Source organism: Typha latifolia, chromosome 6, assembly GCF_019914945.1.
Source record: "Typha latifolia isolate L0001 chromosome 6, TyphaL0001v2, whole genome shotgun sequence".
Taxonomy (NCBI): Eukaryota; Viridiplantae; Streptophyta; class Magnoliopsida; order Poales; family Typhaceae; genus Typha; species Typha latifolia.
This window is the reverse complement of record NC_133091.1, coordinates 7750968-7823056: the sequence shown is the minus strand read 5'-3', so window position 1 is coordinate 7823056 and position 72089 is coordinate 7750968. Positions and strand designations below refer to the sequence as shown.

Here is a 72089-nt window from a genome sequence, read left to right as displayed (position 1 = left end):
TTTGCTGTGAAACGTATCATAAAATATGTCGGTGGCAAGTTGACTTAGGTATCTAATTTACGTATGACTCGGGAGCTATCATATCTAGATACACGGATTCTGATTGGGCAAGTTCATGTGATGATAGAAAAAGTACCTCATGTGGATGTTTTTATATTGGAAACAATCTAGTTGCTTGGCACAGTAAGAAACAAAACTCGATATCTTTATCTACTGCGGAGGCCGAGTACATTGCAGCGGGAAGTTGTTGTTCTCAGTTACTATGGATGAAACAGATGGTCAAAGATTATGGCATTGAACAAGAAACTATGGTGCTTTATTGTGACAACATGAGTGCTATTAATATATCGAAAAATCCTGTTCAACACTCGCGTACAAAACATATTGATATCCGACATCATTTTATACGAGAGTTAGTTGAAGACAAAACAATAGCACTAGAACATGTTGAGATGGAGAAACAGTTGGGTGATCTATTTACAAAACCTTTGAATTTACAGAGATTTCAGTATCTTCGTACTTCTTTAGGAATTTGTGCTTTGGATTGATTTTTTTTATTTGGTTTGCGTGCTTCTTTTTTATTATTTATTTTCGTTTCTTTTTAGGTTTTCTTTACTCTGAACTTTTCTTTGGTTTTAGTTTAAGATTTGTCAAGAGTTTTTGTCATAAAAAAAAAGAAAAAAATTTGATGCACACCGGCTTGATCCGATCCGTATAGTTCTATGAGATTTAGGTCTACATGAGATTTGGGATCCATGGGTGGAGACACGAATTCCTAGGTATAGGATGGAGGTGATGATAGAGTGGAGGCCGAGTAGTTGATGGAGGTGGCTCGGCAATAGATGATGGTGGTGGTGGCTTGTAGATGCGGATGCGATAGATGGTTTGAAGGCTATGAGTGGCCTACAACTATGATAGCGGGTAAAGATTGTTAGGTTTTTAATTATTGGCAATTGTGCACAAAATATTCTAAGTGTATTTTTATATGTATATGAGCTTTATACAAGTCTAGAATATCTTTGGTTTGAAGAATTGCAAAATTATTGGAGAAAAGCTGTTGAGTTCACACCGCGTTCACAAACGTGTTCGAACGCGATGCGTTCACAAACGTGTTCGAACGTGGCTACTGCGTTCACATAGACCGAGAGCTGCGTTCACAAACACGTTCGAACGCGGGTACTTGCGTTCACACAGACCTAGTGCTACGTTCACAAACGCGTTCGAACACGGGTACCGCGTTCACACAGACCGAGAGCTGCATTCACAAATGCGTTCGAACGCAACCTAAAGAATTCAAGTTGTTGCGTTCGAACGCACTCGGACCCGTTCAAAAACACCTGAGATCAAGTCATGCCGTTCGAACGCACCCAGGTCGCGTTCGAACGCACCAACGAAGTTTGATAAAATTGGACTTTCATGAGTACGGATAAGACTTGGATTGGCTCTATCTTGGAGATCATATATAAGGATTGTGATTCCCGATCTCTAGGGTGGTTGAAGAAGCATTATTGAAGGGGACTTCTTGAGGCTACATCAGTTGTTCAACTAACAAGGTTCCACTCATCTACAAAAGTTAATCTTTTGTCTTAAGGGCTATCTAGACGAAAGATCAATCTTGAGGGCTACTGAGGTTGGACTTCAATCACGAGAAGTAGTGAATCATGGGTTCTAGCGAGCAAGACTGAGAGGAACAAAGTCGTTTGGATCCACGGGTTATTTTTTGAGTCAGTTTTGTAACTGCTACTATTCTAGTGATTGGTTTTGATCCGAGTTTGGATCCGTGGTTTTTTCCCGTTTGGGTTTTTCCACGTTAAAATCTTGGCGTTCATCTCTGCTTTCGTTCTTAATATTTCTACGGACTTTTACTTAAGCGAACGAGTGATATCATTGCCTAGTATTTAGATACATACTTGTGTCTAGGGGTTTTTCAAAAATGAAAACCATACGAGAGGTAGAGACGGTTAAGATAGGGAGACAAAGAGGGAGAAGTAGGCCTGCCCTATGGGACTAGGGGATCAGCGAAAGAGGAAAATTAGAAGTTAGAAGTTAGACGAGACCTTACCAATGGAAGAGGTGGCGCTAGTTGGTAAGGATGGAGGAGAGAGATGTAGAGGCCGACGGTCTAGTTGAGAGTGATAGCAAGGCAAAAGTCAATTAAACTTTTATTCCAAGCATGCCTAAAATACAAGCCTTGGCCCTATTTATAGAGATTAAATCAAAAGGTCCTAAACAAATTTAACTAAACTACTATTCCTTTTCTTCTCAGTTTAACCCTTCATTTCGTTGTAGATAGATTCTGAATCTAGAGAAGTCATGAATACCAAAGTTGTAGATCTAGAGGTTGGTGATCTTATCCAACTAGTTTGATATTATTCGAACGTCTGTAGAGCATTTTGGGAATATTTTTTCAAAACTGCGGAGAGTTGGATTTAGCTAATTAAATAAAATCTTAACCTACTAGGGCTCTAATTAAACCAAATAACCAAATAAGATAATTAGACTCAATCTATTGAGCCCACTGTCTTTCGAGGTGATCCGATCTAGTCGGAATCACATTATTCCACCACGCTTATGTTCACCTTATCCTCAAGGTGACCATGGTGGTTTCCAAACCTTCTGTATTTGCCGAATCATTCCCACCAACATTCAAGCTGAGTCCAAGAGTGCAAGACCTGTGGAGGAGGTCATGGCTCGGCCAATTAGTCCAAGGCTAAGATTTAACTCACCAATAATCCAATGTAGGATCAAGTCTAATCTAGGCCTCGCAGGAGGGCTGATCGGTTTAGGCTTTGGCACATCGCTATAGGTTGAGGAGATTGTTCTTTAGATCGGTAAGAAACTTGATAGGCAGCCATGACCATAGGATCGGGCTGTCGAGGTCTCCTTTGATGGTGGTGTATACCTTGGTGGTCCTTCAACATGTTGTGGAGGTGCCCTCGGTGCAGGTTCAACCCCCGTTGCCATGGATTGATCTAGTTTGATAGCTGTGCTTGCTCTCGTCAATGTGCCACCTTGATTACCTTCCCAATAGTTGGAAGATTTTGGTTCATGTCCACCAAGATTGCCTTAATTTCTAACATCGTTTGTACCACGAACACTAGGGTTTGCGAGATATCATAAAGGCCTTCCATTCATCCTCGCGAACTCTGTGGGGATGGCAATCTTGATAGAGCCATGTGGTCTGTCTCCAAGCCTTGCTCGCTCATTTTCTTTCCTGCCTTTGATCTTATTGTAGCATGATGGTCCGAGGAACGTTAGCTCTGATACTAATTATTACGAACTAGCTTAATTTGATTTGTAACGGTTCTACAGGATTTAGGTCTGTACGGGATTTGGGATCCATGGGTGGAGGCACAGATTCCTAAGTATAGGATGGAGATGATGATAGAGTGGAGGTCGAGTAGTTGATGGAGATGGCTCAGCAATAGATGATGGTGGTGGTGGCTTACGGATGCAGATGTGATAGATGGTTGAAGGCTATGATTGACCTATAACTGTAATAGCGAGTAAAGATGAAAACCATACGGGAGGTAGAGACGGTTAAGAAAGAGAGATGAAGGGGGAGAAGTAAGCTTGCCCTATGAGACTAGAGGGATCGGTGGAAGAGGAAGATTAGATACTAGATGAGACCTTGCCAACGAAAGAGGTGGCGCTGGTTGGTGAAGAGGGAGGAGAGAGATTTAGAGGCCAATGGCCTAGTTGAGAGAGATGCTAGGGCAAAAGCCCATTAATCTTTCATTCCAAGCATGCCTAAGATACAAGCCATAAGGCCCTATTTATAGAGATTAAATTAAAAAGTCCTAAACAAATTTAATTAAATCAATCTTCCTTATCTCGGATTAACCCTTCATTTTGCCACACATAGATTCTGAATCTGGAGAAGTCCTTAATACCAAAGAAATAGATCTAGAGGTTGTTGATCTTATCCACTAGTTTGATATTATTCGAAAATTTATAGAATATTTTGCAAATATTTTTCCAAAACTACGAAGAGATGGATTTAGATAATTAAATAAAATCCTAACCTACTAAGGATCGAACAAAACCAAATAATCAAATAAGATAACTAAACTCAATCCATTGAGCCCAATGTATTTCGAGGTGATCTGATCTAGTTCGAATCACATCAATTATATATTAATGCTAGGCTAAGACCTTATATACGCAATCTAATGAGATAGGTATGGAATGTAATGTTAAGGAGATAAATATGCAATGCTTAAAAGGTAGGTATGCAATGTTTGAGACATAGATATACAATGCTTATACAAATTATTATTATAATTTAAATATATTTTAATTTTATTAAGTATTGGTTTATTAATATTTGTCTTTTTCTACATCTATTCATACATATTTTATAGTTGAAAATAGCATTGGGCTCGATGGATCGAGTCTAATTATCTGTTAATTAATTCAAGTTTATCTCTCATGTAAACCTTAAGACAAGTCTATTTATGTCATATAAGTTCTTAAAACAAGTCTAGTTAATTTATGTAAGCCACTAAGTGATAAGTTCTACGCTACCAAAAGATAAGCTCTGATACCAATGATAAGCTCTGATACCAATTGATAAAGCTCTGATACCACTTGATAAGCTCTGTGTCAATTTGATAAGTTCTCGAACCAAAGATATATACAACGATTTCTTCAAGATCTGGATGTATTACAGAAATCAGTCCGCGTACTCATGGGAAAATATTCTTCAAATATTCTCCGTTAGTCACCAAATTACGAAACCAAGTGGATTAGATCCATAACTTCCTAATCTACAACTTTTGTATTTATACCCTTCGAAGATTTGAACTGCAACTCGGACAAAAACACAGAATAACGTGGGTGATGGTGGTGGTGACGGGTGGAGTGGATGTTAGGGTTATGGATGGGTATGGAGGTGAAGGTGGATTGTGGATGTGATTTAGGGATATAGACGAAGAGAACGAAGTGGTCAAGATCCCAAAGAAGAGAGGTGGCTCGACAATCGAGAGAGATTAGAAGTTAGGAGAAATCTTGCCAACGATAGAGGTGGAAGGATGGTGAAGAGGGATGAGGGAGATTAGGGTAGATAGATGATAGAGAGGCAAGAAATTAATATTCAAATAGCATTATGAATTTGGCTGCCATCCACATATTTATAGAGGCTAGCCAACAAGTCCTAAAACAATATGTAACCCTAATTCTAGAAGATTCCCGTCGATCGCGTTCGAACACGCTCGATCGCTTTCGAACGCATAAAAGACATTCTGATACACTTAGTTAAGATCTTTTCTTATTGCATTAGGTGTTTATTTTCATTAAAATAAAATTTATGTAGGTCACATTCGAACGCAGGTGGAGTCGCGTTCGAACGCCCTTGTGAACGCCTTGTGATCGGGCGCATTCGAACGCGATCAATGGGAATCCTCTAGAATTAGGGTTTCATATTGTTTTAGTTCTTGTTAGCTAGCCTCTATAAATATGTGAATGGCAACCAACTTCATAATGCTATTGGATTATTGATTTCTTGCTTCCTATCTTCTCTCTATACATCTCCCTCCTCCCTCTTCACCATCTTTCCACATCTACTATTGGCAAGGTTTCTCCTCGCTACTAATCTCCCTCGACTGTAGAGTCACCCCTCTTCTTTGGGATCTAGACCACTTCGTTCCTTTCATCTACTTCCCTTAATCACTTCCACAATCCACCCTCATCTCCATACCCATCCATGACCCTAATATCTACTCCACCCGTCACCACCACCATCACCCACATTATTCAATATTTTCATCCCTGCTACATTTCGAATCTATGAAAGGCATAATACAAAATTTGTAGATCAGGGAGTTATGGATCCAACTGATACGATCACACCTCTAGCTATGGAGCTCTAATACCAGCTTGATACTATCTTCTCTTTGGGCTAAAGATCGATCTTTTCTAATTCTCAGATCTGGACTAGATCTTGCACGGAACTTTGAAATAAGATCCCGAAATATTCCGCCGTCGGATCGACGTGAAATTTTGATATGTTTTAGGCCCGGAAAAGCTCTTTCCAACAAATCAAGTTTCAGGCGAATCGGAGTTAGGGATCTCGAGATATCGTTCGTTTAGTGGATGAACGTCAGGATGCTCTGTTTTGGATTCGTGGATAGAGGCACGAGATCCTAGGTAATGGTGGATGAAGGTGGACCGGCGTTAATGTGGTGGCACCGGTGAAAGGTGATGGTGGAACGGTTGTGGTTGATGGAAGGATTAGGGCAAGTGTTGGATAGATTGGACGAAGGGGAGAAGAGGGCCACCCCTAAGGGACTAGGGTGATTAGCCGGACGAGGGAGGTTAGAAGCGGCGTCACCGGGGATTGAGAGAACGGGAGCGAAGAAGACGAAGGAGGCAAGGCAAAACTCAATATCAATAATCAATAATAATTTTGGTTGCCCTACACATCCTTTTATAGGCTAACCAACAACTCACATTAACCCTAAAACACAATTTTCGCCGACCGCGTTCGAACTCGCCCGACCGCATTCGAACGCACTGAATTAGCTCTTCTGGATTTGCAAACGCGACGCAGGCGTTCGAACGCGTGATTGAACGCGCCTGTCGGTATTTGCGAACGCAATGCAGGCGTTCACAGTGCGTTCGAACGCACCGCGTTCGAACGCACAGTACATTCTTTTCTCCACGTTCTCAACCCCGTTCACAAACCGCGTTCGAACTCACTCCACCCGCGTTCGAACGCGACTTACAGAAAACTTATTTTAATGGAAATTAAACACTAAAACATGAAATAAAAACACTCCTAAAGTGAATCCATGCTCGAGACGACGTCGGTGAAGTCCGAATCGTATCACCAACCCAATTGGGTTTGTAATTTTCTGACTAACAGAGAACATCTGACGAATATTTTTCCACGGTTGCGCGGACTAATTCCTGCAATAAATTCAGATCTTAAGGAATTATTCCGTAGCTGATATTTTGGTTCCAGAACATAAAATTTTGGTATCAGAGCCTATCATTGGTATCAGAGCCTTAACAATTTGGTATCAGAGCAGGCGAACCTCAGACCTCCATTAATGGTTGAAACAAGGAAGATGACATCAATAAGGAGACCTATGGAGAGGACACCGACAAGGGAGGACTCAATGCATGATGATCCTCACCGTGAGGCTGATTCCTTTGGAGCGACCATGGGAGGACCGTGTCAACCAACGTCCATGGGTTTGAATATGGATGAACTAAAGGGCATGTTCCAAATATTGTTGCATAGAGTTGACAATATATAAAAAGATCACAATGAATTCAAGGAATATATCATGAATCGATTGGGTTCGTCATCTCCTCGACGACAAACGGAGTTTCAAGAAGGACTAGTGGTGGGACCTCATCGAATCAATACCCCACAAGTCCAGGTGCGTCATATGAGTGTCAATGATCCAATCTTACCTATGCCTACACATCATCCTCCACCTCCGTTACAAAATCCAAGATTGGCGGTGGTGGAACCTGAGAGGCGTGTGGCACCGGTGTGCTTCGTCAATGAGGAGGATTGGCACTATGAGGATGAGGTTGATCCCTATGGAGTTAGTGATGGACGTGCTCGAGGATTTAGAGAAGGTGATCAATATGCACAAAGGTTTAGACTTGAACCAAGGATCTTTTGCGAACCTGACAACGTTATTCAGGGGAGAACCACACGCTTAGACTTTTCAAAATTACAAGGCGGTGATCCAACGGATTGGGTGTTTCAAGTTGAACAATATTTTTATTGTCAAGGTACAGCGGAAGATGCAAAAGTCCAGATGGCAAGCTTTCACCTCTAAGGAACGGCATTGCTTTGGTATAAATCGGTAATTCGTGGTGGTGAATTTATCGGATGGGCTGATTTTTGTAGGAAGATTATACGTAGATTTGGGATAGCGGCATATGAGGATTTTGCTACCACATTAAGCAAGATAGTTCAAAGGACTACCGTATTGGAGTATCAAGCTGAGTTTGAAAAAGTTAGTAGTTATTGTGAGCCACCGTGGCCCGAACGTACATTGATGAGTATATTTATTTCAGGGCTGCTAGAGGAGATACAAGCAGATGTTCGTGCTCTATGTCCTACTACTCTTGAGGAGGCCTTAGAGAAGGCCGTGAGGATGGAACAAAAGCATAGGGCTCTAAAGATGGCAGCGAAAACCAATTGGGGCAACCGAGATGGGCGGTTTGCACCTAGAACGCCGGCTAGAAATTTTGCGGTTTCAAAAACAGCTACTGTGAGTACTAGACCATGACCAAGTTTGAGACCTTCTTCCGACATTAGAGGAGGCACAAGACCCCCCGGTCAAACTCTCACACCTGCGCAGGTGGAGGAGCGAAGAGCGAAGGGCCTTTGCTTTCGATGTGATGAGTGTTTCACCCACGGTCATCGATGTTCTAAACCGATCGGGAGTGTGAAGCTTATCGATGGTCCTAAGGAGGATGATGAGATTGATGATGATAGAGAGTGTCTAGAGGAGACCCAAGAGGAGGTCGTTGTGGAGGGCATTGAGGAAGATATCCAAGCTGAAATATCGATGCATGCATGTTCGGGTACTTCCGCGCCGAGGACGTTACGGGTAGACGGACTCATTAGAAAGCATTGTGTGCACATCCTCATCAATTCGGGGAGTACACATGTAACGCCCCCGCCCGGCACGAGCACGTGCATGCCCACACGCCCACACGGCACGCGCGGCGCACGCGACAGGACGGGCGGGACCCGTCACGCACAGATACTCTCCTGTACACATACAATTATGACATCATCAAATACTACCTGCTAACATATCCATAATTACATAACCCATCACCAATTAAATCATATTATTAACCAAATAAACCTGTTAACATATGAATATTCCAGTCCACAATAATATACATTAAACCACTACATAATCTGCCAGGACCCACACAGGCTACAACAAACCATCAAGATACAACTAAAACGACTAATATAAGAGTACACTATGATTCAACCTGTATTATACAATTCATCATCTAATACAACAGTGTACAAATATCAAATACTAATACAACTCAATTCTTATATAAATTATCATCTAAACCGTCTCGCATCTATAGCTCACCTCATCATCGCTCTAAAATATCTTCTCAAGATATCTCAAGTCGCTATCACATACCACGTATCTGAGGGGGTTAAAAAGAAATAAAGAGAGTCATGAGCAAAAGGCTCAGTGAATAGACCTTACCCCGAATCAGTGATGTCAAATAGAGAGTAAATCATGTACTAGATAATATGAATCAGAAAGAGCATCATGTCATGAATGAGTATATGAATGTTCCTCAATAATACATAAATGAAAAATAGATAACATGTCATGTCAAAACTGGTAGAATATATAATCATCGACAATGTATAAATAAATCTCCATGTCATACCATCATCATAACTCTCTCTCAAATATGACACATAATGCATGCCGACCATGACCATGCTATGATATCACCAATGTACTCATATCCCAAATCAGCATAATTGAATGCATGATAAAATATGCTCGACTGTAATCATCTCTAGATATAAAATTATATAATCATACTGGAGGCCAAAACATGCATGTACATAAATATATAATATAACTTAATTTGAGAAAGGCGTCTAAGGGATAAGACTACTCACCGTCTGGATCGAAGACACAAACCACGCATCTCTCACGTCCGTCAAGTAACCGATTGACACTCATCGCTAGCAAGGTTCACGGGGTCTCAAATAAGGGGGTTCCGGATCTGAAATATTTAAGTAGTATGATGTTAGCCGTTTATCTAATTAAAATTAATTAAGTTAAAATATAAAGGTTTATTAGGTTTAGAATCACTTTTCTTTATTTTTTATGACATAACTAGGTTTATAATATAGATACGATTCAAATACTATAATTCTATTATTATTATAAAATGTTAGTTATAACATAAGGAGAAGAGGCATGTTTCCTTTTATATGAGAGTATTTCTAAATATATAATTATAAAATAAAATAAAGGCTAAATAAGTATAGACAAGGTCTAATTATAATTAATTTTATAATTCATACACTATCTTGTTTAATTAGGGACAATGCAATCTTTACTCGATGAAATAATAAATAAATAACTAAATAAGCTTAGTATTTTATTTGTTGTAGAATAATCATAAAATTAATAGAAATACTTAAAATATATATGATGAGGGTATTAGAATACAAATCTAATAATTATAATTTACAAATCTATCTATTAATCTAATAGATATATAAATAAATAAATAAATATAAGTATTACCTATATTTATACCTAATTAATCATTAATTATAAAATTATCATTAATAAAATTATATTGAAGAATATATGATATTATTAAAATAGTTAATGTCTAAATAATCTATTTGCATTAATTAAGAAGAAAAATACCTAAATAAATAACATAAATAAAATAATTAATTAATAAATTAATTAAATCTGCCATAAGTCTTTGGGCTCGGCCAAAGATCGATCGCTACTCTGATCGGCCGAGCCCTAAGACTGTGCGCGAAGAAGAAAAAGAAGAAGTAGAAGCCAAGGAGGAAGAAAAAAAAGAAGGAAAGCAGAAGAAGAAGAAGAAGAAGAAGAAGAAGAAGAAGAAGAAGAAGAAGAAGAAGAAGAAGAAGAAGAAGAAGAAGAAGAAGAAGGGAGGAGAAGGAGAAGAAGAAGAGGGGGAGGGGAGCTGAGGGAAAGAAAGGAAGAAGAAATAGAAATAAGAAATAAGAAGAAGAAGAAGAAGAAGAAGAAGAAGAAGAAGAAGAGAAGAGGAAGAGGAGAAAAAGAGAATGTGAGGGAGGAGTTTACGGACCCGGGCCGGTGGGGAGGGCACCGGCCGCTGCTGGCTAGCCAGCGGTCGGCCTCACGCCGGCGGCTCGGCTCCGACGAGCTCGGCGAGAGAGAGAGAGAGAGAGAGAGAGAGAGAGAGAGAGAGAGAGAGAGCTTCTCACTGGTGGCGGCGGCTTCGGGGAGATGGCGGCGGGCGACGTCGGCGACGAGGAGTGCAAAAGATAGTGGAGAGAGAGTGGAGTGAGAGAGAGACCGAGAGAGATAAATAGATAGAGAGAGAATTTTAAAGAGAGAGAGAAAGAGAGAGAGGAGGCGGTGGAGGGGGTTGCGGCGGCACCGGGGCCCGCCGCGGCCAGCTAGCCGTAGCCCGTTGGCAGCGGCAGCGGCAGTGGGCACGTGGCGCCCCCACCACGCAAGCTACATGCGCAGCTTGCATGGGCACAAGGCCGGCCACAGTGTGGCTGGTCGCGTCGTGCCCATAAATTTTTATTTTTTTTTGTTTTAAGATTGGTTTGTTACAAAAGAACTGCTCCATATACACCACAACAAAACGGTGTGGCTGAAAGAAAAAATAGAACTCTATTGGATATGATTAATGCAATGCTTGACCATTCTTGTCTTCCGGACAATCTTTGGGGTGAAACAATCATAACGGCTGCACATATTCTTAATAGAATACCTTCTAAAAGGAATGTATCTCCTTATGAGTTATGGTTTAGTCGAAAACCTAACTTAGGATATTTAAAATTGTGGGGGTGCCTAGCTTATGTTAGATTACCCGATCTGAAAAGATCAAAGTTGGGGCCAAGAACCACTAAATGTGCTTTTATTGGTTATGCTTCTAATAGCAAAGCATATCATTTTCTAGAGATAAATACAAACGTTATGATTGAATCTAGGGATGCCGAATTCTTTGAGGATAAAACCTTTAAAGAATCTAAATCTCTAGAATTTGATTTTAATAATCAAGGAAAATCTCTATATAATGATTCTTCTGAAAATTCTTTTGAAGATGTGGAAATTAGAAAATCCAAAAGAATTAGAAAAGAATCAAATTTTGGTCCTGATTTTGTGACTTACCTTGTGGAAGGGACTTCAAATTCTATTTTGAATGAATTTTATTTTTGTCTTAATATGGAGAGTGATCCTTCTAGTTTTGATGAAGCAATGAAATCAAGAGATGCCATTTTTTGGAAGGAAGCTATCAATGATGAAATGGAGTCTATTTTGTCTAATAATACTTGGACATTGGTAGACTTACCTTTAGGATCTAAACCTATTGGATGTAAATGGATATTTAAGCGAAAGCTTAAATCTGATGGATCTATTGATAAGTATAAGACTAGATTGGTAGCCAAAGGGTTTAAACAATCTAAAGGCATTGATTATTTTGATACCTATGCCCCCGTGGCTAGGATATCTTCGATTAGAATATTAATTTCATTAGCGTCAATATATAACTTCAAAATCCATCAAATGGATGTGAAAATAACATTTTTGAATGGTTATTTGGATGAAGTTTATATGGATCAACCAGAAGGTTTCATTTTACAAGGCCAAGAAAATAAAGTATGCAAATTGGTTAGATCATTATATGGTCTAAAATAAGCCCCTAAACAATGGCATGAGAGATTTGACAATGTTTTGCTTTCTAATGGATTCCGGTCAAATGAGGCGGACAAATGCATCTATTATAAGATGATTGATAATGACATTGTGATCATATGCTTATACGTGGATGATATACTTATTTTTAGCAAGAGTGACTTATGTATTAATATGACTAAAAATTTCTTATTATCTCACTTTGATATGAAAGATTTGGGTATTGCAAATACTATTCTTGGTATGAAAATACACAGAATCGAAAATTCTCTTGCATTGTCACAAAGTCATTATATTGAGAAAATTCTAAAGAAATTTTCTCATTTGTTTGATAAAATTTCAAGAATTCCTTATAATCCAAACTTGAAGCTTGATATTGATAAAAATCAATGTGTATCACAAATTGAATACTCAAGGATTATTGGAAGTTTGATGTATGCAATGCATTGCACACGTCCAGATATTGCTTTTGCCGTAGGCAAATTGAGTCGATACACAAGTTATCCTAATTTTGAGCATTGGAAAATAATATCCATTGTATTAGGATATTTTGAAGGAATAAATCGTTTGCACTTATACTATAGAGGAAATCCATCTGTTATTGCAAGGTATAGTGATGCAAACTAGAACTATGTAAATGATGGTTCTAAATCTTCGAGTGGGTGGATTTTCACTCTTGGTGGTGCTGCTATTTCTTGGGGATCCAAGAAATATACTTGTATAACTCATTCTACTATGGAGTCTGAGTTAGTGGCTTTGGGAGCAGCAGGCAAAGAGGCTGAGTGGTTAAAAAAAATTTTAATTGATTTGCCAATATGGTCAAATCCTATGCCTCCTATTTCAATTTATTGTGATAGTCAAGCCACTTTGTCACGGGTATATAACAAATCATATAATGGAAAGTTGAGACATATACGTCTTAGACATAATTCTGTGAGACAGCTATTAGAAGATGAAGTAATCACTGTGGATTACATTCGATCGTGCACAAATTTAGCGGATCCTTTGACTAAAGGCCTTAACAAGGATCTAATTAGAAAAACATCTTGTGAGATGGGTCTTAGACCAGTTGAATAATATCACCAAAAGATGGCAACCCTACCAAAACCATAGATTTCCATGCTCTAGGTTCAAAGGGAAAAACAAATCTGGAGGGTGATGATATAGCACGCTATTTGGACCTACTCAAAAATTATTTGGTAAGTGCTATGTTTCTATAATGAACATGTGAGGTTGACTTAAACTCTTAATGGGTTCGTATAATATGTGTATTTAATCTACAGTAGCACCTAGAAGAACTTTACCTATATGAGTGTGAAGTCAGGCCGCTTATGTCGGAGTTTGGTCAACTCCTAGCACACTCATGAAGTCGGAATCAGTGCATGGCCATTAATGCGCGGCTGGGAAGAATATTGAGATTCTGATAAAGATATGTGTGAATTCTGCGGTTGTGTCGTAAATTTTGTTAATTCAACGACTTTATGTCTATTAACATCCTGATACTACTTTGAGAATTTTACACTATGTGAAAATTCAAACCATACGGTATTTTCACTTATGTATCAATATCTTTGTGTAACAGCAAGCATATTTGAAATCAAAGTTATTGTTATTTATTTTAAAATAAGTGGCGGATTGTTAGAAGAGGGTTTCTTCCGTGCATTAATTCTTTATCAATCAATTTAATGAAGATCTAACGGTTAAGATCTTTAAGGGTATAATAGGAATGAAAGATATTACCAGTTCAACAGGTAATTCTTTTTAGATATATAATCTTGCACATTATTTTTTAACAATTATATTAGATCATTAACTGAGAGTAATGTATATATATCAAAATAAAGGGTATTGATGTCTTTTATAATTAACTTGATGAAAATTTAATTACATTTTATCTTTTTGATTATTTTTGATTATTTACATATATCTCCCATTAGTTTAAGATTGATTTAAATTAAATTTTAATAGATAGAGATAGAGAATTATATTTAAATTGAAGTTTATCTCCAAATAATCAAATTTAAATTATTTAATATTAAATGATATCTCCTATAATTAAGGTATAATTATATTTAAGAGAGAAATCTTAACGGAAGAAAAAAAACGTGTAGAGTGCTTTTTTCGTACTTATCAATCACTTTGATGAAAATCTAATGATTAAGATCTTCAAGGGTATAACAAGAAAATTGGGAATTTAGGCACACGTAATTAATCTTCTTAACTAATATACTCTTTTTCTTACGTAATGTGGTTTTGGAACCGGTACCGGGAAACCGGTACCGGGTATGAAAACTGGCTATTATAGCCGTTGGATTAAGATTATAATTTTTAAAGGTGCATTGAAGTATTTGCCTTGTTAGAAATATTAATATTTCTATGGTGTTATTTTAAAATAAATAATTTTGTGAATAAATATTTTGATTAGACACCTTTTCATAACCATAACTACTTTTAGTTATCTAACTACTTTCTAGTTAACTAACGTAACTACTTTTTAGTTATCTAACTACTTTTTAGTTATCTAACTACTTTTTAGTTATATAACTACCATAACTATTTTTTAGTTATATAACTACTAGCATCTTTTAGTTGATGTCCTTTCATTTGCTATAAATAGAAGATGATGCTATTGTTTTGAATTTTTTTTTATATAGACCTAAGTGCTTGTTTTGTTACAATTAACTCTAGTTCAGATCAAGGTTCAATTTTGCGAGTTGCACCTTGATTCGTGACGGTCTTATATCCCGAGAACAAATTGCCTTCGTAAATTTTCAATCGTAACAAGTGGACGGCAAATTTGTTCAAGAGATAGATTTACCTTCGCTTGACCGTTGCAAATGCCAAGCCATTTGATTTCATTAATCTCCACTTTTAATTTCTTCAAACAGTGGCAAGAGGTTTGGTCCATCGAGGTAGGATCTCAAGAAATACTACTGGTTATTGATACTGTAACATTGATGCTTATACCATTAAGAATAACTTCTCTGCTAGAGGGAACACAATCTGTAGTAGCTGGGATCTTTATGTATACATTGGGACGGTCGACAACGTTGTGCAACCATTTTGCAGCTTCAATAGTTCCATCGGTATTATTTGCAACTCTAGGAGAGACCTCAATAGTTCCATTGGTATCATCTAAAACATGATTAAGAAGAAATAGATGATTACAAGAGAAACCGAAGAACAAAATAGAAGGGATAAAATATATTTTACATTACACTCATGACGAGATCAACATCAAATGTTGTCGAAAAAGAAAGGAGAAATCTTACCGTAGGGTTGCTTATGACTCCTTGGACGCCACTGACAAGAAGTGCTAGCAAATCTGTTACTGGACGGCAAAGATTATTATACCATGGAGACTGCCCCTATCTTTTCCTGAACACTTAGCACTGCAGGCATGGTTCATCAAATGGAGTTTAAGAACCTACGACCTTCTTTCCTAATTAGCCTTTACAAAATTACTAATCGGGATTATAACTAAGGTATGATAGCACTGATCAGCATTCTGCAACACGTGTTATATCAAATGTAATTTGTTCAAAAAGTTAGCATATGGATAGATTTCTGCATACAAATTTAAGCTCCTCTACTAATATTAATAGTTAGGTACTTAACAAACAATTAAATTACAGACCTCAGCGGAGTTCCTCTTTGCTAGTGAATGGAGATTCACCGCGTGGCGCTAGGACGCTGCTCCACCACGTCGCCACCTCCTAGCTGTCGTCGTCCTGCTCATGCGTCGCCGTCGTCGTGGGTGGTAGCATCGTTGGAAAGGAGGGAGGGAAAGAACGGGGAGGAGTCGCCGCTGCCGTCAATAGAGCATCGCTCCGTGGCATCCGATCGCTGGTTCACTGGGCCACGCCTCCTGCTCATGCGCCATTATCGTCCTCCTGTGTCGCCGTCGTCGTGGGCAATAGCGTTGTTAGGGGAGGGAGGGAGGGAGGGAGAGAGAGAGAGAGAGAGAGAGAGAGAGAGAGAGAGAGAGAGAGAGAGAGAGAGAGAGAGAGAGAGAGAGGGATGAAGGGAGGGAAGGAAAGAGTGGGATAACGGGGAGGGAAGTTGAAGACGAGGGAGGGAGGGTATATTCGTCCATTATTATTGGACCAAACTGAAATTAAGTTCTTTCCCACCAATAAGGGTATCTAGTTCATTTCATAGCTGATGTATTCTAATATGACTGCCACATAAGTTCATTGGCTCAATTTAATTGAGGGTAACTAACGGAAGGGTGATATTGTAATGTAACATAAAAAAGTTTAGGGGGTTTCCGTAAAAACTAGGTATAGTTTAGAGGATATCCGCGTAATTAACCCATTATTTTATTGCCATAATTATTTGTCTATTTGTTTTTATTATCATTTTATTTCTTTTCTGTGGTTTGAATTTTTACACTAAACCTAATTAATGAATTAACAAGTTGAGTCAATATTTAGTAAGTACCTAAGTTTATGGCTCAACCAAAATAGCAGGTGCTAAAATTGGTAAATGACTAAACTAGATAACTAGATTTGACCCAAGCAAACCCAATGTGCCGTGAATGGATCTAATCCGACAAAGTTCCTATCATCTAGGCTCTAGATCTTCATGGTAAGTTTGTCGACACGCAGGATCAATAAAGACTTTCCATACCTTGAAATCTTCCACAAACTGCTTGGTGGGGTACATCTCGTCATCACATGATGGTTGAGATAGAGGGGTTCAGTTGCCAATTGAAGGCTCTATCGCCATAGGATTTCATTGAGCGTTGATAAAAGCTTGTGTGAACACCTCGAGGGAGGCTCACATTGCCTATCGATGATGCAAGGAATGTGACTTGCATCTCAACTTGCATGGCTCTATGACTCTTGTATGGCTCCTTTTGACTCTAGAAATCGAGCGCATCATATGGACCAAATCGGGATCCCAACATTGTGGATTGAGTGATTAGGGATAAAGGGTTATGGATCAGTTCATTGCTTTTGATGGCAGCTGCTCCTGCCTTTGTTGGAGTGCCTTCATGTGGAGGGTTAGACATGGATCTATTTATAAGCATGGCGTGTCTGAGGAAAGTGATATGATCCAATCTCGGATACCAGGTTTAATGGGCATTGTTGCGGCTAAGAAGTTGGTAGCAAATTGGAGGGAGGATCTAGCAGGGATGTGGTGAAAGTGGCTAGGGATTGTCTAGACATAGGGTAGTGAGTTAGATGGTAGATATGGAGGGGTGTGTGGCGTTGATGTTGAGAAAGAAAGATGGAAGCCAACGATAAGGTTTTGTAGCAGTAGTGGTGGGGTTTTGCGGTTGTGGTGGTGTTACAGGTCAACAATGGTGGAAAAAAATAGTGATGATGATGGTTGTTGATCTAGAAAGAAGGAAGGAGGCCTGGATGGAGCTGATGTGGTTTGTTACGGTCACTTTTGGTGAAGATGAGTTTCTATCCAAAATGATAATCTGAACAGAAATCAGCATGAAACTTGTGAACGTAAGTGGAATCGATAATTGGTATAATACAGGCCTTGGGTATGTTGTTCCTCTATGAGTTAGGCATCCAAAGCAACTAGAATCACGACGATCGAAGGAGTAGATTGAAAGTAACATATGATATAGTGGCCAAAGGTCAGGAGATAACGGGATGGACGTGGAATATGTGCTTAGGGTTGTGGAAGATGATTATGGTATGGTGGATGGATTAGTGCTTGGAAATAGACGAGAGGGGAGAAGGGAGCTTCCGAGTATGGCTGGTCGCTAGAGGGAGGAGGAAAATGTGATGAAGGATTAACCTCAGCCGTAGACGAGAACTTGGGTTGGATAACAAGGGAGAGAAAGGAGGACAAGAAGATGGCTAAAGCCTAGATGAAAGCTAATTCCAATATTCAATAATCCAAAGAGGCTATTTTTTCACATATATAAAGGCTAGCCAAACATCCCAAAACCTTAAACAAATCTTATTATAACTCAACTTCCCCGTCGTGCATTCGAACACACCCTGATCATATTCAAACAGCCAAAACACGTTCATCATGTCGTCGCCTACGCTTGGCCAATATCCGAACTGGCTTATTGATCTCCTATTCTGCAACCGACTCAGGTAAGTCAATCCCCACAATAATATCATGTCCAATCTTCGCCTTCAAAACTAACACATGGAACACCGGATGAACTCATGTCCCCTCGGGTAAGTCCAATAAATATGCAAAGGCCCAACGTTCGCCTTGACCCTATAGGGTCCAAAATATTAAAATGATAGCTTTTAGTTCATTACCGGTCTTATGGTAATCTGTCGATAAGGTTGTGCCCCTACATAAACCAAATCACCCACAGCAAACTCTTGCTCACAATGTCCTCGATCATAAACCTATTTCATGCGATTTTGAACTCCTCTAAGATGCTCCTTAAATCCCCTCAATGTTTCATTCCTATCAATCAACTATAAGTATAATAACCCATATAAAAAAATAAAAATAAAATAAAATAATATTATTAATAACAATAATAATAATAATAATATATAAATTAAATTAAAAAAAGAGATAAAAAGAAAGAAATTAAAAAAAAAATTTAGTAATGCATGGCACGAGCTCATGCCATGCAAATTGTGGGTGCACGTTGACGGTGCCACGTGCGACCACAACCGCCAGCTCGGCCAACCGGGCTAGGCCAGCTAGCTGCGGCGGGCCCCGTCGTCGCCGTAGTTGCTGCCTTTCCTGTAACAACCCAACCTTAAAAAAAAAAATCTTTGCATGGGCACGACGTGGCTGGCCTCATGCCCATGCAATGGGGTAGCGTAGGGGAGGTGCCACGCACCCCCTCGCGTCACCGCAGCCACCACCAAAACCCCCTCCCCCCACCGCCTTCACTTTCTCTCTTTAAATCTCTCTATCTCTATCTCTCTCTCGCACTCCTTCCTCCTCGTTGTCGACGTCGACCCGCCGCTACCTTCTCAAAGCCGTCGCCGCCGATGAGAAGCTCTTCCTCTCTCTCTCTCTCTCTCTCTCTCTCTCTCTCTCTCTCTTGCTCGAGCTCGAGCTCGTCGGAGCCGAGCCGCCGGTGAGAGGCTGGCCACTGGCTGGCCAGCAGCGACCAGTGCCCTTCCCGCTAGCGCGGGGGTCCGCAACCTACTCCCTCACTTTCTCTCTTTCTTCTCTTCCTCTTCTCCTCTTCTTCTTCTTCTTCTTTCTTTCTTTCTTTCTTTCTTTTCTTCTTAATTAATGCAAATAGATTATTTAGACATTAACTATTTTAATAATATTATATATTCTTCAATATAATTTTATTAATGATAATTTTTATAATTAATGATTAATTAGGTATAAATATAGGTAATACTTATATTTATTTATTTATATATCTATTAGATTAATAGATAGATTTGTAAATTATAATTATTAGATTTATATTCTAATATCCTCATCATATATATATTAAGTAATTCTATTAATTTTTTATTATTCTGCAACAAACAAAATACTAAGCTTATATTTATTTATTATTTTATCGAGTAAAGACTACATTGCCGATAATTAATCAAGATAGTGTATGAATTATAAAGTTAATTATAATTAGACCTTGTCTATACTTATTTAGCCTTTTATTTTATTTTATTTTATTTTATAATTATATATTTAGAAATACTCTCATATAAAAGGAAACAGGCCTCTTCTCCTTATGTTATAACTAACATTTTATAATAATAATATAATTATAGTATTTGAATCGTATCTATATTATAGACCTAGTTATATAATCAAAAATAAAGAAAAGTGATTCTAAACCTAATAAACTTTTATATTTTAATTGAATTAATTCTAATTAGATAAACGGCTAACATCATACTACTTAAATATTTCAGATCCCAAACCCCTTCTTTGAGACCCCGTGGACCTTGCTAGCGATGAGTGTCATTTGGTTAACTGACAGACATGAGAGATGCGTGGTTTGTGTCTTCTGATCAGACGATGAGTAGTCTTATCCCCTAGACGCCTTTCTCAAATTAGGATATATTGTAGCTTATGTACACGCATGTTTTGGCCTCCAACATTATTATATGACTTTATATAGAGATGATTTCAGTCAAGCATATTTTATTATGCATTTGATTGGGCTGATCTGAGATATGAGTATATTGGTGATATATAGAGATGATTATACTGTTACGATTTTATGTCGGGATGATCTCTATCATGAGTATGCATGTGATAGACTAGCAAAAGTATACATGTGTTAGATACATGGTTAGATTCGACATTGCATCATTTTTCTCTTGGCTTCTTTATCATCTAAATTCTTGGGTTGCATGATCTGTTGCAGTACTAAATATATGCATATGATTTATCATGTATAGGAAATTATAAAAGTACATGTGTATGTGTATGTGTATGTGATGTGATGGCTAGAACGGTATCTGGTCCGGACTAGTACTAGACATACTCTTAGCGTATGGCAGAGTATGGTGATGGCTGATGGTTGTACTCTTAGCGTATGATAGGGTACAACTATCATTGATATATCCTTAGCTATGGCAGGATATGATTACTTTCTTCTAAGATACCCTTAGCGTATAGCAGGGTATGATTTATTTACAAAGATACCCTTAGCGTATGGCAGGGTATGATTTATCTACAGAGATACTCTTAGCCTATGATAGGGTATGCTCTGAGCTTGTGACATAATGTGTATCAAGTTTGGGGTCGGGTACCGTAGTCCAGCATGGTGGATGATACTCAGAGTTGAGATGGATGATTGTGATAGTGAGAGATTTGTGGATTATATCTAGCTCTGACATATACGATTATCTAGTGGTTGGCATGCATCATGCATCATCATTGATGTGACTAGTATCATTGAATCATAATTGTTATACATGATATGTTGTTATATTCGGTGATGTTATATGGTAATTTTATCATGTGATATATTTTTTGTTGAGGATATAATATGTTCATTCATGAGAATTGATTTCATTCATATATATGTCATTGAGGATACATATATACATGTTCATACATGGCATCATGCTGCTTTCTGATTCATATTATCCAATACATGAAATATACTCTGTTTGGCATCACTGATTCATGATAAGGTCTATTCACCGAGCCTTTTGCTCATGACTCTCCTTATTTCTTTTCTAACCCCTACAAATAATATGGTACGTGATACCGACTCGAGATATTCTGAGGAGATATTTTAGAAAGATGAGTTGAGCTATAAACGCGAGATAGTATAGAAGATAGTTTAATCAGATATTGAGTTGTACCATTATTTTATATTTGTACTTCATTGTATAGACGATAATTGGTATAATACAGGTCAGACTATAGTGTACTCTTGTATCAGTTGTTTAGTTGTACCTTGATGGTTTTTTGTGGCCTGTGTGGGTCCTGCCAGATTAATTAGTGGTCTAGTGTATATTATTGTGGACTCGGATATTCACATGTTAACAGGTTTATTTAGTTGATAGTATGTTTTATTTGGTGTTGGATTATGTGAGCATAGATATGTTAGCAGGTAGTATTAGATGATATCATGATTGTATGTGTACAAGAGAGTATTTGTGCGTGACGGGCCCCGCCCGTCCTATCGCGTGCGCCGCGCGTGCCGTGTGGGCACATGGGCGTGCACGTGCCCGTGCCGGGCGAGGGTGTTACAATTTAGGTGGTTTATGAGCTTAGGTTGAAGGATGATCTGGCAAACCATCAAATATAATAGTTGTCGGTTTATGTTAGGGTTACCCTAGTAGTCAACCTCGATGAGTTTGATAATTAATTGGTTGAGATAGAAATCTAGGTTGTGATGTTGAGATTATTAAGTTTTAATACTTGACGATATTGATAGAAATAATTTGTGATATTGGTATATTGAGAATTTATCTAAGCGACTAATGAATAGGAAGAGATAGTACTAAATCATGAATTTATGTTATTGAGATTGAGGTGTTATAGTTAGTGGAGCATAATATTGGAGATGTCAACATGTTCATATGTTGTGATAAAGTGTAGAAATTTGTAAACATGTGGAGATAGGTATTTTGTGCAGAATGATTATTATCAGTAGATTTGATGTTATTTTGAGCAGATATAGTATATTTTTGGATTTTTGATCTATTATGGATACATTTGAGATTAGGAGATTAATGCAAAAAGATATATATACAGAGAGACTATTCTGATTTTTATGAGTTATAATTATGGATTGTGGATGGATGAGTAAGACACGATGATTTTTTATAGTTAAAAAAAAATTTAGGTGACGTGATATAGATGATTGTAGATTGTATATGGAAAATAATTTTTGGGATGAGTGGTATGATAAATTATGTTTGCAAGATACTTGTGTTAGTAAGTATAAAATTTTGATTATATCGATACTGGGTGATTTAGTAGGGATATGTGTGTCTAACAATATTGTTAGAGGATTATCATCTCGTTTAAATCTTTGAGTTGATTACCAACTAAGGTAATGGGTATAGGAAATATGACATGGATACAATTATTGGATTGAGAGTAATGTTAGTAGTTGAGACATAATATATATCTTTCTGGATGACATGATAGTAGGTTTAGTTTAGAAGTTGCTGATTGTGTGAATTTGATTAGATAGAAAGAATGATAATGAAATGAATTATATAGGGTGATGGTAGTTGTTAAAGTTGATAGTCTCAGGATATATCATGTATGACAGTGAAAATATATTATGGTTATTAGTTTAGTTTTGAACATTGATTTACAAGATAAGAATATTATAGCCTGAAGATCGTGTATGTTGGGTGATGAATTTTAATTACAAATATACAGACTTATTTTTCATGATTATTAGCTGATATTAATGTTGTTATAGAATGATTTTTGATGATGCTATAAGATTAAATTGTTCAGTATAAGTGGTGGACTTTATATAGAATTATAGAAGATGTGATAAAATATCAAGTTTGGACTATTGAAGAAATATAAGGTTTAAGTGATTTAATTAGGAATGAGATATGTTAGTATAGATGTTAAATTGAGATATTATGTGTTTTGACATGTTAGTTGTTTTGATGATACTAATTGGAGAGATAACTTGATAGAGTTATTCATAGAGCCTATAGATATGATTATTTATTATGACTGATAGATGATTTGGAAGTTGAACTAATTTTTTTATAGGACAGCAATGAAAGGAATATAGAGGACTATGATATTTCATATACAGCAAATTACCTACTAGATGATAAACAGATAATAATGTATAGAAAAGTGATTATATTAGCATTTGTTTAACTATTGTCTTACATGTTCGATTATTACTGGAGGTTATTGAGCGAGCCTTTTAGAATAATGAGATTGATCTTAATAATTGTAAAGACTTACAGGTTTACATTTAAGTCTTAAGATAAAGATACATGATTGGGAGATAATAATTTTATGATTGGTTCTATTATAGTTTGTGGAAATTTGATCTTTTAACAAATTGCAAAGTTAAGGTTGCGAGAAAGTTTTTATCTATATTTTTGGATGTCTTCTGATCTATATGAATCAGTTAGTGTCAGTTAATTTATTAGCAGATCATAATAGCATTATCAATTCGGGAGATTAATCTTAATAGTTTTAGTTCATGTACAATGATTTTGTGAATTTGTCTAAGATATGTTTATGTATTCCTAAAGATCAAGTATGATAGTTTTTTACCAAACTAGCCCTCTTTTATATTTTATTTACCCAATAGATTACACTTTAAACTTAATATCAAAATAGATTTATGGAGTTGTAGCCCTGTTTTATCTTTAAATGAAAATGCCAAATAAAACGTCCAACTATTTAATAATTTATGTTTAGAAAACGTTAAAGAATTGAGCATTTTACCAGAAGAAATTGAGACAAAATTTAAAATAAAATTTGGAGGAGCTACGACCTTTTTTTTATATGATTTTGAGTACAATTGGCTTTAAGTTGCAAGATGAAACTGAGAGGTGTATAAGAATCCGAATGGAAGGTCTGTTTGTTATGTTTTCTAGTAGAAAAAGAGGAAAATAAAGAGCCCACTAAATGACTGCAATTAAGAGGTCCTAGTAATCCTTCAGAGAATGCGAATTAAAATTGATAGAAGCTGATTTATGATAACAAACTGGAGGAAAATTCAAGGTTTAGAGGGAATATTAAGCTTCCAAGAGATCCGAGCATAAGGGGAGAGAATGCAACACAAATTTAGATAAGTGAAAGCTAATTTGGTAGAGAGTAGTCCAGTTGAAGAGAATTGCCAATAAAGACCATCTTTCCCATTAGAAAGGGCATAGTGACTTGGTGAATTTGAAAGTATGTTGAATTTCACTAGAGCGTTAAAAGGGATTCATCTAGACTAGAATAGAGAAATGGAACTTAAGACTTCAGAAACTGAAAGCTCTCTATATGAGAGGAAAATTTCATAAGGCAGGGAGGGAAAATAAATAACTTGTTGACCTCCCAATCATCTAGCGGACTGTCTAGAAATTTACAAAAGTACCATTACCTATTTCATAAGCCTGGGAGCTCTCAACCCCTCAATTTATAAACTTCTTATACAAAATCTAATAGAAAAGATATTGGTTAATCAAGTTCGACATCTGGTGAATTAGGTGGATAATTTGTTCAACTGAAAATTTCTGCTCAAATAGGAATTTCAAATCTGTTTGCTGCTGCAGTCACTACTAGAATTTGTTACGGAATTGGAATTAGAAATATGTTGCATTAGATAAATAGTCCTTACTGAAAATCTGCAGCTTGATGGAGATTTGCTTGCTAAAAATATGTAGCTTGATAGAGATTTGCTTGTTGAAATAGCTAGGTGGAAGAGGAAGGAAATAGCTACATGGAAGAGGATGCTGAAAATCTATAGCCAGATGGAGATTTGCTTGTTGGTTGAAATAGCTACGTGGAAGAGGAAGGAAAATTTTTTCTTTCCATCCAAACTCATTCCAATTTAGGTGAGGAAGAAAGTGAATAGTGGATCTTAATTTAACTTACACATGACTTGAGTGGATGAGAGCTGGGTTGAGTTGGTTAGTATTGATTAATTAGCCTAAGTGGCTAAATCTAAATCTGGTTTGAGTCCAAGTTTGACTATTTTTAGTGATTACATACTTTCAAGGGAGAAGATATTAAATCTTGGATAAGGCTTATGAACACATCATACTTGTTCATTATAGAGAGGTGGCTGAGGAAAGATTTATTCAGGGGTCAGCCTCAAACTCACCGACTGAATCTAACTCAGCAATACACCAAATGAGCAGCAGCATTGTTAATAGCCAATCCCCAAGCGTCAGTCCAAGAAAGAGTGAGGTATATGAACTGTACTAGAGCTCGTGTAGTTCAGTGGAAGAAGATATTTTGAACTTTGTTATAGAAAACTTTGAATCAGACAACAACAATACAACAGATAGATCAGGCAAACGTGATCACTCTTCACAGCCAGAAGTCAATCAAGCAGTAAGAAAGCTTGTAAAGCAGTCAAGTTTGAGTGATGATAATGATTACCTTTACTTTAAAGAAATAAAGTCTGATTTGGGAACTACAGTCTGGGACTTGATTTTGATACCAGAGAATCCAGACCTCCCAATGGGGTGGAATTCAACAGGAGTGTTCAAATTTCAGAGGTTGGAAAACACAGTTATGTTGGTAGCCAATCCTTGGATGTCATAGTTTTAAAATGAACGAATCACCATCTTGGAAAGATATGCTGGAATTATGATAAACTTCAGCAGATACTAATGCCAGTGGGAAAATCTCTGAATTATTGAACTTAAATGGCAGTGTTACTGATTCTTCCCATTACAGAACAAATGATCTAGCATTGGGGCTTCCTTCTAAGGATACAAAAATTAAAGTGCAATTTCCTTAGAAAGGGATAAAATACCTTCTAGTCCAATTGGACAGTCAGATATCCTGCTCTGGCAAAAGTTAGAAAATAGGTCTAATGGTCATTAGCTTGATGATAGTGATTTGCGTATCCAACAGTCTACAACTATAAATTTTTTGTTAGGTTCTGACAATTTCATGGAGTCACCATCCACAACTCTTCTGCTGAAGGAAGTGAAAAGCACTGTGTCTTTGCAGCAAATACTTGTCAAGTCCAAGCTGATGATTTGTTGCTTAAGAAATATTAAAGCACTAATTGGGTGGAGACTATGTCCAGTACACACCCTTCTGACATGTCAGGCTTGGTACTCGATCAAAATCACCTTAATACTTCTCTTGGAATAGAGTCTAGTCTAACCTTGGCGTAGAAACAACGGTTTAGCATTTGTGAAATCCCCCATGGGCATTTCCCTCTGAAAGTACCAAGGAAATAATTACTGGAGAGTTTCTTTCCAATCCTTCAGACAGTCCTTGGGCAGTAATGTTTGGTGATGTCGAGGTTCCTCTTGAAATTGTCCAGCAAGGTGTTCTCTATTGCCAAACTCCTCAACACTGTGGGAAGGGACACGTTTTGCCCTCACATCTGCAATTAGGGAGTCCGACAATGAAATAAGAGAGTTTGAATTCCGTTCAAATCTAACTACCACTATATTTGGCAGTACTTCACCTTCTGAGAATGTTGTGAAAGATGCTGAAGAATTGTTATTGCTTGTCAATTTTGTACGGTTGCTTATATGTCCAAATGATGATTAAACTGCTCATAAAGATGGTGTTGACCATCAAGTTGACTGTTCTAGAATATTAAAGGCCACTGATTATCATTGGCAACAATTGATTGATGTACTCAACATTGGCTGTCGGAATCAATTAGGTGCCATTGATTGGATTATGGATGAACTATTAAAAGATAAATTGTTGCATTGGCTATCATAAAAATATCACCGGAATAAGGTAAGGTGGTTTTCCATCAAAGCAAGAGCAAGTCTGGGATATGACTGGGCCCTAAATTCAATCATCAATGCTGGCATTGGTATACATTTTCGTGATGCAAATGGGTGGACTGCACTTCACTGGGGGAGTCAATTTCTATTTCACATTCTTAGTTTGTCAATTTCCCTTTCATAACACATTCTTAGTTTGTCGATTTCCCATTCAGTTGAGTTAGTCAATTTTATTTTGGTCGAGTCAATTTCTATTTCAGCTTGTTATGAATTAAGTTGTTTAAGTAGTCATAAAAATTCAAGTCATGTGGAAAGTTCTGTGCTTGGTAGAGATTATCTTCCTCCTTGGTTCAGGGATATAGGGAATATCAGCAATTATTCTCTGAACTCTGTAGATATTCTGTGGTCACTAGCTGCTCTTCTCTGCAGTGTGACTCCTACGATAAACTGGACTGATAATCATTTTACAGCTCTTGCACGACTCATATCAAAACATGCTTGGTTATACACGGATATGGTTGTTGCAGAAGCCATTGTTCACAAAAAGGATAATTTGGTAAGCATACTATTGTCTGAGTCCTGAGCTTTTATTAGTTGAATAAATTCATGAATACAAGGTTCGCAAATTCTTGTTATAATATTTGTAAAATCTTATCTGTTTTGCTGAATTCTTTGTACTTATTGACAGATTTTGAAGCCAAATGAATTTCATATGTTTATTAAATTAGTATCTAATATTTATGTAATTCACTAGGTTTAGCTTACTATTATAGAAAATTGTAAACTTATGAGGTATAATGGCTAAAATGAAAAGCAATACATCAAGCTGATGTGGTCCTTCTACTTAAGGGGAAAAGACAGATTAATTTCATTTCTGTAGTGTAGAACAATATAGGAGTTGGATCTAATATGTACGAAGTAAATGCACTCACAAATAAAATATGCTATGTTACGGAAAGACAAATATCTAGATCTATATGTTATGCAAATTATCTAATACTCAGGGGAAGAAAAATAAAAGTTAATAATAAAATAATTACAAATGGTAGTAAAATAATTAAAAATTTGAAATTTTGGATATTTACTATGGTGTAGTTCTTTTTTAAAAGAAAAAAGGTTTTTTATAGATTAAGTGCCTCAATTACAAAAAGTGTCGTTGAGATCGGAGCAAAAAATCGAATCAAGGGCATGGGAGCCAATTCGCACATCTATTGGCTTCTCTAAACATATTGGGTGACTTTTACATTTTGATAGGCTTTTAAAAGAAAAAAGGTATCACCCACAATAGATTCCAGCACCCATGGTGGCTGATGTATTTCGTAGAGTATGTTTTTGAGGATTATTGAATCAGTCTTGACCTAGATATTGGTGAGTTGATGATTCTTTATCACCTTAAGACCTTATCGAACAGTTATGGCCTCTGTAGCAAGAGTTGATTATGCCACTATGCTCTTAGTACCTGTAAGGATTGACTTCCCATTATGATGGCAGACCACAAAACCTATACCTGCCTGCTCAAGGGGTCCAATGAAGGACTCATTTGTGTTAAGCTTAACTTATCTCGAAGGCCCGAGTCCCAATGGATGAAGTGGCAGACTTGTATATGGTGGTCTAGCGGTTCATTTTTAGAGAATTCAAGTGCTAAATTCAAGGTCGAGTTCCAAACCTTATGAGCTAGGAGCAAAATATTCTTGAAGACAGAATCGTGCCTTCTTTTCCATATCTGCCAATGCAAAATAGCTAGCACCGCTCTGAGCAACAATTTACTCTTAGGCGCTAACCCATCTCTCTCGTAATAGCATTCGCCAGTATCCCAGTTCTGTCTAGTGAAGGTAGTCTCGAAAGCCTCCTTAGCAAAATTCCAGAAATATGTGGCAAATTGACCCTCATAAAAGATGTGCTTAATATTTTCTAGCACCAGTTTACAATTCGGGCACAGTTTTTGTTGACTAATATTAATGCTTGCGAGGTAATCAAAAGTAGGTAATTTGCCCCCCAAAAAAATCTTTCATAGGAACATCTTGATCTTGGGCGGGATATGCATAGCCCACAAATACCTACAGTCTAGCCATATAAGAGTAGGTTCCTTGGGTTTGGTCTGAGGAAAAAGTAAACTGATTTGGCCAAAGCAAAGCCATGAGGACGAGGAGACTAGGCCCATCTAGCAACCATCTTGCCCATCGGAAGATTAATGGAAAACACCCTTTCAGCGAGAGTCGGCCCAAAAAGAATGAGGATCATGTCCGCATTCCAAGCATTTGTAGTGATAACATCCGAGACTTGCTTACAATAGCCCATAACATCCACATTAATGTAGGTAGGCCAAAAATTAATGGGCATAGAGGTGAGCCAAGGGTCTTGCCAAAGATTTGTATCCTTGCATTCTTAATTAGTTTGCAAAGACCCATTTTAATGTGCTCAGTCAAATTCCAAATCAGTCTCCAGCTCTAGGCGTTATTTTTAGGCCTAGATCCCTCCAGGGATGAAGGGCTCTATTTTGGCTCTAATGAGGTTGACCCACTACTTAGGATGCTGATTTAAAACAGTAAGGACCTTTTTAGCCACAAGGGACAATTTGATGCTATGTAAATTTCTAACAGCAAGGCCTCCTTCCTTGCGTGAGAGGGTAGTTTTGTCCCATTCCACAAGGTGGAGGCCACCATTCTGCTTGCCATTCCCCCAAAGAAAATTACGAGTTAGCTCAGTGATGCAATCCACAATTGCAATCGGGGTGTAGGTAGAGGATATAAGTGGATAGGCATGGAGTTGAGAACCGAGTTAATGAGCATTACTCGGCTTGTTTCCGACCCGCTAACTTGGTTTCAACTCTAGCCAGAAATTGCTCATGGTCTTTAATTAATAGACACTTAGGTGAAATTTTCACTCCCAAGTATTTGAAAGGAAAGGACCCCTCTGTCATATTTAGAATGCCCAGGATGCCCTCTTTCAAATCAATAGGAGAATTTTTGCAAAAGAAATCTCAGATTTGTTCCTATTGATTCTAAGATTAGTGATGCTTTTATCGACCTTAAAGATTTTCATCAGAGAAGAACAAGAACATATAGAAGCATCCATCACAATAAGCAAGTCATCAACATATACAAGATGAGTAATAACAAAACGATCACCAATACGAAAAGGGGTCAGTTCATTGTTAAGAACAACATCCTTCATAAGGGCCATGAAAATTTCAGAAACCAGAATAAATAGGTATGGGGAGAGGGGTCTCCTTTGCGGATGCCTCTCTTCCCCCCAAACTGCTTCGACACACTACTATTAATCAAAAGGGAGAATGTAGGAGAAACAAAACAGTTTTCAATCCACTTAACAAACTTAGTAGGAAAACCCATTTTGATCATGGTCCTAGTGATCGCCTCCCACTTGATACGGTAATAGGTTTTCTCTAAATCCACTTTTATCATGATAAATCTACCATCACTCCTAGGAAATTAATAGAATGTGCAATTTCCTAGGCTATGGCAATATTGTCATGAATATGATGATCGGCTACAAAAACTATTTTCTTAGGACCCACCAAGGATTTTAGTTGTGGCTTGATTCTATATGCAAGAATTTGTGCCAACAATCTATAATTAACACTACACAGAGATATAGGCCTAAAGTCGGCAACCTTAATAGGATGGTCATTTTTGGGAATAAAGGCATTATACATTTGCCCCTAGGTCCAAGGAATATGATTGATTTTCTGAAAATGGACCATGGCTTCCACCAAAGTGGGTCCAACAGTATCCCAATAGTTCTTATAGAACTCAGCATGACAGCCATCGAGCTTAGGGGCCTTCCTACTAAGCATCGACTTTAAAGCCTCTCTCACCTCAATTTCAGTTATATCCTTGGTGAAGTCATTATCACTACGACAACCTATAACATGAACTATTAGCCAGTGAACTGAAGGATTCCCTTCAACATCCTTGCACCACAGCTTATTATAGAAATTTAAAAATTCATCTGGCACCTCCTTATGACTGGAAACATTTTCTCCTCTATCATTGTAAATACTCATGATTAGGTTTTCTCGCCTACGAATATTAATAGTAATATAAAAAATCGAGAGTTTTCATCCCTTTTCCTTAATTCAGGCAGCCCTAGACTTGCTATGCCATTTCAAACTAATTTGTCTTAGCAGAGCCACATAGGGACAATTTAATAAGCAAGTCTAGTGCTATATGCAGTGGAGAGAGTGTTGTTTAGTTCTCTAGACTCAAGGGTAGTAATATCATTTTTAACTCTAGCTAACTTCACTTCCAAGCGACCTAAACAATTCCGATTCTAATTAATTAATTCATATCCAATCAGTGAAAGATTGTGATTGAGAACAAAGGGAGGAGAAGAGACAGATAGATGTGAACCTTTGGCCCACGCATCCTCAATAATATTTTTAACATCAGGATATTTAAACCAAAACCATTTAAATCTAAATATTGGTTTAAAGTAGACATTATTGCTCCCAATATTTGCAATTAAAGGTTCATGATCAGCAATCCGAGGAAGGTAGGAAATATCTAAACGCAAAAAAGTATGTAGAAAAGCATTGTTAATAAAGCATCTATCAAGTATAACCAGGGTTCAAGAATCGCCATGCCTGTATTACACTAGGTGTAAGGATTCTCTTTATAGCCCATGTCAATCAAAGTAGCCTTTGAAATCAATCATTGAGGAGACATATATACATGCTCATACATGGCATCATATTGCTTTTTGATTCATATTATCTAGTACATGATTTATTCTGTTTAGCATCACTGATTCGGAGTAAGGTCTATTCAATGAGCCTTTTGCTCATGACTCTCTCTTTATTTTTTTTTCTAACCACCCCCTAGATATTATGATACGTGATAGCGACTTGATGTATCCTAAGGAGATATTTTAGAGCAAAGATAAAGTGAGCTATAGGCGTGAGATAGTATAGAAGATAATTTAACCAGATATTGAGTTGTACCATTATTTGATGTTTGTACTTCATTATATAGACAATGATTTGTATAACGCATGTCAGATTATAGTGTACTCGTATCTCAGTTGTTTGGTTATATCTTGATAGTTTGTTGTGGCTTGTGTGGGTCCTGCCAAAATATGTAGTGATCTAGTGTATATTTTGTGGACTTGCATATTCATATATTAACAGGTTTATTTGGTTGATAGTATGATTTATTTGGTGTTAGATTATATGTGCACAGGAGTGTACCTATGTGTGACGAGCCCTGCCCAACCTGTTGCGTGAGCCGCGTGTGCTGTGTGGGCGCATGGGCGTGCACGTGCTCGTGCCGGGTGGGGGCGTTACAGCTGCCGCTAGTGCTGGTAGTAGAGGCTTGCTATAGTGCTGGCCGAGCCCAACAATGTTGCAGAAAGAAGGGGAGAAGAAGCTGAGGAGGAAAAAGAAGAAGAAGAAGAAGAAGAAGAAGAAGAAGAAGAAGAAGAAAGGAAGAAGGAAGAAGAAGAAGAAGAACAGAAGAGAAGAAGAAGGGAAGCAGGGGTGCCGGGCCAGCGAGGAGGGGCTCGGCCGCTGCTGGCCAGCCAGCGGCCAGCCTCTCGCTGGTGGCTCAGCTCTTCTGACCAGTCCGAGCTTAAGTGAGAGAAACAAAGAGAGAGAGAGAGAGAGAGAGAGAGAGAGAGAGAGAGAGAAATAGAGAGAGAGAGAAGAAGAAAGAAGAGTAGGAAAGAGGAGGCTCACTAGCGGTAGCACGGCGGCAGCGGCAACGGGTCGACGGTGATAGCAGTGAGAGAGAGAGGGAGAGAAAGAAAGAGTTTGAGGGAAAGAGGAGAGTGAGAGAGAGAGATCAAAATAGAGAGAGTGGAGAGAAGAAAAAAGGAAAGAGAGGCGGTGAGGAGGAGGGGAATGGTGGCGGCTGCGGCGGCACAGGGGCCCACCATGCCAGCTGGCCCGGCCAGGTTGGTTGGGCCGGCAGTTGGGGGCGCGTGGCGCCCTCAGCCTGCCCATAGCTGCATGGCACGTTGTTGGCCACGCTATGGCTGGCCACGTCATGCCATGCACCAATTAAATTTTTCTTTTTAAGATAGGTTGTTACTCTGTGAATATTTTGTAACCAAAAAAATATTTAATGTATAGGAGCATTGGCACCAAAAAGCCCTTAAGTTTTTGTAATAATAAAATTAGACTTTTGAAAACTAAGTATATTCTTTTTCTACAATAGATATGCACGTATTTTTATATAAGAGTGCACAATTTATATTGAAGGTGCGCACAAGAGTCCAATCTTATTCTTACCAAAATTTAAGATTTATTTGTGTAAATGACCCAAAGTATAGATTTTATCTTCATATACATATACATACATATATATTTTGTGTAATTAAGTTAATATTTTGCATACTATTTAATTTTGTACATATTATAATTAATTTTGAGACAATTTTATTTCCCTCGAAAAAGTTCGTTCATTCCTCACCGAGTGCTATTTTGAGACCATATTTTTCACCTAAAATTTACCACTCAAGTTGTGAGATCATTCTGGTAAATTTCAAGCCTTTTAATTTTCTTCAAAAAAGTTTTGGTAAATGCTATGGGTTCGTGCACTACTTTAAGATTTTATTTTTCTCCCAAACTTTATCGATAAATTTTCAGTTAGCTTTATTTTCCTCGGAAAAATGCGATTCATTCCTCAACGAGCTGATTTAGCAATGAACTGCAATGTGTTGAGCGTACTATTTCAAAACCTTATTTTCCCCCAAACTTTAACGCTCACCTTTATAACGGTGTAGGATTTTTTTGGTAAATTTTAATCCAGTTTTATTTTCTTCAAAAAAATTCGTTCAATCCTTGCATTCAAAACCCGAATACCATTTATTAGGGTGTGTTGTACTTAAATATATTGATACGATACAACCCTAACGTGTTAAACACAAATTGGACACAAGCTTTATTGGCAGAATTCTAGGAATATCTATTAGCAACAAACCTTCAGTGCAGATTCTGAATATGTCAAATGAATACTCTAGAATTGCTGATTATGCAACTCAAAGCCTTGAAATAACATCAATTCATCAGAGCCTTGGAGCCCTTTGTACTAAAGCATCCTATACCTGGAAACGGCTCCTAGTACAACTCATGTTTGACCCTATTAAGTTATTGCATGCGAAGGTACCATAAACTTTCATGTAAGTTGCGTTATTATGAAACAACAAACATATGGCCAGAACATATGGACATGCAACGAAAGCTGAACTAGCAATATAACCAAGCTAAACCCACGGGACAGCATCCAGATAACAATTTGCCAAACCACAAGTCCGCAGTATCCATTCAAACTTAAAAACAAGTTAACAAGCCTCTTGTTCACTTAAATATCTGCATATGTAAAAGCAAAGTTCCAACAGTAGCAGCTTTCAAGGGGACTCGCTTCCTCTGGGCGAAGCATGATGGTTGCCATTATCTGCGTCATCCCTTGGGCTGGGGCTGTGTCCGTTGGTTACAGGGCTATCGTACCTGCGGTCTTCAACTGGACTGCCACTGTCTGCCCTTCTCCTAGGGCTCTCACTGTAATCTGAAGCATTGTCATCACCTCGCCCCTTCAGCGGGGGGCTCACCCTCTCCTGCGGGCTCCTGCTTCCCTCAGGTGAGAGGCTGCCCTTCCTTCCCTTAGGTGGTAGAGAACTCCTTGGGCTCGTGCTGTAACGAGGACTCCTTGATCTCCTCTCTTCACGCTCTACCGCACGCCCATCTCTTCTAGGAGATCTTGATCGGCTATTAACAAAGAACAAAATGACGTCAGACAGTAGACAGTAATTATGTTGTCACCTCATAAAAATTTATGCATCTGATGTGAAATTTTCCAAAATCAATTAGGTCATGAATTGAAAAATGTAGTAAAGAAAATAGGATGGAAACAATGATAAAGCTACTGCATGAAGCCATCCAAATACTTCTCATACCTGTAACTACGGCTTCTGCTGTAGCTCCTACTGCGGCTCCTACCATGCCGAGGAGATGGAGAGCGTGAATAACTTCTACCACGCCTACAACATACAACAGGTAAACCACATTATTTAACAGAATTTAGAAAACATCTCATCAATGGCTTCATATATCAAAGACCAAAAGTGAAAAAGAAAAAGAGAACAAGAAGGATCATATGCTACAATAGACAACCTGAGATTTTTAGGACTATTCTGGCAATTTCTTTCAATATGGCCTCTTTCTCCACAGCGATAGCACTTATTTTTCCAGTCCCCAGCTTTGCAGTCACGAGCCCAGTGTCCATCAATGCCACAATTGAAGCAACGACCAGATCCAGGAGGAGGCCCTCTTCCCAAATACTCACGGGAACCTCCTGGGCCACGCGGTCCCTACATGCACAATGCAAGTATTTTACCATGGTACCAATCTTCAGAACAAAGGCACAACTGAAAAATAAGATTACACACACACACACACACACCATAGTACATGAATTAGTTCCTTACCCCCCTAGCAAATTCCACAATGATGCGGGTTCCATCAAATTCCCGACCATCTAGGCTATATCTTGCATCATCCGCATCTCGGGGATCACTGAATTCCTGGAATATAATTCACAAGGACCAAAAAGGAAATAGCGGAGCCTCATATTTTCACATTGATACCAAGCATGAAATCGAATAGAATAACAATTTACAGTATAAAGCAAGAGGAGTGTGTTACGTACAACAAACGCATAGTCGTGCTTCAAATCCACATCTCGTACTCTGCGGAAATGGTTGCCAGAAACAGTAAGGCCATCAAATATAAGTACCGAAATGCATCACCCGTCAGAAGACGAACTAAGTGCCACTTTCTGATGGTTGCGATTTCCATTAAAACAGGTAATAAGATTACAGAAAGAAACGCCATAGTCTCCTAAACTTGGAAGAATGGCCACCAAATCCACCAAGGGCACCCTCTCCCATCATAGACCTCCAGGTTGGGTAAAAAACCCAAAAACCTTCAACAAGATCATTTAAGTTAAACACACAAGGCCTGGGGTCAATGTTTCAAAATATAATATAATAAGAAATGTAAACCCAAGCCAAAATGATGCTTGGAAGACCTATGGCTCATAGCATCACCGATGGGTCACTGGTCACTAACTGGCTATCATGACTCAACAGCCATAAAACAAACCTACTAAACAGAAGATAACATCCAAGGCAGGCAGAACCAACTCCAAAACGACCCATCACTTCAAATGTAGGAATATTTTCTCAAAAGCTTTTGCAAGTCACTTCTAAGTACTTCAGAGAAGGAACTTCAAAATTTGTTCATGTCTGACCATGCATTTGACTTATCATTAACAAGAGAACAATGAGAGGGAAAAGGACCATCAGCAATCCTGTTTCGAAGGACATGCAAATGGCTCTCAACCTCGGGGTCCTATATATTAAAGGCCCGAGGAACGTGGGGGACTGAATATAATGCAATATATGACATATGAAGACCATTTGACTTCGCATGGAGTCAAGAATTCCAGCACTTTGCTTAAATAACATTTTCTGCTCATGTTAAGGTGGGGACAGTTTAAGCATATATATCATATCAAAATAAATGAAGGAAAATACTCCATTCAACCAATTCACCTTTTAGAGTTATGATATCTTAGAAAGAAACTGCTTTGCATCAACTGTAGTATACAATTAGTAGTGTTCAGACCACAACGAAATGGGCATACTTTTATTCGTTTTTACCTTCCATATTTGCTGAAGAGATCTTCAAGGTCACGCGAGCGAGTCCGAGATGAGAGTCGACCAACATACAAGCGTTTGTTACCATATCGATCATCATAGCGAGGCATTTTGCACTGTAACTCAAAAAGAAATAACTAATAGTAGTTCCAACTTCCAGGAACACCAAAGAATTAATAAAATAGTTGCTTATCTATCAACACTAAAAGAAAAATAATGAATTTCAGATCATACTAGAATCATTTAAATAATTTACAACAACTGAATCTAAATAATCCATAGCAGCATAAAATCATAAGCCATCAAAGAGGCAATACAAAGCAGAATTGTATGCAACACCGAGAATAAAAACAGAAACTACATGTAAGAAATTTCACTAACAATTTCTTTTCATCGAAGGGCAAGAAAGTACAGGCAAGATGTCAAAGAAAAAATATTGTCTAGCAATAAAAAGCCCAAGACAACCTTTTACCAAATCGAACACCTCAAGAATAAGCATCTTGGGCTATCAAATAAAGATAAATTACAGATCATGATAGTAAAATCCAATATGTAAGAAGAATTTATCTTTCTCTCTCGATCGATATTCCAAATGAAGCTCATAGCATCCAGATCAACCAGTACGTCCACAAAATACAGAACCACAAAAATTGGGCATATCCTTCGAATCCAAAAATTTATAACTTTCGAACAAAGAAATCACCTAAACTAAGGAGATATATCACAAGAAAACCTAACAAATCGAAATAGCTGCAGAAAAGATGGCATGTCCACATGGTTCTCAATCAAAGATCAACACCAGATACAAAATTGCACGAAAACATCGATGGAAGGAGAAGAGGAGAATAAATCGGTGAAGAAACCTACGGAGATCGAGCGAAATCAGGTAGATATAATACCTGCCGAGGCAGAGAGCTTAGGGAAACCCTAGCAACCCAAAAAGCTTGAGAAGGAAGAATCCTTCCTCTTCGAGGTCAATATATAAAGCCGAGTTAGGAAGATTTGGACGGCCAAGATATGGATCGACGGCTGCATGCATGCTGTTACTGGGTTTGTCTTAAGCGATCTATGTATTTTTACGGATCACATCCTCTTTTTATCTATTTTATGGTTCCATCCCATCTCTTTTGACGATTTTATAATTTACCTCTAATGTTTTTTTATAATTTTTATTTAATACTCTGGATTAACTGTACTAAAAAAGAATATTTTATTATAATATACAAAATAATTTATAAATACTTAAATTACTTTTTTTTTTCTTCATCATGAAAGAGAAGAGGGAAGGGAAAGATGAGGAAAGATATAAAGATAGTAGAGGGATATAAAAAATGAGAGATAAATGGTAGGAGTATTTTAGTAACTTAGTCGATATTAGTTTGTCAAAATAATGTCACAATGTTAAATAAGAATTATAGAAAAAAAATGTCGGGTTACAAAATTCTAACAGACGATGTATGAATCTCAAAATAAATAAAATATAGGGTGTGAATTGTAAAAATTCAAATAATTAACTCAAATAGTAATGGTATGTGATAGACGGTCCAGATTCTCGTTTATGATCGCTTGGCTTGTATTAGCCTACGCCGGCTCGGGAAATGGGTCAAAATCATCGTTTATTTGGAAAATCATTCACTTTCTCATTTCTCTTGAGAGAAAAAAAAAATCATGTTACTAGTTTTTTATAGTTTTAAAATCATTTACTAAAACACTATATATTGGGAGGTGATATTATTTAAACCAAATAGCTAATTATGTACTTGCTACATAGGATATCCAATGCATTCACAGCATTTATAAAGACATTAACGATTAATATCCCTAGTTTTAAAAGAGGGTTTTTTATAAAATTATTTTATTATATATTAAAAAAAGTAAGTTCCATATCAATAGTAGAGGTGATCATTAAGGGCCAGGCCCACTGGCCAACTGGGTTAGGCACTCTATTCACTAGCCCACCTACGGATGGATCGGGCTGAGCTAGAATAGTCGAGCCTGTTACTGCTCATTGGCCCGTGAATGAATAGGCTAAGCGGCCTGGACTTACTAAGCGAAATAGCCATCGCCGTCAAAAATCGAAGACCAAGTGATGCCATCATACCATCGATCGTAGGAGGAAGATGACGATGACGAGTTAGGGGAGTAGTCAAGGAGGTGAGAACCGAAAGAAAGGAAATCGATGGCACGGTGAGAGATAGATCCCATCAAGAGGTAGAGAGCGGAGGAGTCAACCATGCACATGAGGCGGAAGGCGTCGATCTCCGAGTCACAAGAGGAGTTGAGGTGGAAGGGCAATTGGGAGTAGGAGGTGCCTACATCGCTCGCCGTAGTGGTTGGGGAATAAGGGCTGAGAAGGGAGAGGAGAGAACATGGGGGAAGAGACATGAGGAGGAGAGAGAGGATGAGATAATGAGATTTGAGGGAATGGGAAAGAGGAGTATTTTTGTAATTGGGGGGCATTAAAGATGCGTAATGGTGTGGATGCACACGAACGAGGTCAAGGGCATGCGGGAGGGCTTAATGGGTGAGCTGGGCTTTGTGTTGGTTTGGGTCAAGCCAACAGGCGCGGCAAAGGAATGCCTTGTGCTGCCCATTAGAAATTCAGACTCAGGTTGGACTTAGCTTCAATTGAGTTTGAGCCGGGCTTAACCCAGTCCAAACTGAGCCAGGCCAAGCAGAGCATGAGCGCGTTGGACCATATGATCCCATCTAATCAATAGTAAGTCAGATATAAGAGCAACTTTGTAAACTTCTCTATAAAAGCATGAGTGCGACCCAGCTCAAGGCTTGCCTGCCGAGCTAGGCTAGGTTCGGCCCAGCCCGTGAGCTGGGCTGGGCTGGGTGCAACCCAACCCGAGTTGGGGTGTGCTTGGGGCTGCATGCAGCCTAGCTTAGGTTTGTGTTGGATTTAGGCTGCGGCCCAACTCATGAGGCCTTTAGGCCTTCTTCCCTTGAGAATTTGGGCCCATTTTTGCAGGTTTGTGCTTGGCCTTGAGCTAGCCAAACCAATTAGTTGCTTAATAATCTTTTTAATTTATGCTAGTTATCTTATTCTTTTATTCTTGTCAACCTAAGCCCTAATCAATAAATCAATCTTTAGTAGATAGTAGTGTTTGCTTTATTAATTATCTTATAAATTAATTTTAACGAATTAGATCGTGGCTTGAGAGTACTGTTATAAATAACATATAATAGAAGCTAACTCTAATTGGGATTTAGTATGGTCGTGTATACTTGGTTAAATTAATTTTAACAAATTGAGTCAGTGTTCTAGGTGTATCTGTACTAATTGCTCCTGTCAGAGAATTTACACAGATAAATGTAGGAAAATGATATTAAGCGGGTTGCATTATTTGACAAAGCTTATTAATTAAATATTGTCTGTGCAATCTTCCATAAATTTGATAATAGTGATTTGGGCGATAATTTGAGGAGAATATCTTTATTATATTTAATAACGCGTTAGGCCTTGGTACAGCTATGCCAGCTCTACTTGTTTAATAAAGGTAAGGAATTATGAGATGGACCTACCCAAGCATGTAGAAAACGTCACTAAGATTATTTAACTAATTAGTGATAGGAATTTTGTGTTCATGCTTTTATTTACTTTTCTTATCAAGGTGGACTCCGTATCCTATGAGGATGATCCCGTGGCATAGTTACAGCTAGTATCAAGAAAGCGGTTTTAAGCAAGTGAAACTTCTATAATCTACGAGTAGTATAGAGAATAAAATATCGTTCCTTATGAAATCATCACATTCATATCATGCATGTGCATCCATTTTCCTTACCGTTATTATTGCACGTCATGCATGATAATTATATTTTACGGTTCGGTAAGATTTCACATATCATGATGTCTAATTGGGCACGATCATGTGTTTAGCATGCAAAATGATGGGTGTTACATTATGCTTGCTATGTTGTATAATACTATGCCACTTGTACATGTGCACGACCATAAAGGGGGTGACTACTACGTCTCGATAGTACCCGACACCTCTCCAGCTAGGGTTAGGGGTAGGGGATACTATTATATTTATATATATATTAAGGCCTATGTCTAAGGTCTTAGTCTGTTAATCATAAACAATTAGGTAGTTGTTTCTCTGGGAAATTTTTTTTTTATTTTGGTTTGACCCGTTAAAAGATATACCCTTTAGGGTGTTTAAAATAGAGAGAAAAGAGTAGGATTACGTAGACCTAGCGGTGCCCGATGACGTAAGGTGAGGGTGTTCGTGAGCGACGACTCATGATTTGTACACGGTGGTGCAATGATGTGGAGCTGAGAGCTTGGATTGTAGTATCGATGTGTAATACTGGACCTATGTGATGGGCTTACGACTAAGGTCCTTAGTTTGCGGTAATAGACAATTGGTCATGTTATTCACCGGGTGATGGGTTGACGATTCTACCACTAGGATCTACCCTCCCTTGGGGGAATGCGTGTGGTTGTGTAATGCCCCCGCCCAGCATGGGCACGTGCACGCCCACGTGCCCACACGGCACGCGCGGCGCACGCGATAGGACGGGCAGGACCCATCACGCACAGATACTCTCCTGTACACATACAATCATGACATCATCAAATACTACCTGTTAACATATCCATGATCACATAACCCATCACTAATTAAATCATATTATTAACCAAATAAACTTGTTAACATATGAATATCCCAGTCCATAATAATATATATTAAACCACTACATAATCTGGCAGGACCCACACAGGCCGCAACAAATTATCAAGATACAACTAAATAAGAGTACACTATGATTCAATCTGTATTATACAATTCATCGTCTAATACAACAGAGTACAAATATCAAATACCGGTATAACTCAATTCCTATATAAACTATCATCTATACCATCTCGCATCTATAGCTCACCTCATCATCGCTCTAAAATATCTTCTCAAGATATCTCAAGTCGCTATCACATACCACATATTTGAGGGGGTTAGAAAAGAAATAAAGAGAGTCATGAGCAAAATGCTCAGTGAATAAACCTTACCCCGAATAAGTGATGTCAAATAAAGAGTAAATCATGAACTGGATAATATGAATCAGAAAGTAGCATGATGCAATGTATAAACATGTATATATGTATCCTCAATGACATATATATGAATGAAATCAATTCTCATGAATGAGCATATTATATCCTCAACCGAAAATATATAACACATGATGAAATTACCATATAGCATCACCGAATATAACACCATATCATGTATAACAATTATGATCCAATAATACTAGTCACATCAATGATGATGCATGATGCATGCCAACCACTAGATAATTGTATATGTTAGAGCCAGATATAATCCACATATCTCTCACTATCACAATCATCCGTCTCAACTCTGAATATCATCCACCATGCTAGACTACGGTACCCGGCCCCAAACTCGATACACGTCATGTCATAAGCTCAGAGCATACCCTGTCATACGCTAAGAGTATCTTTGAAGATAAATCATATCCTACCAAACGCTAAGGGTATCTCTGTAGATAAATCATACCCTGCCATATGCTAAGGATATCTCAGAAGAAAGTAATCATACCTTGTCATACGCTAAGGGTATATCAATGATAGTTGTACCCTATTATACACTAAGAGTACATCCATCAGCCATCACCATACTCTGCCATACGCTAAGAGTATGTCTAGTACCAGTTCGGACCAGATACCGTTCCAACCATCACATCACATCACATCACATACACATGTACTTTTATGATTTTCTATACATGATAAATCATATGCATATATCTAGTACGACAACAGATCATTCAACTCAAGAATTTAGGTGGTAAAGAAGCTGAGAGAAAAATGATGCAATACCGACTCTAACCATGTATACTTTTGCTAGTCTATCACATGCATACTCATGATAGAGATCATCCCGACATAAAAACCATAACAGTATAATCATCTCTATATATCACCAATGTACTCATATCTCGAGATCGGCCCTAATCAAATGTATGATAAAATATGCTTGGTCGAAATCATCTCTAGATAAAATCATATAATCATACTGGAGGCCAAAACATGCGTGTACATAAGATATAATATATCCTAATTTGAGAAAGGCGTCTAGGGGATAAGACTACTCACCGTCTGATCAGAAGACACAAACCACGCATCTCTCACGTCCGTTAGGTAACCGAGTGACACTCATCACTAGCAAGGTCCATGGGGTCTCAAATAAGGGGGTTCGGGATCCGAAATATTTAAGTAGTATGATGTTAGCCGTTTATCTAATTAGAATTAATTCAGTTAAAATATAAAGGTTTATTAGGTTTAGAATCACTTTTCTTTATTTTTGATTACATAACTAGGTCTATAATATATATACGATTCAAATATTATAATTCTAGTATTATTATAAAATGTTAGTTATAACATAAGGAGAAGAGGCCTGTTTCCTTTTATATGAGAGTATTTCTAAATATATAATTATAAAATAAAATAAAATACTAAATAAGTATAGACAAGATCTAATTATAATTAATTTTATAATTCATACACTATGTTGATTAATTAGGGACAATGCAATCTTTACTCGATAAAATAATAAATAAATAAATAAATAAGCTTAGTATTTTATTTGTTGCAGAATAAACATAAAATTAATAGAAATACTTAAAATATATATGATGAGGGTATTAGAATATAAATCTAATAATTATAATTTACAAATCTATCTATTAATCTAATAGATATATAAATAAATAAATAAATATAAGTATTTACCTATATTTATACCTAATTAATCATTAATTATAAAATTATCATTAATAAAATTATATTGAAGAATATATAATATTATTAAAATAGTTAATGTCTAAATAATCTATTTGCATTAACTAAGAATAAAATTGCCTAAATAAATAACATAAATAAATAAATTAATAAATTAAATCTGCCATAAGTGTTAGGCTCGGCCCTACACTGCTCAAGAGAAAAAAAAAAAGTAGAAGCCGAGGAGGAATGAGAAAAAGAAAGAAAGCAGAAGAAGAAGGAGGAGGAGGAGGAGGAGAAGAAGAAGAAGAAGAAGAAGAAGAAGAAGAAGAAGAAGAAGAAGAAGAAGAAGGAGGAGAAGGAGAAGAAGAAGAGGGGGAGGGGAGTTGAGGGAAAAGAAAGGAAGAAGAAATAGAAATAGGAAATAAGAAGAAGAAAGAGGAAGAAGAAGAGGAAGAAGAAGAAGAAGAAGAAGAAGAAGAGAAGAGGAAGAGAAGAAAGAGAGAAGGTGAGGGAGGAGCTTACGGACCTAGGTCGGCGGGGAGGGCACCGGCCGCTTTTGGCCAGCTAGCGGTCGGCCTCTTGCCGACGGTTCGGCTCCGACGAGCTCGGGCAAGAGAGAGAGAGAGAGAGAGAGAGAGAGACAGATAGGGAGAGAGAGAGGGAGAGAGAGAGCTTCTCACTAGTGGCGGCGGCTTCGGGAAGGTGGTGGCGGGTCGACGTCGGCGACAAGGAGTGCAAAAGATAGTGGAGAGAGAGTGGAGTGAGAGAGAGACCGAGAGAGAGATTTAAAGAGAGAGAGAGAGAGAGAAAGAGAGAGAGGAGGCGGTGGAGGGGGTTGCAGCGGTGCCGGGGCCCGCCGCGGCCATCTGGTCGCAGCCCATTGGCTGCGGCAGCGGCAGCGGCAACGGGCACGTGGCGCCCCAACGACGCAAGCTGCATGCGCAGCTTGCATGGGCACGAGGTCGGCCACAGTGTGGCCAGTTGCGTTGTGGCCTACGGGCATAGCTGTAATGCCTCCGCCCGGCACGACACGTGCACGCCCACGCGCCCACACGGCACGTGCGACGCACGCGACAGGTCGGGCAGGGCCCGTCACGCACAGATACTTTCTTGTGCACATATAATCATGACATCATCAAATAAAACCTGTTAACCTATCCATGATCACATAATCCATCACCAAATACATCATACTATCAACCAAATAAACTTGTTAATATATGAATATCTAAGTCCACAATAATATACACTAGATCGCTATATAATCTGGCAGGACCCACACAGGCCACAACAAACCATCAAGATACAATTAAAATAACTAATACAAGAGTACACTATGATTCGACATGTATTATACAAATCATCGTTTAATACAAAAGAGTACAAATATCAAATACTAGTACAACTCAATTTCTATATAAAATATCATCTATACAATCTCGCATCTATAGCTCACCTCATCATCACTCTAAAATATCTTCTCAAGTCGCTATCACGTACCACATATCTGAGGGGGTTAGAAAAGAAATAAAGAGAGTCATGAACAAAAGGCTTAGTGAATAGATCTTACCCCGAATCAGTGATGCCAAACAGAGAGTAAATCATGTACTGGATAATATGAATCAGAAAGCACCATCATGTCATGAATGAGTATATGAATGTATCCTCAATAATACATAAATGAAAAGTAGATAATATGTCATACTGATAAAAGTATATAATCCTCGACAATGAATAAACAAATCTCCATGTCATATGATCATCATAACTCTCTATCAAATATGACACATGATGCATGCCCACCATGGCCATGCTATGATATCAAATGCAACCATATATGATGTATATTGACCACTCAATAATCAGGTATGTCAGATAAAAATGAAATTATATGCATTTCTCAACATCACGATCATCACCGACATCTCGGTATAATATCATCATACTAGACCACTGTGCACAGTCAACACCCGGTACCCGGTCTCAACATCAAGTCCAAAGGCTCAGAGCATACTCCGCCACCCGCAAGAGTATCTCTAATATAACCATACCCCGCCACCTGCTAGGGTATCAACATCCATCTAGACCGGGCACCCACATAGTTGATAGAAACCTCGTGAGGATAACTCGCCACATATGCCCTAGCGAACGGCATGTGTCCGAATGTCTGCTGCGCACACAGACTAACGACCTCAAACGTAAGGCCAACAGTATCGCGACTATGTCGAGCGATCAATCATCTCTAGGCACGCCCTAACCCTCGCGCCCACTCGGGTATCCTCACGCTTTCTATCAACTATCCTATCAATCACATTTCATGCTTTCTTTCTAAATGACAAATCAAATGCATATATCCAGTACGATAACAAGTCAATGCATAATAGGAATTTAGGTGGAATAGGAATCAAGAGAAAATGATGCAATGTAGTCTCCAACTGTATCGTCAACACATGCATACTCATGCTACAGATCAACTCGGTAAACAATCATAACAGTAAAATCATCTCTAATCATCTTTATATATGTCACCAATGTACTCATATTCCAAATCAGCATAATCGAATGCATGATAAAATATGCTCAACTATAATCATCTCTAGATAAAATCATATAATCATGCTGGAGGCCAAAACATGCATGTACATAAATGTATAATATAACCTAATTTGAGAAATGCGTCTAAGAGATAAGACTACTCACCGTCTGATCAGAGGACACAAACCACGCATCTCTCACGCTCGTCAGTTAACCGAGTGACACTCATCGCTAGCAAAGTCCACGGGGTCTCAAATAAGGGGTTCGGGATCTGAAAATGTTTAGGTAACATAAAGTTAGTTGTTTATCCCATTATAATCCGTTCGAGTAAAATATGATGATTTATTAGATTTTAGAATTTCTACTTAATTTTATAATTGGCTAGATTTTTATTATAAATAAAAATATAAATATAGATAAAAACATAATTATAATTAAATTATATCTTGATTAATTAGGGACTATGTAGTCATTATCTTATTTGTTACAGAATAATAATGTATAATAAATTATTAGAATTATTTAAAATGTATCTCATAAAAATATTGGTATATAAATTTGATAATTATAATTTACAAATCTATATATTAATCTAATAGAGATATAAATAAATAAATATGAGTATTACTTATATTTATACCTAATTAATCATTGATTATACAAATTACAATTAATACTAATCATATTGAAGAATATATTATTATTAAAATAATTAATGTCTAAATAATCTATTTGCATTAATTAAGAAGGAAAAACCTAAATAAATAACATCAAATAAATAAATAAATAAATAAATAATTAAAACACTGCTATAGTGCTGGGCTCGGCCCAGCACTGTGCAGAAAAGAAGAAGTGGAAGCTGAGGAGGGAAGAGAAAAAGAGAAAAAGAAAGAAAGAAGGAGAAGAAGAAGAAGAAGAAGAAGAAGAAGAAGGGAGGAGGGGAGGGAGGTGCGGACCCGACCTGCGGGGAGGGCATCGGCAGCTGGTGGCCAGCTAGCTGCCGGCCTCTCGCCGGCGGCTCGGCTCCGACGGGCCCGAGCCCAAGGTAAGAAAAAGAGAAAGAGAGAGAAAGAGAGAGAGAGAGAGAGAGAGAGAGAGAGTGAGAGAGAGAGAAGGAGAGAAGAAGAGAGGGGAGGAGAAAGAGCTCACCGGCGCTCGTGGAGGTGGCGGCGACGGCGATAGTCCGACCTCGGCGAGAGAGAGAGAGAGAGAGAGAGAGAGAGAGAGAGAGAGAGAGAGAGAGAGGCGGTTGGGGGGGTTTTGGCTGCGGCCACGCTAGGGGGTGCGTGGCACCCCCACGCCATGCCCAGCTGCATGGGCACGAGGCTGGCCACACTGTGGCCGGCCACGTCGTGCCCATGTAGAACAATTTTTTTTTTAGGTTGGGTTATTTGGTACGATCACGCCTCTGGCTATGGAGCTCTGATACCAGCTTGATACGATCTCTCCTTTGAGGCTAAAGATCGATCTCTTCCGATTCTCAGATTTGGACTAGATCTTGCACGGAATTTGAAATAATATCTCGAAATATGCCGCAGTTGGATCGATGTGAAATTTTTATATGTTGTAGCCCTAGAAAAGAACTTTCCAACAAATCAAGTTTCAGGCGAATCGGAGTTGTGGATCTCAAGATATCGTCTGTTTAGTGGACTAACGTCAAGATGCTCTGTTTTGGATTTGTGGATGGAGGCACGAGATCCTAGGTAATGATGGTTGAAGGTGGACCGGCGTTAATGTGGTGGCACCGGTGAAAAGTGATGGTGGAAGGGTTGTGGTTGATGGAAGGATTAGGGCAAGTGTTGGATAGATTGGACGAAGGGGAGAAGAGGGCCACCCCTAAGGGACTAGGGTGATTAGCCTGGACGAGGGAGGTTAGAAGCGGCGTCGCCGGGGATTGAGAGAACGGGAGCGAAGAAGACGAAGGAGGCAAGGCAAAACTCAATCTCAATAATCAGTCCTCAATTTGGTTGCCTACCACATCCTTTTATAGGCTAACCAACAACTCAAATTAACCTTAAAAACACAATTTTCGTTGACCGCGTTCGAACTCGCCCGACCGCGTTCAAATGCACCGAGTTCGATTTGCGAACGCGATGCAGGCGTTCGAACGCGCGATCGAACGCGCCTGTCGGTATTTGCGAACGCGATGCAGGCGTTCACAGTGCGTTCGAACGCACAGTACATTCTCTTCACCACGTTCACAACCCCGTTCACAAACCGCGTTCGAACTCACTCCACCCGCGTTCGAACGCGACTTACAGAAAACTTATTTTAATGGAAATTAAACACTAAAACATGAAATAAAAACACTCCTAAAGTGAATCCATGCTCGAGAAGACGTCGGTGAAGTCCGAATCGTATCATTATTACAATAGCTCTGCAAAAGTCTAAGTTATAGAGTTGGTAGTTTGAGAGGATGTATTTTATGTGGTATAGCATTGACATGGCGTCAAGGTGGAGCTTGATGTAAGCTTGAGTTTGAGGACTTGATAGTCCGAATGATATGTGGTAGGTTATCTGTAACGCCCCCGCCCGGCATGGGCACGTGCATGCACACGCGCCCGTACGGCACGCGCGGCGCACGCGACAGATCGGGCGGGGCCCGTCACGCACAGATACACTCCTGTGCACATACAATCATGACATCATCAAATAACACCTGCTAACATATTCATGATCACATAATCTATCGCGAAATAAATCATACTATCAACCAAATAAATCTGTTAACATATGAATATCCACGTTTATAATAATATACATTAGACCACTATATAATCTGACAGGACCCACACAGGCCACAACAAACCATCAAGATACAACTAAACAGCTGATACACGATTGCTATACAATCTGACATATACTATACAAATCATCATCTGATACAATAAGGTACAAATATAACAAACAACGGTACAACTCAATGTTTGGTTAAACTATCTTCTATACTGTCTCGCATCAATAGCTCACCTCATCATCACTCTAAAATATCTTCTCAAGATATCTCAGGTCGCTATTACGTACCACAAATCTGAGGGGTTAGAAAAGAAATAAAGAGAGTCATGAGCAAAAGGCTCAGTGAATAGACCTTACCCTGAATCAATGATGCCAAACAGAGAGTAAATCAAGTACTGGATAATATTGATCAGAAAGAGTATCATGTCATGAATGAGTAAATGAATGTATCCTCAATAATACATAAATGAAATATAGATAACATGCCATAATTGATAAGAATACATAATCCTCGACAATGAATAAACAGTCACCACGTCATATGATCATCATAACTCTCTCTCAAATATGATATATGATACATGCCGACCATGACAATGCTATGATATCAAATTCAATCATATGTGATGTATATTGACTACTCAATAATCAGGTATGTCAGATAATAATGAAATCATATGCATTTCTCGACATCACGATCATTACTGACATCTCGGTATAATATTATCGTACTAGACAACTGTGCACAGTCAACACCCGATACCCGGTCTCAACATCATGCCCGAAGGCTCCGAGCATACTCTGCCATTCGCAAGGAGTATCTCAAATATAACCATACCCTGCCATCCGCTAAGTGTATCAACATCCATCTAGACCGGGCACCCACATAGTTGATCGAAACCTCGTAATGATAACTCGCCACATATGCCCTGGCGAACGGCATGTGTCCGATTGTCTGTGTGCATAGACTCAACTGACCTCGGATATTGGCCACGAGATATCGCATATCAGCGACCATAATCATCACTCCAGGCACCCCTAACCCTAGCGCCTACTCGGGTATCCTCATGCTTTCTATCAACTATCCTATCAATCACATTTTATGCTTTCCTTCTAAATGTCAAATCACATGCATATATTCAGTACGATAACGAGTCAATGTATAATAGGAATTTAGGTGGAATAGGAATCAAGAGAAAATGATGCAATGTAGTCTCCAACTGTATCGTCAACACATGCATACTCATGCTAATATATTACATGCATACTCATGCTACAGATCAACTCGGTAAACAATCATAACAGTAGAATCATCTCTAATCATCTCTATATATATCACCAATGTACTCATATTCCAAATCAGCATAATCGAATGCATGATAAAATATGCTCGACTATAATCATCTCTAGATAAAATCATATAATCATGCTCGAGGCCAAAACATGCGTGTACATAAATATATAATATAACCTAATTTGAGAAAGACATCTAAGGGATAAGACTACTCACCCTTGATCAAAAGACGCAAACCACGTATCTCTCGTATCCGCCAATCAACCGAATGACAACTCATCGCTAGTAAGATCCACGGGGTCTCAAATAAGGGAGTTCGGGGTCTAAAAATATTTAAGTAGCATGAAGTTAGCCGTTCATCTAATTAAAATCCATTCATGTAATATAAGATGATTTAGTAGGTTTTAGAATTTCTGCTTATCTTTATAACTAGCTAGATTTTAAAAATAAAACTATAAATATACATAAAAAAACTAATTATAATTATATCTTGATTAATTAGAACTATATAATCACTACTTTATAAAATAATAAATAAATACATAAGCCTAGTATTTTATTTGTTACAAAATAATAATATATAATAGATTATTAGAATTACTTAAAATGTATCTCATAAGAATAATAGTATATAAATTTGATAATTATAATTTACAAATCTATAAATTACTCTAATAGGGATATAAATAATAAATATAAGTATTACCTATATTTATACCTAATTAATCATTAGTGATACAAATTATAATTAATAATAATTATATTGAAGAATATATAATATTATTAAAATAGTTAATGTCTAAATAATCTATTTGCATTAATTAAGAAGAAAAATACCTAAATAAATAACATAAATAAATTAATAAATAAATTAATTAATTAAATCTGCCATCAGTCCTGGGCTCGGCCCAGCACTATCTGCTACAGTGCTGGGCCGAAAGAAAGAGAAGGAGCTGACGAAGAAGGAGAAAAAGAAAGAAAGAAAGAAAGAAAGAAATAAAGAAGGAAGAAGAAGAAGAAGAGGAGGAGGAGAGGAAGAGAAGAAAGAGAGGAGGTGAGGGAGGGGTTGCGGACTCGAGCCGGCGGGGAGGGCACCGGCCGCTGGTGGCCATCTAGCAGCCGTCCTCTCGCCGGTGGCTCGATTTCGACGAGCCCGAGCCCAAGGCAAGAGAAAGAGAGCTAGATAGAGAGAAAAAGAGAGAGAGAGAGAGAGAGAGAGAGAGAGAGAGAGGGAGGGAGGGAGGGAGGGAGGGAGAGGGAAAGTGGGAAACTTACCTCGGTGGTGGCAAGCCGGCGACAGCATGAGGAAAAAGAGAGAAAGTTTGAGAGAGAGAGAGAGAGTTTGAGGGGAGGAGGAGAGAGAGAAAGACCGAAAGAGAGAGAGTGGGAGAAAGAGAGATGTTGAGGGAGAAAGAGAGGCGGTGGGGGGGGCCATGGCACGCTCCCCTCCTACCACTGCATGGCACGAGGCCGGCTACACTATGGCCCGCCACGTCGATTGCTAATGCATGTGTGCATTGGATGAGCATGGCAGCTATGCGGTACTGGTGCATTCTATTTGATCATGATGTGCATATTCATATTTACTTATTATTGCATCTTTCATCGCACTACTTTTAGACTATAACAGTAGATACTTACTCAGCTTTATGCTTACCACCGGTTGGTGAAATAATTTTCAGATTTGTAGATGACCTTCGAGCTCGTGGAGGATCTAGTGAAGACTGGCCTGAGTCTTCTAATTCTGATTCTTATTTTATTCATATAAATTAAGCTATATGGCTTGTAACTCCTATATGAGCTTTGTCTTATTTTTTATTATGGATATTATTTTGGGTTTATTGTGGCCTTGGTGTTATAGGCTACTTTGTATGTATTATTTGTGAAAATGTGGGCTTTTCACTTGTATATTATATTGAAACATTGATCAGCAGGTCATGTGGCAATCACGTGGGTTCTACCCACGTGAGGGGCACGTGTTTGGTGGCGGGTGTTACAATATGGTATAAGTATGTATTTTGGGCTTGTTATGGCCCCCGCTCGGCATAGGCACGTGCACGCCCACGCGCCCACACGGTACGTGCGGCTCACGAGATAGGACGAGCGGGGCCTGTCATGCACAGATGCACTCCTGTGCACATATACTCATGGCATCATCAAATAATACATGCTAACATATCCATGCTCACATAATCCAACACCAAATAAATCATAATATCAACCAAATAAACTTGTTAACATATGAATATCCAAGTCCATAATAATATACACTAGACCACCACATAATCTGACAGGACCCACACAAGCCACGACAAACCATCAAGATACAATTAAACAATTGATACACGAGTACACTATAATCGGACATGTATTATACAAATCATCGTCTGATATAATAAAGTGTAAATATAACAAACAACGATACAACTCAATTTCTATACAAATTATCATCTATACCGTCTTGCATCTATAGCTCACCTCATCAATTTAAATTATCTTCTCAGGATATCTCAAGTTGCTATCACATACCACATATCTAAAGAGCATCATGTTATGAATGAGTATATAAATGTATCTTCAATAATATATAAATAAAAAGTAGATAACATGTCATAACTAATAAAAGTATATAATCCTCGACAATGAATAAACAAATCACCCTGTCATACTATCTCTCAAATATAACACATATGATGCTATTATACCAAATGCAACCATATATGATGAACATTGACCACTCAATAATCAGGTAATCAGATGATAATGAAATCATATGCATTTCTCAACATCCCAGTCATCAATGTCAACTTTATATGTCATCATCATACTAGACCACTATGCACAGTCAACACTCAGTACCCGATCTCAACATCATGTTCGAAGACTCAAATCATACTCTACCACCCGCAAGGAGTATCTCAAATATAACCGTACCCCACCACCTACTAGGGTATCAACATCCATCTAGACCGGGCACCCTTCTAGTTAATAGAAATCTCGTGAGGATAACTTTTCACATATGTCCTAGCGAATGACATGTGTCCGAATGTCTGCTGTGCACACAGACTAACTACCTCGGACGTAAGGCCACAAGATCGCGACTATGTCGAGCGATTAATCATCCACCGAGCGCGTCCTAACCCTCGCACCCACTCGGGGTATCCTCATGCTTTCTATCAATTATCCTATCAATCACATTTCATGCTTTCCTTCTAAATAACAAATCATATGCATATATCCAGTACAATAACATGTCAATGCATAACAGGAATTTAGGTGGAACATAAATCAAGAGAAAAATGATACAATATAGTCTCCAACTATGTAGTCAATAAATGCATTCCTATGCTAATCTATTGCATGCATACTCATACTATAGATTGACTAGACATAAAATTATAATAGTAGAATTATCTTTAATCATCTCTATTTATCGTCAAGATCAGCCTAATCACATGTATGATAAAAATATGCTCGACTATAATCATCTCTAGATAAAGTCATATTATCATGCTGGAGCCAAAACATGCATATACATAAATTTATAATATATTCTAATTTGAGAAAGGCGCCTAGGAGATAATACTCTTCACTTTTGATCAGAAGACCTAACACACGTATCCCTCACGTCCATCAACAACCGTCACACATCACTAGTAAGGTCCATAGGTTCTCAAATAAGAGGGTTCGGAGTCTGAAAATATTTAAGTAACATTAGTTAGTCGTATATTCAATTAGAATTAGTTCAAACAGAATATAAAGGTTTATTAGGTTAGAATCACTTCTTTTATTTTATACATAACTATATCCACATTATTACGATTCAAATATTATAACATACTATTATCATAAAATGCTAGTTATAACATAAGGAGAAAGATTTATTTATTTTTATTTAAAATATTCTAAATATATAATTATAAAATAAAAGCTAAATAATTATAAATAAGATATACGTATAAACAAGATCTATTTTATATAATAAATTTTATAATTCTTACTATCTCTATTAATAAAAAATTATATAGTATTTACTTAATTATGCAAAATAATAAATAAATTAATTAATTAATAAGACTAGTATCTTATTCTACACACGATAGTATATAATAAATTATTAAAATTACTTAAAATGCATATATTATGATATCTATATTTATGCGTAATAGTTTATAACCTAGTTAATCATTAATTATACTAATTATAACTAATAATCATCATGTTGAAGAATATACATTATTATTAAAATAATTAATGTCTAAATAAGTTATCTACATTAATTAAGAAAGCAATACCTAACTAAATAAATAAATAAAATTAAAATTAAACAAATAAATAAATAAATAAACAATGCCCCACTAATGCTCTGCTACAGTGCTGGGCCGAGCCCAAAAAGAGGAGGAGGAGAAGCTGAGGAAGAAGAAACGGGAAAGGAAGAAGAAAGAAGAAATAAGAAGAAAGAAGAAAGAAGAAGAAGAAGAGAAGAGGAAGAGAAGAAAGAGAGAAGGTGAGGGAGGGGGTTGCGGACCCGGGCCGGCGGGGAGGGCACTGGCTGCTGGTGGCCATTCAGCGGCCAGCCTCTCGTCGACAGCTCGGCTCTGGCCAGCCCGAGGGAACAAATAGAGAAAGAGATAGAGATAGAGATAGAGAGAAGAAGAAAGAGGAAGAAGGAAGAGGCTCACCAGCGGTATCACGGTGACAGCGGTTGTAATAACCAAAATAATAATAATAATAATAATAATAAATAATAATAATAATTAATATAATAAATAATAATAATGTATAAATTTTAAAAAAAGAGATAAAAAGAAAGAAATAAAAAAAATAAAAAAAATAAAAAAATATTGGTGTTGCATGGCACGAGCTCGTGCCATGCAACGTGGGCGCGTGTTGGGGGCGCCACGTGCGCTCACAACCGCTGGCCCAGCCAACCGGGCCGGACCAGCTAGCTGCAACAGGCCCCCGCCGCCGCCCAGCTGGCCGCCCTTCCCCTTCTCCACCACCTTCCCTCTCTCTCTTTATATATATATCTCTCTCTCTTTCTCTCTCACATATTCTCTCTCTCTCTCCCTCTCTCTCTCTCTCTTTTCTCACATATTTTCTTGCCGACGTTTGTCTACTGCCACCGTCGCCGCCGCAGCACCACCCTCATCGCCTCTCTCTTTCTCCCTCTAAATCTCTCTCTCTCGAGCTCTCTCTTTCTCTCCTTCCCTTGCCGACGCCGACCTACCGCCGCCGTCGCCGTCGTCGCCGCCGCACTACCTTCTCTTTCTCTAACTCCCTCATTCTCTCTCTTACCCTCCTCTCTCTCTCTATCATCTCTCCCTTTCTCACCACCTTCTCTCTCTCTGACTCCCTCGTTCTTTCTCTACCCTCCTCTCTTTCTCTCTCTCTAGCACTGCTCTCTTTCTCTCCTCGTCGACGACTTCTCGTTGTCGCCGCACCACCTTCTCTCTTTCTCTTACCCTCCTCTCTCTCTCTCTCACCTCTCTCTTGAGCTCTCTCCCTTCTCTTATCAACGCCAGCCGCTGCTGTCGCTGTCGCCGCCGCCATCGCCGCAGCCTAGGTGAGCCTTCCTTCCTTCTCTTCTTCTTCTTCTTCTTCTTCTTCTTCTTCTTCTTCTTCTTCTTCTTCTTCTTCTTCTTCTTCTTCTTCTTCTTCTTTCTTCTTTCTTTCTTTCTCTTCTTCTTCCTCTCTTCTTCTCCATTCTTGGCCCTCCTCCTCCTCTTGTTGTGTAGCAGATAGTGTTGGAAGAGGACTATTATTATATTTTTTTTATATAATTACTTCCTAATGATAAGTAACATAGTCTATTTAGGTAATTAATTATTTTGATAATTTATAACTAATATAATTTTACTAAGCATTTTAGTATAATAATTTATTAATTACAATTATAAATATTGCCTATAAATTTATTTAGAGTTTTAGTTATTATTTATTAGTGAATATATGTAGTCTTATATTTATATTTAACTTATATTATATATGTCTATTTTTAGTATATTAGTATTGTCTAATAGTTTGTATAAAATGGAATACTAGAATTGCAGATTATTTTTGTATAATAGGAAAATGATTATTTTATGTATAATCTAGGATTAGTTAAATAAGAGTAAGTATTACAAAATAACTAGTAATAATATTATTCTATAATTATATTTTTATTAAATCATATATATAGTCGTCTTGGTTATTTATAAAAAGGAGATAAATTACTATATACTTATTTCTATAATTACCAAATTAGGATTTTATTAAATAAATATAAATAGCATATTAATATTGCCGCAATTAAATTTATCCTATAAATCTAATCAATATTAAACCTAATAAAATATCATATTTTACTCGAACGAATTATAATCAGATAAACAACTAACTTTATGTTACTTAAACATTTTCAGACTCTGAACCCTCTTATTTGAGACCCCGAGGATCTCACCAGCGTCGAGTGGTGGTTGATTGATGGACCCGAGGGATATGTGTGTTGAGTTTTCTGATAAGATGTGAGTAGTCTTATCCCCTAGATGCCTTTCTCAAATTAGGTTATATTATATATTATGTACACGCATGTTTTGGCCTCCAGCATGATTATATGACTTTACCTATTGATGATTACAGTCGAGCATATTTTATCATGCATTTGATTATGCTGATATGGGATATGAGTACATTGGTGACATATAGAGATGATGAGAGATGATTATACTATTATAATGTTATGTCCAGTTGATCTATAGCATAAGTATGCATGTAATAGATTAGCATGAGTATGCATGTGTTGACTATATGGTTGGAGACTACATTGCATCATTTTTCTCTTGATTTCTATTTCACCTAAATTTCTCTTATGCATTGACTTGTTATCGTACTAGATATATGCATATGATATGTCATTTAGAAAGAAAGCATGAAATATGATTGATAGGATAGTTGATAGAAAGTGTGAGGATACCCGAGTGGGCATGAGGGTTAGGACGCGCTACGTGGATGATTGATTGGTCGATATAGTCGCAATCCTATGGCCTTACGTTCGAAGTCGTTAGTCTCTGTGCATAGTAGATATTCGGACACGTGCTATTCGCTAGGGCACATGTGGCGAGTTATCCTCACGAGATTTCTATCAGCTAGAAAGGTGACCAGTTTGGATGGATGTTGATACCCTTAGCGGATGGGAGGATATGGTTATATTTGAGATACTCCTTGCGGATAACAGAGTATGCTCTGAGCCTTCGGGCATGATGTTGAGACCGGGTACTGGGTGTTGACTGTGCACAGTGGTCTAGTATGATGATATTATACCGAGATGTCGGTGATGATTGATGATTGTAATGTTGAGAAATACATATGATTTCATTATCATTTGGTTACCTGGTTATCGAATGATCAATATGCTTTATATATGGTTGCATTTGATATCATAGCATGGTCATGGTCGGCATGCATCATGTGTCATATTTGAGAGAGAGTTATGATGATGGTATGGCATGGAGATTTATTTATACATGGTCGAGAATTATATATTCTATCAGTTATGACATGACATGTTATCTATTTTTATTTATGTATTATTGAGGAACATTCATATACTCATTCATGACATGATGCTCTTTCTGATTCATATTATCCAGTACATGATTTATTCTCTGTTTGACATCACTGATTCGGGGTAAGGTCTATTCACTGAGCCTTTTGCTCATGACTCTCTTTATTTCTTTTCTAACCCCCTCAGATACATCGTATGTGATAGCGACTTAAGATATCTTGAGAAGATATTTTAGAGCGATGATGAGGTGAGCTATAGATGCGAGACGGTATAGATGATAATTTATATAGGAATTGAGTTGTACTAGTATTTAATATTTGTACTCTATTATATTAGACGATGAATTGTATAATACAGGTTGAATCATAGTGTACTCTTATATTAGTCGTTTTAGTTGTATCTTGATGGTTTGTTGTGGCCTGTGTGGGTCCTACCAGATTATGTAGTGGTTTAATATATATTATTATGGACTGGGATATTCATATGTTAACAGGTTTATTTGGTTAGTAATATGATTTAATTAGTGATGGGTTATGTGATTATGGATATGCTAGCAGGTAGTATTTGATGATGTCATGATTGTATGTGTACAGGAGAGTATCTGTGCATGACGGGTCCCGCCCGTCCTGTCGCGTGTGCCGCGCGTGCCGTGTGGGCGTGCACGTGCCCGTGCCAAGTGGGGGCGTTACAGCGGCGACGGGTCAGCGATGGGGCAGAGAGAGAGAGAGAGAGAGTTTGAGGGAAGGAGAGAGAGAAAGACTGAAAGGGAGAGAGTGGAGAGGAAAAAGATAGAGAGAAGCGGTGGAGGGGAGGAGGAACGGCGGTGGTTGCGGTGACGCTGGGGTCCACCACGCTAGCTGGCCCGGCCAAGTTGGCTGGGTCGACAGTTGGGGGTGCGTGGCATCCTCACCCCGCCAGCAACTTGCATGGCATGAGTTCGTGGCATGCAAAACAATTTTCTTTTTTTTGTCTCTCCTTTTTTTAATTTAATTGAATTTATATATCATTAGTATTATTTATTATTATTATTATTATTTTATTATTATTATTATTATTTTTAAATCTGGGTTATTACATTCTTTGTTTGTATTATTTGTTAAAAATGTGGGCTTTTTGCTTGTATATTGTGTTGAAACATTGACTAGTGGGTCACGTGACAATCATGTGGGTTCAACTCACGTGAAGGGCACGTGTTTGGTGACAGATGTTACATTATCTTAGGAGTAAGAGTGAGATAACCTACGAGTAGAAGTAAATTAATCTTCCTTCATCATCGCCATTGCTGCCCATCATCTTTCTCACCATCATCATCGCCATCATCCCTTCTTCCACCCTCTCCATTTACCATCATTCACCCTAATCGAAGCCTACACTCCCTTGTTGTGGATCTTCTCTAGTCAGTTTGTAACACAATGTGATCCATACATGACTATTTCTAAGTGATCCTACTTACTTTGTTGAGATCATTACTTTAAAAAATAACTTAACTGAGTGCAATATACTCAATATTTTATTTCTACAAAAAATAATCCAACTATATAGGAAATATCTAAAGTATAAGATAAAGCAATAAACGAAAAAAATAATACAAACTCCCATTAAAATGAATTATCCTCAAACAAAACAACACCAAAATGAGAAGTGTGTTCATCAAAGACCTTGGGTGGTAATCCTTTTGTTGCAGATCTATTATCATGGAGCTTGTCCCAATATGGTTTATAGATATCTATCAACTCTGCACATTTTCTTTTACAACTAGAAACTTAATATCAATATGCTTTGACTTTGTAGAGTTCCTATTGTTATTGGAAAACAAAATTGCTGACTTAGTGTCACAAAATAATTTGAGTGGTCTTTCTATATCGTCCAAAATGCGTAGTCTAGTGGCAAAATTCTGTAGCTATCATATTCTATTATTGGATGCCTCATAACATGCTACAACTCTACTGCCATGGTGGATGAAGCTATAAGTGTTTGCTTAGTAGTCCTCCAAGAAATAGCTCTACCAGCCAACAAGTAAACATAGCCTAATGTGGATCTCCTACTATCTTGATATCCAGAAAACTCTTGAGTCAGGATACCCAATAATCTCTAACTGATTCAATCTCTTATATGTGAGCATATATTTCTTTGTTCTCTGTAAATACCTCATAACCCACTTGATTGCTTTCCAATGACTATGCTATGGTTACTAAAAAATATGCCTAACATGCTAACAATATGCACAATATCTGAACTCGTACATACCTGAGCATAAATTAGACTTCCGAATTTTCTGCATTTCCTTAATTTCAAGGCTATTCTAGGGCTCTGGATGAGACTGAACTTGTCTCCTTTAGATATAGGGGTGTCACCTGGTTTGCAATATTGCATGTAAAACCTACTAAAAACATTATTGACATAGCTTCTTTGAGACAATCCTAGAATACCCCAAGAACGATCTCGTTGTATTTGAATTTTTAATACAAAGGAGATGTCACCAAGATCTTTCATCTCAAATTTTCTTGATAGAAATATCTTGGTGTCGTGCAGCATGCCTATATCCTTTGTGGTAAGTAATATGTCATCAACATACAAAATCAAGACTATGTGTTAACTCCCACTAAACTAATGATAACACATTCACCAACAACCTTGATCTCAAAACCGAACGAGACAATAACTTGATGAAATTTGAAGTACCACTAACAATATGTTTTCTTGAAACTATAGATGGATTTGGTCAATTTGCACATATTGTTTGGGTCTCCTAACACAAAATTTTTAATTGCACTATATAAATTATTTCGTCAATGTCACTATTGAGAAACATTGTTTTGACATCCTTCTGAGGCAACTCAAGATTATAATGTGTAACAAGTGCTATGAGCAAGCCTTTAGTTAAACGCGCTTTATACCTCTCCCATATTACCATTTGAACCCCTTTTTGGTTTTAAATATTAATTTACAACTAATGGGCTTTGCACCAGCTAGTAATAGGACAAGTTCCCAAATCTTATTGTCTTGCATATAAGATCTCGCCTCACCTAGACATCCCCAAACATGTAAGTGCTTTCGACTAGGTTTTTGGCCTGTCTAAAACTCATAAGGTATTTTTGCCGTCGCTTTAGTTGGCACTCGATTCAGGATATAAGTTATTATATTTTAGAGCTTCACCCTAGAGTGACTCTGGTAAAGTAAAATTACTAATCATACTCTTTACCATATCCTTAAGAGTCTGGTTTTGTTTTTCAAATACACCATTCATGCTAGATGACCCTAGCATGGTGTATTGTGGGATGATTCCACATTCCTCTAAGTATTTAGCAAATGGTCTTAGACATTGTTCACCTGATCCGTCATATCTATCGTAGTATTTACCACTACGGTCAGATTTGATACTCTTTGTCCTTTTATTTAAGTTGTAACTCAACTTTGGCTTTAAATTTTTTGAATATGTCGAAAGCCTATGATTTCTCATGTATAAGAAATAGGTAACCTTATCTTGAATAATTGTCTATGAATGTTATAAAATACTATTGACCATTCCAAGATGCCATAGGAAATGGTCCACAAATATCTGTATGAATTAATTCTAAGACATCCATAGTTCTTTTGGTACCTAATTTCTTTGTTTTTATCTATTTTCCCTTGATACACCCAACATAGACATCAAAGTCTGAAAAATCAAGGGATTTTGGAATCCCTAGAAACATAAGTCGTTCAACTCTAAATTTACAGATATGACCTAGGTGTTTGTGCCATAATGAGGCTGAATTTTTTTTTATCTAATTTACACTCGTACCTCGTGATTCTATAGGAAATGTTTTATTATAGGGTATTTTACAAATCACACTCTACATTTTACCAATTTTGTGATTCACACCCCACTTTTGATGATTTTGTAACCTAATCCCTGATTTTTCTCTATAATTCTCGTTTAACACCTTAACATAATTTTGACTAACTAATATCAATCAAATTATTAAATTACCCTCACCACTATTTTTCCTCCACTCTGCCCCTCCTCTGAAGAAAGCATGGGTAATTTAGGTATTTATAAATTATTTCATATATTACAATGAAATATTCCTTTGCTGGTACTATTTAAATTAACAGAGGATGTTAAATGAGAATTATAAGGAAAAAGTAGGGGTCGAGTTACAAAAACCTCAAACATGGGGTGTGAATCACAAAATAGATAAAATGTAGAGTGTGATTTATAAAATTTCTTTTATTATAAGATGAAATAATTTCCAGCGAATATAGATTATCATAACCATTAAGAAATTAGTTCCAATAATACTTGAATTCATCAATAAAGTAATTGATGGTTTCCAAATGAACAACAATAACCAAATTTGTCCAAAATAGAAACTAAAGTTCCATCTAAAAGATAGTACAACAAAGTCTCCATCAAATCTAAATAACAACCTAAGCAATAATCTAAAATGCTCTATCGCCTCTACTTCCACCGACTTGCCATTTTCCCATGTTATTACATCTTTTAGCATCACTTGACTTTTGGTAGCTCAGGCAACCTTGCATGGAAACACAAATATGATGGTAGCACCAGAATATAACCACAAAGTGTTTCTAGGTACTGAAGCTAAATTAACTTCAGAACAGAGCAAAGTAAGAAATATACCTTTATTAGCACGCCATGCTCTATACTAATACATTTCTTCTTTACGTGTGTGGGCTTGCCATAGAAAAAACAACCCCTCATTTTTTTGTTTACTAGACCCTTGGAAATAGCAACTTTATTATTTTTCTTTTTTCCTTTGTCCTTATCCTTAGAAGTTCTAGCCAGATGAGCACTTTCAATTTTATCTTGCTTTAATCTCTCTTCCTCTTACACATAAAAAAGAAATGAGCTCATTAAGAGTCCTTTTCTGCTTCTAGTAGTTATAACTAACTTTAAACTGATTAAATTGTGCTGGAAAAGAAATGAGAACCAGATGTACGAGCAAATCATTAGATAAGTCAAGCTTTAGTGCCTTAAGTTTTGAAGCAAGATGAGACATCTCCATAGTGTACTCGTGAACATTACCCTTGCCTTATACTTCACTGAAATCAAGCCTGCTTATTTGAGCCTTATTGTTTTGAGCAAAATGTTTCTGAATTTCGGCAAGGAACTCATTGGCATTGATAACTTCATCAGTTACTGCACCTTTAAAAGCCTCTAGAATGCGCTTAATAATCATAAGAGTTAGGCAATTAGAACGCTCCCACTTCTCATAGTATTTCACATCATTTGTGGAGCTTTGTTTTGTAAGAAGAGCGGGTTTTGGCATTCTGAATGCTAAGTCTAGATCCATGTAGCCAAGAACAATCAACATATCCATTCAGAAATCTGTAAAGGCTGATAAGTTAAATATTTAGCCACAAATTATCTAATATTTATTTTCATTCTTTCCAACCAAAATTTCTTCTTTAGCTCATGATACATTTTTGTTCCCCTGAGGTGTATAGCGTAAGTAGAATTATGTGTTTCATTTAAAATTTCATTTTTGTGTTCTTCACAGTTAGTGTAACAACCCTGCCCGACATGAGCACATGCACACCCAGGCATGTGATAGGGTGAGCAAGGACGCCGAGCACAGATACACCCTGTGCTCACATAATCCATTATAAAATAAATCATGACATCATCAAGTTAAACTTGTTAACATATCCATATCTAAATCCACAACAATCATACTAGATAGCTACATAATATGGCAGGGCCCATACAGGCCACAACAAACCATTAAGATATAATTAAAATAACTAATACGTGAGTAAACTATAATTCAACCTGCATTGTACAAATCATTGTCTAATAAAATAGATTACAAATATAACCAATAACAATAACACTCAATTTCTATATAAACTATTATTTATACCGTCTCGCATCAATAGTTCACCTCAACATTGCTTTAAGTATCTTCTCAGGATATCTTAAGTCACTATCACGTACCATATATCTAAGAGGTTAGAAAAAAAATAAAAAGAGTCATGAGATGAATAGAACTTACCCTGAATTAATGATGCCAAACAAAGAGTAAATTATGTACTCGATATTATGAATAAGAAAGAAATATGATGTCATGTATGGACTGTTACGATCCAATTTAATAGATTGTAACCAAGGCTGGTTCGCACCTTGTTAGCCCTTCAATGGCTAGAAGGTGCCAAGAGAACTCTTTTAGAGTGAAGTGGGAGAAGTTACTATAGAAGAGAGGTATTAGGAGTTAGCGGAGGTCGACTAGGACTTGGGCGGTGGAAGGAAGGAGGTGGGAGATGGCGTCGATGGCTAGAGCAAGGAGGAGGGAGGTAGGGGCAGAAAGGCCAATGCAATTATCAGATAAAGATCAAATTAGGCTTTTCTCCACATATTTATATAGGCTCACCCTAGATCAACTTTGATTAGGACTTGATCAACCAACTCAACTTGACTAGCTCGAGTCGAACTCGGGGTTTCACCATACATCTCATGACTCAACTCAAATAATTTATTAACTAGTCTAGACTCACTTAACCGATTAACAAGTTGAGTCCATATTTAGCAGGTACTTGAGTTGAAAGATATTTTCCAAGGCTACAATCTATTAAAATTTCATATCGATCCAACGACCAGATCTACCAAAAATGCTCTTGAAAGTTCCATACAAATTTTTGTCTAAAAATTGATACGAATTGGGTCAAGCCGGTTCGTAACATATGGGAGGTGGGGGTCTGCCATACACTTCCTCAAAGGTGTCATCCCTATGCTACAAAATGCAGTGTTGTATGGCCACTTTGCCTAGGGAAGGTAATTGCGCCATCTCCTTGGCCTCTCTCTGACGAAGCACCACAAATATTGCTCAATGCCTTGGTTAGCCACCTTAGTTTGGCCATCCGACTGAGGGTGGTAGGCCGAGCTAAGGTTTAACTGGGTCATTTGAAGTGTGAAATACTCCATCCAGAAGTCGCTAGTGAAGACTATCATGGTTGGACAGGATTGAGTGTGGCATGCCATGAAGCTTGGCCACGTCTTGTGCGAACATTTCCACAACTGTCTTCCCTGAATATGGGTGCACGAAGGCTGAGAAGTGAGCATATGATGAAGATGATCGAATACCCCCTCACCGACAGTAGTAGTCCCTTAATGAAGTCTATGGAGATATCCTTCCAGATGTACTCCAAAAAGGGCAGAGGCTGTAATTGTCCAACCGACCTCAAGGTATCGACCTTTGCCCGCTGACAAACATTGCAATCCCACACAAATCTCCTCAGCTCCTTCATCCCAACCCATGTATAACTCTAGAAGAACCTCTTGTAAGTCCTCAAGAGGCCCTTGTGTCTCGCCTACTATGTGGAATGGAAGAAATCCATTAGATGCCTCTACAAGTGATCTAGCAACAGACCTCCTATGCTCTCGAGCTTAGAGTGGCTCATAGGGGCGCTCTCCAACTCATGTATAGCTGGACACCTCTCAATCTATGGTACTTGTAATCCTCAAGTCAGCAAGAAAGGGAAACACGGGTATTGAATAAGCAACCAGCTTGGCAAGCGCAAGCTGTCGGGAGAGCGTGTCCGCTGCCTTATTTTCTATCCCCATCTTGTACTACAACTCATAGTCATATCCTAGCAGCTTGGTGACCCACCACTACTACGTTAGAGTGTGAACCCGCTGCCCCATGAAAAATAGCAAACTCCGTTGGTCTGTTCAGATCACAAACCATCGCCCAATCAAGTATGGTCTCCATTGGGTCACTGCATGTAGGATGGCGAGCATATCTCGCTCGTATGTAGAAAGCTAGTGCGACCTCCCTGATAAGTACTTGCTGAGATAAGCAATAGACCTCCTGGATTGTGTAAGAACAGCCCTAATACCCACCTAGATGCGTCGCACTCAATCACAAATGGCTTTGTGAAATCGGTCCACTAAAAGGCGTCCTTCTTTAGCAATGAAGTGAGAGGCGCTGCAATCTTCCCATAGCTCGCCACAAATCTATGATAGTACCATATCAGGCCAAGGAACCGTAGCTCATGCACCGTTGTTGGTTGCGGCCAACCGAGCACAAACGATACCTTTCTCGGGCCGAGCGCCACGCTCTCTGCTGAGATGATGTGGTCAAGGTACTCTTCTTTGTGCTCTCTCCAAAGGCATTTGCTTTTCTTTACCTTTAGGGAGTGATCCACCAACACCCCAACATTGAGAGTAGGTGAACTATCCTAGGTCCTTCTGTACACCATGATATCATCAAAAAATGTTAACACATACTGTGGGCGAAATATGTCATTCATCAGCCCCTGAAAAGTCACTAATAAATTCATCAACCCAAACGACATTACTCGGAACTCTCAGTGCTTGTCATGAGTCCAGAATGCCATTTTGTAGACATCCTCCGCTCCTACACGATATGATGATAACCGACATGGAGGTCAAACTTGCTGAAGTATAATGCCCTTGTTAGCTTATCCAGTAGCTCCTCTATGATTGGGATAGGGTGCCAGTCCTTGACGGTGACAACATTCAGTGAACTGTAGTCCACACAAAAATGCCAACTCTTGTCTTGCTTCCGTACCGGCAACACCAATGATGAATAGGAACAAATCTTAATATCTCTTCTTTCTGGATGTGAGGATAATGGTAGGGCTAAACGTTGGCCAATCCCACCCCTAGAATGATCTCAGTCCTATGGTCGGTTCGTCTCATGAGTCGTAGTCCTCGTGGAACATCAAACAGGGCAGCAAAGTCAGCCAACAAAAGCTCTAAATCATCATGTGTATCTGAGCTAGGAAGGGCCTTAAGCTTGATCGATGCAATCTAGAGGAAGTGTGATGGCTCCACCAACTCGAGGAGCTCCAATCAATGGCTGAAGAATGGGGCTTGGCTGCGTCTGAACCCCATCAAGCCATATGACCTATCTGTCTTGCCGAAATGTGAGCCGCATTTGTGAAAAGTCAAAGGTCACTAGGCCAAGGCTCTACAACTACTAGGTATCCATGACCACATCCACTCCTTGGAGAGCCAAGGGATACAAGTCCACGATAGTTGTGGCCTTGCACCTAAATGGAAATAGTCCGGCATATGCCATTAGCTCGGAGTTTGGTGCTGTCGCTGATGGTCACCTTGAAGTCGACGGTGGGTTCTGCCTCGAGTCTGATCCTCCACACTAGTCACTTGTCCAATAAATTGTGCTTGCTCCTATTATCTATGAGAAGACGCATTCACTATTTCTTGACTAGCCCGTCCACCCATAGGGTCTTTGGGCACTCTTGCCTGAGTATGCATGCATGGAGATCTTGCCGGTACCTCCTCTAGCTCCTTGTATACCTCCTCCCTGGTCTCCTTAGCCACCAAGTCATCACTAACAACCTCCTCCATGTACTCCTCATGCCTATCAATCAACATAACGCTGCTTGTCGTCCTGGCACAAAGATGGCCCTAAGTGAACCTCTCATCGCACCTAAAGCAAAACCATTTGGCTCATCGCTCCACTTATGCAGGTAGAGAGTATGGACACCAGAGGGTGCTCCACCTCCTCGAGCTCCTAGTACAAGCCTCAAAGCCGCCCTCGTCCCTACCGTAGCCACCGATGCTCTCACAGCCACACCCAGCGCGTTGATCGCCTCGGTTGTCCTTGACATAAATCTGTTGTTCTAGTTGAGCCTGGTAGCATTCCTCAAGGCTTGATGCTTCTAATCCATCTTAGTTGCGTCTTCAAAATCCTTGCTCAAGGTCCTAGGCCGTAGATAAAGTATATCAGCTCAGACCTCTTCGCACAATCCAGAAATAAATGTTCTGAACAGAATTTCTCGCGGCCATTGTGGTCGGCATCGGCTACTGATGCGCTCAAATTCTTCTTGGTAGGCAGCAATTGACATCTTTTGGACAATCCATCGAACACCTAATAGACGCTCGTGGACTAGTAGCAACGTAATTCTGTGCTCTCCAAATGGAAGCTCACCAACAATACTTTAGCATCTTCCATTGTCCCTTGATACATAAAAAACTGTTCAGAACAGAAAAATCTAATCCAAAGGATTACCTCGAAACTTAGGGAACTCGAGTTTCACCGTTCTTCCACGCATAGGATTGTTGCGGCCCATATCAAACGCGAGTTCATGTCCAATGGCAGGAGGATGTAGGATCCATACATTGTCTTCTCTATACCTCTGATCATCTCTCTCATGGTGCAAACTAGGGTCATTTAGATTTGGCCAACTCGCAGCTACCTTGGTGCAGTTGGGATTCAAACCTGGGCACGGCCCTTCTGCACCTCTTTGCAGATCATACGGAGCTTGGTAAGGCCCTTTAGGACCGATGGGTGGTGACAGCAGGGGTTTGTTTTGGGCAAGGGTTGCCTTAGCACCCAGTTGAGGCAACACCGCCGTAGCGGGAGCTATAGGAGCTGGAGCTTCCAGCGTGTGCATGGTGGCTGCAAGAGAGAGACGAAGGTTGGATCCAAAGAGGCGCTGAACCAGTTGGAGTCAAGCTCGTGCTCACATTAGCTCTACCCTGTCAACACCATGGGCATCGATTGGCCATTGCTCTTGTGGTGGTCATGGGTTTAAGAACCGATGGCTCTGATATGACTATTATGATCTTGATTTAGTGGGTGGATTTGGATAGGTTAATGGTTGGTTGCAGTTCTAGAGCTATGATCGGTGTGTATGGTGCAATAGAGGTGGAAGATAGAGAGAAAGGACAATGGCAGAGAATGTGGACCCCTCCTAAGAAGAAGGGGGGTCGATTAGGGAGAACGAGTGAGCCCTAGCCATTGGCTAGAAGAAGAGGTGAGGGTGCTCGAGGAAGATGAGAAAAGGGAGAGAAAGTGATACGATCTTCTCTTTGGGGCTAAGGCTCTGATACCAGCTTGATACGATCTGGCACGGAACTTTGAAATTAGATCCCAAAATATGTTGTCATCGAATCGACGTGAGATTTATGTTGTAGCCTCGTAAAATAGCTTTCCAACAAATCTAGTTACAGGCGAATCGGAGTTGGGGATCTTGAGATATCGTTCGTTTAGTGGCCGAACGTTAGGATACTCTGTTTTGGATTCGTGGATGGAGGCACGAGATCCTAGGTAATGGTGGATGGTGGTGGACCGGCGTTAATGTTGTGGCACCGGTTAAAAGTGATGGTGGAACGGTTGTGGTTGATGGAAGGATTAGGGCAAGTGTTGGATAGATTGGACGAAGGGGGAGAAGAGGGCCACCCCTAAGGGACTAGGGTGATTAGCCGGACGAGGGAGGTTAGAAGCGGCGTCGCCGGGGATTGAGAGAACGGGAGCGAAGAAGACGAAGGAGGCAAGGCAAAACTCAATCTCAATAATCAATAATCATTTTTGGTTGCCCTACACATCCTTTTATAGGCTAACCAACAACTCACATTAACCCTAAAACACAATTTTCGCCGACCGCGTTCGAACTTGCCCGACCGCGTTCGAACGCACCGAATTAGCTCTTCTGGATTTGCGAACGCGATGCAGGCGTTCGAACGCGTGATCGAACGCGCCTGTCGGTATTTGCGAACGCGATGCAGGCGTTCACAGTGCGTTCGAACGCACAGTACATTCTCTTCACCATGTTCACAACCCCGTTCACAAACCGCGTTCGAACTCACTCCACCCGCGTTTGAACGCGACTTACAGAAAACTTATTTTAATGGAAATTAAATACTAAAATATGAAATAAAAACACTCCTAAAGTGAATCCATGCTCGAGACGACGTCGGTGAAGTCCGAATCGTATCAATCCACCACGCTTCCGCAACCTTGTCCTCAAGGTTTGAAGTTTGTGAAGCGATCTTTGAACTCTGGCTTAAGTTCCTCCATGGTATGATCTTCTGCATTGGTTCCCCACATATATGAAGATATAGGAAATGCTGGTGCTGAAAGAGCGGCAAGCTCACTTGTGTCCGGTTGGCGCGAAAGAGCATCGGCGGCTCTATTTTCAATCCCTTTTTTGTAGACTAATTTGTAGTCATACCCAAGGAGTTTCGTGACCCACCGTTGTTGGGCTGGGGTGTGCACACGTTGCTCCATTAAGTAGGGTAAGCTACGCTGGTCCGTGCGGATAGTAAATCGTTGGCCAATCAAGTAGGGTCGCCATTTGGTGACGGCGTGTAGAATCGCTAGCATTTCACGCTCGTAGGTAGATAGCTGTCGCGACTGACTTGACAATGCTTTGCTCATATATGCCACGGGTCTGCGCTCTTGCATCAAAACTGCTCCAATGCCCTCACCCGAAGCGTCGCACTCCACCACAAAGGGCTTGCCGAAATCTGGGTAGTGCTAGAACCGAGCTGTAGACATAGCTGTCTTCAAAGCTTCGAAGGCCTCCGTTGCTTTGCCCGTCCATTGAAACCCACCTTTTCCGAGTAAGGAGGTCAGCGGGGCAGCAATTTTGCCATAGTTGGCAACAAATCGCCGGTAGTACCCTGTCAATCCAAGGAATCCCCTCAATTCCCTCTGATTAGTAGGAATCGGCCAATCCACCATATTCTTGATCTTGCTTGGGTCGGCTTCCACTCCTTTTACAGAGATTATATGCCCCAAGTACTCCACTCTTGACTCTCCCCAAAGACACTTGCTCATCTTAACTTTTAGCTGGTTTTGTCGCAAGATATTTAATACCTCCTGTACGTGCCGCAAGTGCTCACTCCAATTCCTGCTGTATACTAGAATATCATCAAAGAAGACGAGCACGTACCGACGCAAGAGTGGGCGGAAGAGGTCATTCATCAGCCCTTAGAAGGTGGCCGGTGCATTGGTGAGCCCAAACGGCATGACTCGGAATTCATAGTGGCCATCGTGAGTTCGGAACGCCGTTTTGTGTACATCTTCAGGGTCGACTCGGATTTGATGGTATCCCGCTCTTAAGTCAAGTTTGCTGAAGTAGGCCGACCCTGTGAGCTCATCCAGCAACTCCTTGATCACCGGTATTGGATACCGGTCCCTTAAATAATTGCATTCAAGGCTAGGTAGTCGACGCAAAACCGCCAACTCCGGTCTTTCTTCCGAACTAGCAAAGACCGGCGATGAGTAGGCACTTCTACTCGGTTGAATAATCCCTTGCTCGAGCATTTCCTCCACCAATTTACTGATCTCTTCCTTCTGGACATGCGGGTACCGATAGGGTCGGACATTCGCAGGTTCAGCCCTGGAATGATTTGGATGCGATGGTCATGACGACGGTTCGGCGGTAGTCCTCGGGGTTCCTTGAAGAGATCCTGAAACTCCTGCAGCAGCTCTTCCATGTCAGAGGCTACTTCCTTTGGTGGTGGATGTTCTGGTTCGACAACAGCCATTTGCAATAGTAGAGCTCGGTCCCCTGCACAAGGAAAACCCACAAGTGGTTGCAATGTCGGCCCTTGCCACGGTTGATTTCCATCTAGCAGCACCCTTCTTCCATTCCTCCGAAATGTCAGTGTGAGGTTTGAGAAATCAAATGTTACGGGCCCCAAGCTTTGAAGCCATTGAGTCCCCAAAACAATATCGGCACCTTGCAAGGCCAACGAATAAAGGTCCAATGTAAAAGTTTGGCCTTGCACCTTCAATTCCACACCTCCACAAATAAAATCTGCTCGCAATGTGGTGCCATCTCCGATTGTCACATCGAACCCTTCAATGGGTTCCGACTCGAGCCCAATCTTCCTAAGGAGCCTCTTGTCAATGAAGTTGTGGGTGGACCCGGTGTCAATCAAGATTCTCACTGTGGTTTTCTTGACTACCCCGTTTACCCACAAGGTTTTTGGTGCAGCTGTCCCCGAATAGGCGTGGACGGAGATTTCGACTATCATGTCCTCCACGGGTTGCTCCTCAGTTTCTTCTCCTTGATGTCCAGCCACATCTGCACCTTCAGCTGCAAACTCGTCCTCCGCTTCCTCCAATCCATCGATTAGCATCACCGATCCCATCGGTTTAGCGCAGCGATGCCCGGGTACAAACTTCTCATCACTACAGAAGCATAGGCCCTTGGCTCTTCTTTCTTCTACTTGGGCTGGTGTGAGTGCTCGTCCCGGACCTCTAGGTGCATACTTCACATCTTGGGATGGCTTCAAGGGTGCTCGAGGAGGTACCACTGTAGCAGCAACCCTTGGTACTCCGATAGTATTTCCTGCCGCTATGTTTGGTTGAGCTTGATTGCGGCTTCCTTGGCTCATCTAACTCTGTTTCAAGTGTATCTTCAAGGCCCTATGTTTGTCTTCCATAAGCACCGCATCTTCGAAGGCCTCCTTTAAGGTTCTAGGCCTTAAAGCCCTCACATCAGCTTGTATGTCACCCCGCAACCCGGAGATGAAGGTGCTGCGAAGTTGCTGATCCGTCCATGGTGGATGACATCGGCTACTAATCTTCTCAAATTCTTCTTGGTA

The 72089-nt window shown here is 38.8% G+C and overlaps 1 protein-coding gene across 1 annotated transcript; it reads right to left on the bottom strand.

The window, feature by feature from the left end:
* Nucleotides 1-34390: 34390 nt before the first annotated feature.
* LOC140790131 (serine/arginine-rich splicing factor RS2Z33-like) lies at nucleotides 34391-37904 on the bottom strand. The gene is made up of 7 exons (XM_073140065.1): nucleotides 37777-37904; nucleotides 36881-36993; nucleotides 35866-35905; nucleotides 35645-35740; nucleotides 35331-35527; nucleotides 35114-35197; nucleotides 34391-34925 (listed from the first exon to the last, which is right to left on the bottom strand). Exons 2-7 carry the CDS (start codon nucleotides 36985-36987, stop codon nucleotides 34568-34570), a joined length of 882 nt encoding a protein of 293 aa, XP_072996166.1. The 5' UTR covers nucleotides 36988-36993; nucleotides 37777-37904; the 3' UTR covers nucleotides 34391-34567.
* Nucleotides 37905-72089: the final 34185 nt, after the last annotated feature.

Bases quoted from the DNA above. Each gene is read 5' to 3' on its own strand.
- LOC140790131 (XM_073140065.1), bottom strand. From the start codon at position 36,987: ATGCCTCGCTATGATGATCGATATGGTAACAAACGCTTGTATGTTGGT. The intron at 35,906-36,880 runs GTAAAAACGAAT...CCATTTCCGCAG, and splicing joins CTCTTCAGCAAATATGGAAG to AGTACGAGATGTGGATTTGA. The intron at 35,198-35,330 runs GTTGTCTATTGT...TGTATGTTGTAG, and splicing joins AATAGTCCTAAAAATCTCAG to GCGTGGTAGAAGTTATTCAC.